The sequence below is a fragment of the Heterodontus francisci genome, chromosome 3 (assembly GCF_036365525.1).
Source record: "Heterodontus francisci isolate sHetFra1 chromosome 3, sHetFra1.hap1, whole genome shotgun sequence".
NCBI lineage: Eukaryota > Metazoa > Chordata > Chondrichthyes > Heterodontiformes > Heterodontidae > Heterodontus > Heterodontus francisci.
The window spans coordinates 124,824,874-124,896,962 of NC_090373.1; the positions used below are offsets into that span (position 1 = coordinate 124,824,874).

General features: G+C 43.9%; 1 protein-coding gene and 1 non-coding gene across 2 annotated transcripts; one reads left to right on the top strand and one right to left on the bottom strand.

The window, feature by feature from the left end:
• The first annotated feature begins 5,106 nt into the window (after window positions 1-5,106).
• Window positions 5,107-5,178, top strand: trnac-gca (transfer RNA cysteine (anticodon GCA)). The gene has a single exon. It is a non-coding gene; the product is annotated as a tRNA-Cys (tRNA).
• Window positions 5,179-25,198: 20,020 nt separating this feature from the next.
• gpr63 (G protein-coupled receptor 63) lies at window positions 25,199-49,493 on the bottom strand. The gene is made up of 2 exons (XM_068018671.1): window positions 49,416-49,493; window positions 25,199-27,043 (listed from the first exon to the last, which is right to left on the bottom strand). The coding sequence occupies exon 2, from the start codon at window positions 26,873-26,875 to the stop codon at window positions 25,628-25,630; it is 1,248 nt and encodes a 415-aa protein (XP_067874772.1). The 5' UTR covers window positions 26,876-27,043; window positions 49,416-49,493; the 3' UTR covers window positions 25,199-25,627.
• Between the last annotated feature and the right edge of the window lie 22,596 nt (window positions 49,494-72,089).

A 72,089-nucleotide genomic window follows, 5' to 3' on the forward strand; every position in this document is an offset into this window, starting at 1 on the left:
TAATAAACAGTATTTTGTTTTCAAATGGACTCGAGGATATGCCAAAGCTGCATTTTTTGGACATCTACATGTAAATTTCCATAAATATGTCGCACAATTCCATGATTTATGTATATGTAGGTAAAATTTGCCATTAGGTGTAATGATAAAATTAGCATTAGATCAGTACAGTGAATTACATATCTATATAACTAAGAAATATCCAACTACATTATGCAAATTATGGTCATTCGGAAATCATTTCCACGGCTACTTCACCAATGCCTCGGCGATTTCATATATTGTTTCAGCAAGTGGTTGAGAGAAAAAAAATGAGTTCAGGTTACAGCCGGCATTGATGCAATATTTCTCAACGAAGGCTTTTAAAAAATTATATGACCAATAGAAAACATGGGCTGAATTTCCCTGGCCTTGTGATGGCAGGCTTGGAGGCAAGGGGGGCCGGGAAAATAGGGGTGAGCTGTGTTGGGATGGCTGCCCGCACATTCCTGCCGGTGGGAATTTTCCCATGGGCATGCGGGAACCCGGATCAGCTTCATGCACCATGGAGACAGGCAACCAATTAAGCCGATTACAGATCCAATGAGGTTCAATTTTGCTGCTGGTGGACAGCCCCACCTCCAACCCCCCAAACTGCTTGTCGAGGCCTCCATCTCCATGGAGGCAGCCTCCCTGTGACAGGCTGTGGGGGCCATCAGAGCTGGAGGCTCCATGTCCCAAAGGGGGGGTTGCCGGCAGGAAAGGCTGCATTCCTGGCCCGAGCGATGCACCAGGACTGCTTTCCCCTCTGCTTCTTGGGCCTAACTACTTCACCCCTAATAATTTTAACTTTCAATATACACCTCCAAGGTACTGAGGCACCCTTGTGGTCCTTGACCTGCCTCAGCAGCTCCCACCTCTCTCGATGGGACTGCTGAGGCTCCAGAGTGCTGGCCCCTCTGATTGGGCCAGCAGCATTGGGAGCCTGCCCGCCATCCTTAATAGGACAGCAAATGAGGAGGCGGACAATTATGAGGCCTCCTCTGGGAATCTTGTGCTATTGGGTGCACTGCCTGCAAGTGTGGGCTCAGGAACCCCATTTACTTCTGACGTTGGGGTCCTGAAGCTCATGGGAAAATCCAGCTCTATGTCATTTGAAAGGTCATTTTGCAGAGTGGTATCCCTGTAAAGGCATTTCTATCTTCAGTATGATACAGACAGTATTTCCCTTGTCCTTCAGCACTCTGATATAAATATCACTGGCATGTCATGATACAAGCAAGCAGAGGCACAGAACCAGCTCCACATAAATGCAGGATCACGGTGCTGTAAAAAGCTGATTCTTCCATACTTGTCTACCCATATTAGCACCACTGAGAAGATTCTGCACCACTGGAATGTGTTGTCTTAGCAAGATTCTGACAAAACTACTACACACGCAGAGTCGGATAAAATGTAAATGATGTGAACAAGTCACGTGCCCATGATAAAAGACATGCTTCCATCATGAACAGCACCAGTTAAGGTAAAAAGGAATGTTCAGTGCATGGAAATTGCAGGTGCCTGTTTGAATTTCTCTCTTCCAGGATTCCAACTACTGTGTAAAAGTTCTCTAAAATAAGAAAGGACAGCGCAAGGTCAAACTACTAGGAGGCAGAGAAGATTTTGTGCTATAGATTATATTTAATTCTATGATCTTTCCAGACAAATAGACCAATTTGAATGGAATTGACAGCTTTTCAACCTGCCAGGTTCTGAGTCAGGTGAATGGGATTAACAAAGCTCAAAGCCCTCTGGTTCCGTGTACCTAGAGTTCCAAAAGGCATTTGACAAAGTTCAGCATAAAAAAAGTACTGGTTGAGCTCAAAATATGAGAGAATCAGAGTAAATCTTGAGAATAGTTAAGAAATTGGCTGCAGAACTATATCATAGTACTTAGTGGAGATCCCCAAGGAGCAATATTGGGAATCCTATTGTTTCTAATTTATATTGATGATTTGGATTCAGAAACTCAAAGCAAATTTGCAGATCATGCCAACCCCGGAAAGGCTATTGAATCTGGGGAAAAGGCTGCTTAGGAACTAAAAATAAGTTGGATAAAATATGCAAATAGGAAGAACAGTAGCAAATTAAATTTAATGTGGACATGTGCAAAATAGTGCACATAGGTATTAAAAAAATGGCAAATAGGAATACTGCTGAAATAACCAAGGATATAGTTGAAAGGCATGTAGGATCTCAGTAGACTTGGTGCTGAACATGTCCAACCACTGCAGAGCAGCAATCAAAGTAAAAATGCTTGAGCACAAGTCAGAGGAGTAATCCTCAAACTCCACAGTGTTCAAGTCAGCCCATACCTAGAGTACTCTGTCTAGTTCTCGTTATTGAACCACAAGGGAGATGTTGAAATCCAGGATTATTTCAGAAAAGAATCACAAATCCCATACCTAGCATCTGATGACTGAAGTATAAGGAAAATCTGGAGACATTTCAGCTTTTCATCCTTGAAAGGAGACAACTGGAAGGAATAAATAGTATGGAAAAGGTAGGTCCAAAAAATTATTTCAAATTAAACTGTGAAAGTAGTACAAGTAGACATGGGTTCAAGTGGTCCAAAGGAAAATGTAGGACTGATGTCAAGAAGTTCTTCACAGTGATCAACACGTGGAATGGGCTTTCTGGTGAGTAGTGGAGCCAAAAATGGGGAAATTGTAGTGTCTCTGTGGATGGCTAAGCTGAGGGAAGAACTAGCCTTCTCATCCATGTTCATTTTATGATCACGTAAACAGTAATTAAGAAATGCAAACAGAAAAATTTGCAGAATATCACATTTGTTTTATTGTAAGTTACAGAAACAAACAATTCATCAAAATGATGAGGATAACTCACATGCAGTCTGGTCACTTTTGTTCGTAACATCTGAATGAATTATTCAAGTAAACTACAAGATTCTAGCAGCACTGATACAATATATTTCAGTTCAAAGAGAAAAAGTACACCTACATTATTCAACACATTTACAATAAAAGCTGGGATTTCTCAGTAACTGAAGAGAACAAAAAAAACAGTTCTGAAGTTTGAAGCGATCAGCCTAAATACCAAATTTTTCAAAGTAGTTCTGCAATAAAAATGTATTTTTTGCACATTCAGCTGCTATTGAACGAATACAAAAAGCACCCTGGTAATTTTATGTGAATTGCATTCTGACCAGATTGTATTCATTCTTGGGCCTAAAACTAATCAAGAGAAAAAAAGCTGCAAATGATGCAGGTACAGAACATTTGAAAAATTTGTACCTTTCCCTCACACATTTGCACTTAAAACATAAAATAGATATATTTCCCAAGAACATTTTAAAGTGCATGCATAGTTGCCTCTGCATGTTAAATAACTTGGCTATTGTGGCCAACAGAATGCTACCATAATATTCCCTCTTCAGTACATCATTTGTTAAATATAGCCACAACTTATCACAAATAAAACAAATAAAAGCTCTTAAGTATTTGCTATATAACTGTATCAATATATACACTATGCGATGCTAGAGTGGCAAAAATAACTCATGAATTGGCCATCTTGTTTCCAGACGGCAAGCTACTTTAATGTGACAACTTAACCTCTCAGTACTGAAGCTTATACAATTATATTCTATAGTAAGGGTGCTATTCTTAGTTGAGTCAAGGCACATTGTTGGCGCAGTGCACAGGCAGATTCACTTCGCATGTGTTATGGCTAACCTAAGAACATGAGTGAGGCACATTAAATATTGTTGCATTGCCAGGTTATATGAGCTGAATAAAACCAGATGCAACAGTTTCCTGTTAAGGTCAGCATACTATTGTCAGTTATAACAAAAGTGAAGCATTTGTGTCCTTGATGATATATCTCATTAATTCTGACTTCCTGGTCACAGTACACACTGGGTTAAAATCAGGTTGAGAAATTGGTTAAGTCTTGCTAATAATACATTTAACACAAGGTAGAGCTATGAGGCCAGATTGTGCTGTCAAAATAACAGTGTGGTGCCCACTGTTACTTATCGGTAAATGGTACAGCAACTTCAGGCAAGAGCCAGATGCACAGTTAAATGTGTAAATCCGGAAATTGCTGTCTGAGTTGCACCACTCCACCTTTGCTTTATGAAAACAGCATTTGCTGATACCTCACCACTGACAATGCATTAAATGCACTGACAATGCACAACAGACTAGCTGAGTTTTGTGATTATACATGTTTTTAGCAGGTAATTCTTTTTAAGAGCCTACACCTAAAACATTCACCTGTATTTTCTCTTTAAAAGGTGTTGATGGTGTTTTCCAGCATTTTTTGTTCTTATTTAAGAATTCTAACTTGTCAGTTCTTCTTCCTTTTTAATAGGGCCCAATATACTTTGCTGATTTTGTTTTTTAGATGCAGCCAAGTTTCACAGATCATGCAAATATTTTGGGACAGATTAATCTGTGACACAGGAAGGGGGTCAAACCATTCAATTCGATAACAAACATGCTGTGGTATTTTTAAAGTATATATCTATTTTGCAACTCTCATGCAGTTTGAGAACACATTTTTTAATCTCCTTTGTTCCACTTTATCTCCTAGGGATTCTGAGTGATGGATCTGACATCTACCAAATCAAACAGTCATTCTGAACAAGAATGAGTAAGAGGTCAGGCCAAGTGCCCTGTAGCAGTGAACCACTACATAAAACTCATTTGGGACCATGTTTAAAGGTTGAATTTTGTGCTGTTAGTGTAGGAAAAGCACATTTGATGTTTTTAAATATTCCAAGGAAATAGTCTGTAATTACTGTAAATCTTTATTTAGAGATACAGCACTGAAACAGGCCCTTTGGCCCACCAAGTCTGTGCCGACCAACAGCCACCCATTTATACTAACCCTACTGTAATCCCATATTCCCTACCACCTACCTACACTAGGGGCAATTTACAATGGCCAATTTACCTATCACCTGCAAGTCTTTGGCTGTGGGAGGAAACCGGAGCACCCAGCGAAAACCCACATGGTCACAGGGAGAACTTGCAAACTCCGCACAGGCAGTACCCAGAATTGAACCTAGGTCCCTGGAGCTGTGAGGCTGCAGTGCTAACCACTGTGCCGCCCTTTGAAGGGGGTATAGCTCAGTGGCAGAGCATTTGACTGCAGATCAAGAGGTCCCCGGTTCAAATCTGGGTGCCCCCTAGCTAAGTAAATCTATTTATTCATTTAACACGATACATTTATCTGTAAATGCTCACATGCACACATCTCTGTCCTGGGATTGCTGCAGTGTTCCAGTGAACATCAACGCAAGCTCGAGGAACAGCATCTCATCTACCGATTAGGCACCCTACAGCCTGCCGGACTGAACATTGAGTTCAATAATTTCAGAGCATGACAGCCCCCCATTTTACTTTCATTTTTAGTTTTTTTTCTTTTTTCTTTTTTACAACCTTTTTTTGCATTTATTTCATTTCATCTTAGTTTGTTCAGTTTGCTTACCCACTGTTTTTTTCATGTTTGCACTTGCTGCTGTTCAATATTCAGTCTGTTATACCTTTTCTGTACTAATGCTTTGTCTTTCAACACACCATTAACACATTGTTTGCCTTTGCTCCATGACTTTTTGGTTAGCTATGTGGCCTTGTCCAATCTACACCTTCTCCTTTGTTATCTCTTGCCCCACCCCCACCTCACTTGCTTATAACCTGTGACATTTTTAATATTTGTCAGTTCCGAAGAAGGGTCACTGACCCGAAACGTTAACTCTGCTTCTCTTCCCACAGATGCTGCCAGACCTGCTGAGCGGTTCCAGCATTTCTTGTTTTATTTCAGATTTCCAGCATTCGCAGTATTTTGTTTTTACATTTATCTGTTTATTATTCAATAAAACTGACTAGCAGCTTATAGCTCAAGCTACAATCTGGTATAGTATTTATTCTTTATCTTCCTTAAGTCAAGGAAATCACTTTGGGGCATGTGGCTTATTCAGTCGGATGGAATATAGTAGCAAAACCTTGCTGTTTGACCCATTATATGTTCATTATATTTGTACAGATACTGAACATGTCACACTCCAGATAGTAGGAAGCAAGAATACACCCAGGAAAAATATCGAGTGTAAAAACTCAAATTTTAATAATGGGCACAGGTGCATACATATTATATCCTGCATATGCGGCACAGTGGCGCAGTGGTTAGCACCGCAGCCTCACAGCTCCAGGGACCCGGGTTCGATTCCGGGTACTGCCTGTGTGGAGTTTGCAAGTTCTCCCTGTGTCTGCGTGGGTTTTCTCCGGGTACTCCGGTTTCCTCCCACAAGCCAAAAGACTTGCAGGTTGATAGGTAAATTGGCCATTATAAATTGTCACTAGTGTAGGTAGGTGGTAGGGAAATATAGGGACAGGTGGGGATGTTTGGTAGGAATATGGGATTAGTGTAGGATTAGTATAAATGGGTGGTTGATGTTCGGCACAGACTCGGTGGGCCGAAGGGCCTGTTTCAGTGCTGTATCTCTAATCTAATCTAATGCTCATGTGGTATCCCAAATTTTGGAGGAAGGCAGATTTATCCAGTGGATGTGACCAGTATAACCTGGCTATACATTATTCTTTATTTACCACATTATGAAACTCACTCTAGCAATTAGATATAAATGGTGGCTCCTGTGTAGAATACAACACAGAGCCATAATGATATGGAATGGACTGATCAGTCGTCTCCAATTGTTGCACCAGCACCAACATAACACTACTACACTGCCAGGGTACTAGAGCATGTAGGCCTTCAAGTCAACACAGTCATGACAATTCTAGATTTGATAAACTTTGTGCTGAGTTTATGCTACTGTAAATAAAATTGCATATGTGGAACTCCTAGCATCAGAGCATTTGATACTGAAACTGGGTGAAAAAGTTGGAAATATGTTTTATGCCTCAATGTAGATCTGCAGATAAACAGCTCAAAAAGTATTAAGAAAAAGTTGTATGCATAACATTGCTGTTCATCACTTTTCTTTACATTGTACAGTTTAAAATACTTGCATTGAACAAAATTTTCGTATTGATGGTTAAAAAGTTGTGTTCCATCAGATGCTGAGAGCAACACCTCAGAAACAGACAGCATGTCGTTGGACAGTGGAATAAACTATACATTATAATCTTGATAACTCTATATTTATTCCAAATAAAAATGGATATAAAATTATAGAATGGAATCCTGTAACTAAAATTACATTTTTCACTGTAGGTGCTCTTGAAAATATGAGAATGTGTTGATGTCAGAGAATTATATTCTCATTGAATAAGTTATTCCCTTTTATCCAAAAGAACCCACTGTCAGATCTGTGTTGGGCAAAAATTGCAGCCCAGAATGCTGAAGTACCAACAAGCAGCATTACAGACCTAATTTACTCCTCACCCAAAATATATATATTTTTTAACAGAGACAAAATTAGGAAGTTGCCACAAGAACACTTTTGCATGTTTCCTAGCAACTAGCTCCAGATGACACTGGTAGACCCTTTGCATTAGGTCACCCATCTCCTCTAAGCTCCAGGAGGTATACAACACATGGACAAAAAATAGAGGTTGATGATCCCCAGTGATTATATGGAAAGGAATATTTATGGAGCACCTTAGCTCATCTCTCAAAAGTCTCAAAGCTCTTTACATTAATGAATTACATTTTGCAATTATTGTTACATGGGTAAGATGATAAACCATAAGCAATCACCTTTAAACAAAAAAAATATTGTAACTGTAAACTGAAGTACCATTTTAATTAAACTAAAATCGAATTCCAAGTTTTTTTTACCGTACTAATTTGTACTCTTTTCTAAAATCCTATTCTAGACCTCTTCCTGATACAGTAATATTTTTTGTGCTACAAATGATAAAAATATCTATAAGTGTTGTATGCTAGAAAAATAGATTTACAGCAAACATCATAATCATACTTTGTTTTTGTTTTAAAGAAGCACATCACTTCCCGTTAGCCTTGATTTAGTGGTAGAAGTCTCACCTCTGGGTCAGAAAGTTGTGACTTAAGCCCCACACTCCAGGCTTGAGTACATAATCTAGGCTGACACTTCAGTGCAGTACTAAGGAAGTCTGCCTCTCAGGTGGACATAAAAGAACCCACAGCATTCAAAGGACAGCAGCAGCATTTTCCCCAGTATCTTGCTCAATATTTGCTTCTTAACTATCACCTAAAGCAGATGATCTGATCATTTTTTTCATTGATGTTTGAGTAACCTTGTTGTGTGCAAATTGACTGCCACGTTTTCCACATTACAACAGTGACTACACTTCAAGAATACTTCAGAGTTCTGATGAAGGGGCACTGACCTGAAACGTTAACACTGTTTCTCTCTCCACAGATGCTGCCAGACTTGCTGAATATTTCCAGCATTTGTTCTTTTTATTTCAGATTTCCGGCATCTGCAGTATTTTGCTTTTATTAATTTCAAAAGTACTTCGTTGATTGTAAAGCACATCCTGTGGTCATGACAGGCACGATATAAATGCAGGTTCTTATTTCTTTATTTTTGGAAGATGGCATGAAGCTGCACTGAAAGCTTTTCAGCTAGAGTGAAAGCATCAAGAAAAGCCAGAGACGTCAAAGTTGAACTCTAACAAACTACACAAAGCAGAATGAATAAAAGTGCCCCTGTAAATTCTTACACATCCAGGATATTTTTTGTAAATTTATACAGCTGCTCATCACCAGCATTTGATAGTGACCTTAAAACAATCATCTACCATGACATTCTCTGATTAGATATTTTTCCCTCCAGGGCACTAAACCAAATCTGGAAATGAACTTGATGCAAATAGTTCCTTTAGAATGTATTTGTCTCAAAAAAGATTTTGATTTCTCAGCAGATCTACATTTTGTCAAAGGAATACTGGTATTGCCTCTTCAACTTTTCATAATTTTCTGGAGACAGAGAATTGTTCTTACAAATGTCCTACTGTGATACATCCTCAATGTAGCAAATAAATCAATTTGCCTTTATTAAAATATATCACTTATTTTGGACACTCACTGAGAGATTCTAACACCTGCCTTGAAGCTATTTGAATCCAATGTTGTCTAGTTTGTGAATTTTCAGGCCCTTATTCTTTTTCATGCCTTTCATGTCGCCAGGATTTCCAAAGTCACATCACAACCTATTAATCACTTCTGAAGTATAGTCACTGTTGTCTTGTAGGCAAAATGCAGCAGCATATTTGCACACAGAAAAGCCCCAAAAACAGGAATTAATCATTAGTTAGTCTGTTTACATAGAACATAGAACAGTACAGGCCCTTCGGCCCACGATGTTGTGCCGAACCTTTAACCTACTCTAAGATCAAACTACCTACATACCCTTCATACTACTATCATCCATGTACCTATCCAAGAGTCGCTTAAATGTCCCTAATGTATCTGCTTCTACTACCACCGCAGGCAGTGCATTCCATGCACCCACCACTCTCTGTGTAAAGAACCTACCTCTGACATCTCCCTGAAACTTTCCTCCAATCACCTTAAAATTATGCCCCCTGGTGATAGCCCTTTCCACCCTGGGAAAAAGTCTCTGGCTATCCACTCTATCTATGCCTCTCATCATCTTGTACCCACCCCTCCATCAAGTCACCTCTCATCCTTCTTCGTTCCAACGAGAAAAGCCCGAGCACCCTCAACCTTTCTTTGTAAGACATGCCCTCCAGTCCAGGAAGCATCCGAGTAAATCTCCTCTGCACCCTCTCTAAAGCTTCCACATCCTTCCTATAATGAGGCGACCAGAACTGAACACAATATTCCAAGTGTGGTCTAACCAGGGCTTTATAGAGCTGCAGCATAACCTCGCGGCTCTTAAACTCAATCCCCCTGTTAATGAAATCCAACACACCATACGCCTTCTTAACAACCCTATCAACTTGGGTGGCAACTTTGAGCGATCTATGGACATGGCCACACGACCAAGAATCCTGTCTTTAAGCCTGTATTCTGCATTCAAATTCGACCTTCCAAAATGAATCACTTCACACTTTTCCAGGTTGAACTCCATCTGCCACTTCTCAGCCCAGCTCTGCATCCTGTCAATGTCCCGTTGCAACCCTACAACAGCCTTCCACACTATCCACAACTCCAGCAACCTTCATGTCATCGGCAAACTTGCTAACCCAGCCTTCCACTTCCTCATCCAAGTCATTTATAAAAATCACAAAGAGCAGAGGTCCCAGAACAGATCCCTGCAGAACACCACTGGTCACCGAGCTCCAGGCTGAATACTTTCCATCTACTACCACCCTCTGTCTTCTATGGGCCAGCCAATTCTGTATCCAGACAGCCAACTTTCCCTGTATCCCATGCCTCCTTACTTTCTGAATGAGCCTGCCATGGGGAACCTTATCAAACGCCTTGCTAAAATCCATATACACCACATCCACTGCTCTTCCTTCATCAATGTGTTTTGTCACATCTTCAAAGAATTCAATAAGGCTTGTGAGGCATGACCTGCCCCTCACAAAGCCATGCTGACTGTCTCTAATCAAACTACGCTTTTCCAAATAATCATAAATCCTGTCTCTCAGAATCCTCTCCAATAATTTGCCCACTACCGATGTAAGACTGACTGGTCTATAATTCCCAGGGTTATCCCTATTCCCTTTCTTGAACAAGGGAACAACATTTGCCACCCTGCAGTCATCCGGTACTACTCCAGTGGACAGTGAAGACGCAAAGGTCATCGTCAAAGGCGCAGCAATCTCTTCCCTCGCTTCCCTTGATATCCTTGGGTATATCCCGTCTGAACCTGGGGATTTATCTGTCCTCATGTCTTTCAAAATTGCCAGCACATCCTCCCTCTTAACCTCAACCTGTTCGAGCATATCAGCCTGTTTCACGCTGTCCTCACAAACAACCAGGTCCCTCTCACTCGTGAATACTGAATCAAAGTATTCATTTAGGACCTCCCCTACCTCCTCTGACTCCAGGCACATCAGGGCCTATCCCTGATCGGCCCTACCCTCACTCTGGCCATCCTCTTGTTCCTCACATAAGTGTAGAACGCCTTGGGATTTTCCTTAATCCTACCCGCCAAGACTTTTTCATGTCCCCTTCTAGCTCTCCTAAGTCCATTCTTCAGTTCCTTCCTGGCTACCTTGTAACCCTCTAGAGCCCTGTCTGATCTTTGCTTCCTCAACCTGAAGTAAGCTTCCTTCTTCCTCTTGACTAGCTGTTCCACATCTCTTGTCATCCAAGGTTCCTTCACCCTACCATCCCTTCCTTGCCTCATCGGGACAAACCGATACAGCAGTCGCAGCAAGTGCTCCCTAAACAACCTCCACATTTCTGTCGTGCATTTCCCTGAGAACATCTGTTTCCAATTTATGCTCCCCAGTTCCTGCCTAATAGCATTGTAATTCCCCCTCCCCCAATTAAATATTTTCCCATCCCGTCTGCTCCTGTCTCTCTCCATGACTATAGTAAAGGTCAGGGAGTTGTGATCACTATCACCGAAATGCTCTCCCACCGAGAGATCTGCCACCTGGCCTGGTTTGTTGCCAAGCACCAAATCCAACATAGCCTCCCCTCTCGTCGGCCTACCTACATTTTGAGTCAGGAAACCTTCCTGGACACACCTGACAAAAACTGCTCCATCCAAACTATTTGCACTAAGGAGGTTCCAATCAATATTAGGGAAGTTGAAGTCACCCATGACAACTACCCTGTTACTTCTGCACCTTTCCAAAATCTGCCTCCCAATCTGTTCCTCCGTGTCTCTGTTGCTATTGGGGGGTCTATAGAAAACTCCCAATAAAGTGACTGCTCCTTTCCTGTTTCTGACTCAGTCGACAAACCCTCCTCGACGACCTCCCTTTTAGATTTAGATTTAGATATACAGCACTGAAACAGGCCCTTCGGCCCACCGAGTCTGTGCCGAGCATCAACCACCCATTTATACTAATCCTACACTAATTCCATATTCCTATCACATCCCCACCTGTCCCTATATTTCCCTACCACCTACCTATACTACGGGCAATTTATAATGGCCAATTTACCTATCAACCTGCAAGTCTTTGGTATGTGGGAGGAAACCGGAGCACCCGGAGAAAACCCACGCAGACACAGGGAGAACTTGCAAACTCCACACAGGCAGTACCCAGAATTGAACCTGGGTCGCTGGAGCTGTGAGGCTGCGGTGCTAACCACCGCGCCACTGTGCCGCCCTTATTCCTGACACTTCTTGCGTTAAAATAGACACACTTCAACCCATCATACTGGCTGCAACTTTGCCCTGTCAACTGTCTAACCTTCCTCACAGATTCTCTTTCTGCAGCTGTGATGATATCCCTGATTAGCAATGCCACTCCCCCACCTCTTTTACCTCCCTCCCTATTCCTTTTGAAACATCTAAACCCCGGAACATCCAACATCCATTCCTGCCCCTGTGATATCCAAGTCTCCGTAATGGCCACAACATCGTAGCTCCAAGTACTGATCCATGCTCTAAGTTCATCACCCTTATTCCTGACACTTCTTGCGTTAAAATAGACACACTTCAACCCATCATACTGGCTGCAACTTTGCCCTGTCAACTGTCTAACCTTCCTCACAGATTCTCTGCACTCTGTATCTGCCTGTTCAACAGCTACCCCATCCACTGTTCCGTAGCTCCGGTTCCCATCCCCCTGCCAAACTAGTTTAAACCCTCCCAAAGAGCTCTAGCAAACCTCCCGCCCAGGAGATTGGTGCCCCTCCAGTTCAGATGCAACCCGTCCTTCTTGTACAGGTCCCACCTTCCCCAGAAGGTATCCCAATGATCCACATAACTGAAGCCCTCCCTCCTACACCAACTCTGTAGCCACGTGCTCAGCTGCACTCACTCTCTGTTTCTAGCCTCACTAGCACGTGGCACCGGTATCAATCCTGAGATTACTACTCTGCTCGTCCTGCCTTTTAGCTTCCAACCTAACTCCCTATATTCACTTTTCAGGTCCTCATCCCTTTTCCTAGCTATGTCATTGGTACCAATGTGTATCACGATTTCTGGCTGCTCCCCCTCCCCCTTAAGAATCCTGTAGACCTGATCCGAGACATCCCTGAGCCTGGCACCCGGGAGGCAACATCCCATCCGGGAGTCTCATTCGCGACCACAGAATCTCCTGTCTGTTCCTCTAACCATTGAATCTCCTATCACTATCGCTCTCCTATTCTCCCCCCTTCCCTTCTGAGCCGCAGAGCCATGCTCAGTGCCAGAGACCTGGCCACTTTGGCTTTCCCCTGGTAGGTGCCCCCCCCTAACCGTATCCAAAACGGTATACTTATTATTGAGGGGAACGGCCACAGGGGATCCCTGCACTGTGCGCCTATTCCCTTTCCCTCCCCTGACCGTCACCCAGCTACCTTTATCCTGTGACTTAGGTGTCAGTACTTCCCTATAACTGCTCTCTATCACCCCCTCAGCCTCCCGCATGATCCGAAGTTCATCCAGCTCCAGTTTCCTAACGCGGTCTGTGAGAAGCTGGAGTTGGGTGCACTTCTCACAGGTGAAGTCAGCAGGGACACAAGTGGTGACCCTTACCTCCCACATCCTGCAAGAGGAGCATGCAACTGCCCTAGCTTCCATCCCCTCTGCTCTAAATTGATAACAGAAAATAAAAACAAATAAAGGAAAACCTGACCTTACCAAACCCTCCACACAATTTTTGGTTAGAGGAGGAGGATGGGTGGGAGACACTACTCGTGTAGTGTTTCGGGTTTAGGCACTGCCCGAATATATAAGTTCACTTACCCAGCAGTCCCCGTGTCCGCCGAATCACGAGGTAAGTACTTTATAGTGAAACTTATCTTCCCGGCTGCCCCATGGCTCGCATTAGCACTGCTACCGCTGATCAAAAGTGGCCAAAATGTTAGGAAGACACTGGGATAATTCTCCTGCTCTTCTAATAATGCCATAGGTCCTCAGAAGGCAGACAAGAGCTCATCGGAAAGACAGGATGTTGACAATGCAGTACTCCCTTAGTACTCCACATTACAACAGCCAAGAGCAGTGCTTGAAACCGTGAACTTTTAACTCAGGCGAGTTAGAAGTTCATGGTAACATTCCTTACTCCTTGCAGCACTTCCCTTGTAACCCACATCAGTCTTTTATTTCCTGACTGCATTTCTAACCAAGTCTGTACAGTTACCTTAAATTGACAAGAGTCAACAAAAGAACAAAACAATTTGCATTTATGACCTCGGGACACAGTGAAGCACTTTGTAGCCAATTTAGTACTTTTGAAGTGCAGTCACTGTTGTAATGTTGAAGGCTGATCCAGCCTATTGCCTCAGCTCACTCCTCATACCCGTAAAATCAGCTTTCTGAAAATTAATTTGTGAAGTAATCCTCGCCTTTAGAATAAGCCCGACACTAAATTCCACCATATTGTGATTACTATATTCAAAATGTGGTCTGCAACTTCTCCCGGTTAATACGCAGCAGGAAATCCAACACTGCTCCCTCCTTTTAGGTTCCTTAATCATTTGGGTCATGCAATAATTCACCATTATACCTGGAAACATATTTTGTCCTTATATCCCACAATGGCCATATCCTTATACTTGGGTGGCCAAGATGGGGTCTTTAGCTGAAACACGGGTGTAGCCTGCGTTTAGCGCAAGATGCCATCTTGGTAATGGATTTGAAGTGTGTGCTCGGAACAGCTGCCTGGAGGATAATTAAATTGCCTGTTAGCACTCATTAAAGACACTGTACACCATTTTGGTGGGTAACTACCCCTCATTCAACACCCTCTCCTAATCCTGTTTAGCTGATCGGTGTTAAGTAAGTCACTGCTGAAGATTGAATGCTATTTAAAGTCACGCTTGGCTTTCACTGTTCACTTGCTGATTGAGATTGATTGACAACGTTACATTTGAAGAGGATTTTTGAGACACATCGGGAGACTTTCTGGGACACTTTGTCAAGACTTTAAGGACTCTCTATCAACATTTTTCCCAAATATTCTCTCAGAACGTCACCTAAAAAGAGTAACTGCTGTGTTACTCTACCTTATGGGACACCTTATAGCTGTCACCAGAAGAAAAGGAATGCTGAGTCATGGGCATCTTGCCATGGTTCCCCCTTGCTCTGCATGAAGAATTGGAGAAGGATATGAGGGCAGGCAAAGCAGTACGCATCAGCTGCTGCAGGAGAGCAGGGAGAGGAAGGCAGAAAGAGCTCCCAGCAGGAGTCCCTATCTACCCAGGGTCTTCAGATACTCCTACATTCACATGACCCAAGACCAGTGCATGAGGAGGCTGTGCTTTACCAAGGTGGTCATTGCAGAGATCTGTGGACACATGGAACAAAGCCTCAGACATTGCAAAACAGCCAGGATTGCACTGTCTGTGGCAGTCAAGGGCACAGTAGCACTTAATTTTTATGCTACTGATATCTTACAGGCTGCCAAAGGTCACATATCGCAATCCTTTGTGCACTTCCGCATCAGGGAGGTTTCTGTGGCTCTACACGCTATAAAAAATGACCATACATCATTCCCTATTGCTGCTGAAGACCACAGGCAGAGCACTCTAGGATTCAACAGGATTCCCCATGGTCCAGGGAAGAATTTACTGTACAGATTTTGTCATGCAAGCTGCTCATTTAAACATGGAAGCTTTCAAAAGCAGGAAGGGATTCCATTCCCTCGAGGTTATTTACGGCCACCAGCAGCACATCATGCAACTGAATGCCTGCTATCCAGGAAGCTGCCATATTTATAATGAGACAGACATCAGCGGCAGAGGTAAGCAAGGTGGCTGCTAAGAATCTGAAGAGGACAGTTGCGATGTCCTCCTGGGATGCCTTGAAAGCTGTAGACCGTGAAACTCCCACCTCAGAGTACATCATCGCAGCATGGGCTTCAGTAGTCTGTTACCTGGCTGACAGGCATCTGCAATGGCAATGTGGAGTGGCAGGGGAGGGAGCATCAACGCTGGCATCTGGAGAGAAACCAGTGGATTCCTCCTTCACCAGGATCTCCAATGCCACATCGGAGAACCTGAGTGTCCTCTGTCCAGCGCCTTGAGACATCATTCCACTCGCAGAAAGCGCAGTCCACACCTTCAGTAGAAGTGGGTGAGTGCAATCTACAGATACAACACCAGGAAAATTGCGTCTAATCAGCACTTGAGTGCGAAACCTGCAGTTGACGGTTTTAGCGCCTGCAGACACATTCAAATTGTGATAATCAATTGGCCCAAAAATTGCTAAATCCTGGCTTTCAAAGAGGCATTTATTATTAGCAAAATGCCCATTTGGTGCCTGTTTTCACCCTTTGGCCCAAATAACCCCGAGAGTGTTCATACTGTTTAAAAAAAAAACTTTCTTCTTTTTCCTACATCATCACTGGCCAAGAGGCCAGGCATACTGGTGACCACATTATAATTAGCAGCTGCACAAGAGAGGACTCCAGTAGTCTCTCTGAGCATTCCAGTAGAAGATCTCCTGGCCTTGGCATGACACTTCTGCACAATGGCAGACTTGAGATCATCACTTCATTAGTTGAGAGGATTACAGACCCAACTAATCTTTGGCACAACACAAAGGGGTGCCAACAAACGATGTCTCCATAATTAAATTGCTGAGTGGTTTGCACACAGGCAGATTTTATTTGTATTAAATACAATCTTCATTGTATCTTCAAAGCAGAGCAACACCAACTGAAGGCTAATAACTCATGGCTAGGTAAGAGAACAAATCATATATCTCCAGGCTTCGTGCTACCATGTTCAGGACGCAATAAAGTATTAGTTACCGCTAAGCTCTGCACCTTCCATTAGTGGAACCACTAGTAAGGTATGGTGTATATAAATATTATTTTTAATTCATTCATGGGATGTGGGCATTACCAGTATTATTGCCCATTTCTGATTGCCCTTGAGAAGGTTGCGTAGAGCTGCCTTCTGGAATACTACTGAGTTGCTTGCTAGGCCATTTCAGAGGGCAGTTAAGAGACAACCATACTGCTATGGGTATGGAGTCACAGACACCAGACCAGATAAGGACAGATTTCCTTCCCCAAAGGACATTAGTGAACCCAATGGATTTTTACAACAGTCCAGTAGTTTCATGGTCACCATTACTGATACTAGCTTTCTATTCCTTTTTTTTAGTTAGTTAATTGAATTTAAATTCCCCAGTTGCAGTGGTGGGATGTGAACTCATGTCTCTGGATCATTAGCCCAGGCCTCAATCACTAGTCCAGTAAGATAACCACTATGCCAATGCACCCTCAAATACTGTCATGAGGACGGTGGCAGAGCAGTCACACATTTCACAATGAGCAGTACTGTTCATTATGCTGCTCAAGAGGAGTTGCTGCTATACACCTGCTATTCAGAGAGCTCAAGAAGGCATTGTTCAGTTGCCTGACTATTAGAGGGGTGGTGGGAGGGAAGCTAAGCAGAGGTCCTTGACTGATTGGCTTCAAATCAATCTTCTTTGAGAGACTTAATTCAATTCTTGAGTCAGACTGCCCTGCAGTACTCCAGGGTGCTGCTGATTATTAACCTGCCAGCCTGGATCACTTTCAAGACCTAAAGGCATAGACTTATTACTGAGGGTGGGTGGGGGTCCAGAATTCTTTCCAGTTGTCACCAAATAAACCTGAAAACATCCTATTGGTAAGGTGGTCCTAACTGGGCAAGCAGCAGGCCAGAAAAGGAGGAAACTCTACGGCCAATTTAGGGAAAATAGCAAACAAACTAGGATTTATTTCCACGCATTTAAAATTCAAAAGTAGTGAAGTTATGTTTAACTGGTATAGGACCCCAATCAGGCCATACTTAGTTCTGATCTCCATACTATAAAAAGGACAGAGAAGAACTAGAAAAAGATTTACAAGGATGGCACCAGAAATGAGTGATTACAGCTGTCAGGGAAGATTGAACAGGTTAGAAAAGAGAAGACTTAAAGGTGACCTGATAAAGATCTTTAAAATCACAAATAGGTTGGACAGGGTAGGTGTGTACAGAGTGTTTCCACTTGTAAGAGAATTCACAAGTAGAGGCATAAAAACAAGATAGTTACTAATAAATCCAATAGGGAAATCAGGAGAAATTTCTTTACTGAGTGTGATTAAAATGTGGAACTTGCTAACAGAGGATGTGGTTGAGATAAATGGCTTAGATGCTTTCAAAAGGAAACTAGACAAGTACACGAGAGAAAAGGGAATAGAAAGATATGTTGAAAGGCTGAGATCAAGCAGATCCAATGGAGGAGACTCAAGTGGAGTAATTACCAGCACAGACCGGTTGGGCCAAATGGCCCATTACTCTGCTGTATATTTTTTTTATTCATTCATGGTTAGGCCAGCATTTACTGCCCATCCCTAAGTGCCCTTGAGAAGGTGGTGGTGACCTGCCTTCTTGTACCGCTGCTGTCCTTGGGGTGTAGGTACGCCAACAGTCCTGTTAGAGTGTGAGTTTCAGGATTTTGACCCAGCGACAATGAAGGAACGGCAATATAGTTTCAAGTCAGGATGGTGGTGTTCCCTAGCATCTGCTGCCCTTGTCCTTCTAGGTGGTAGCGGTTGTGGGTTTGGAAGGTGCTGTTGAAGGACCCTTGGTGCATTGCTGCAGTTCATCTTGTAGATGGTACACACTGCTGCCATGTGCGTCGATAGTGAAGGGAGTGAATGTTGAAAGTGGTGGAGTAGTGCCAATCATGGGGGCTGCTTTGTCCTGGATGGTGTTGAGCTTCTCAAGTGTTGTTGGAGCTGCACCCATCCAGGCAAGTGGAGAGTATTCCATCACACTCCTGACGTGGGCCTTGTAGATGGCGGACAGGCGGTAATTTACTCTTCGCAGAATTCCTAACCTCTGACCTACTCTTGTAGCCACAGTGTTTATGCTGCTGGTCCAGTTCAGTTTCTGGTCAATGGTAACCCCCAGGATGTTGATAGTGGGGGATTCGCAATGGTAGTGCCATTGAACATCAAGGGGAGATGGTTAGATTCTCTCCTGTTTGAGATAGTCATTGCCTGGCACTTGTGTGACGCGAATGTTACATGCCACTTATCAGCCCAAGCCTGGATGTTGTCCAGTCTTGCTGCATGTGGACACAGACTGCTTCATTATCTGAGCAGCTGTGAATGGTATTGAACATATGTAATATCAGATCAAAATAAAGAGTCAGCTTTCACATGTATATTGAAGACATTCCATTCTGCCTCTGCCTTCTCCATCCTAACTTCCATAGCAGCCTTGCCTACACTTCCTCACATCCCACTTCCTGTAAGTACTCTATTCCATTCTCCTAGTTTCTCCATTTCCATTGCATCTGTTCAGATGATGCAACCTTCCATTACTAACTCTTCCGATATGCCTTTCTTTTTCCTCAAATGAGAATTCCCCCCCACCGTGGTTTACCAAGCCCTCAACTATGCCCATTCTATTTCACGCACTTCTGCTCTCACCCCTTCCCCTCCCTCCCAGAACCATGATAAGGTTCACCGTGTCCTCACCTTCCACCCACCAGCTTCCATATTAAATGGATCATCCTCCGTCATTTTCACCATCTCCAGCAAGATGCCACTACCAAACACATCTTCCCCTCCCCCTTTAGCATTCCGAAGCAACCGTTCCCTCTGTGATACCCTGGTCCACACCTCAGTTACCCCCAACACCCACTCCCTTTCTCAAGGCAACTTTCTATCCAAGCACAGGAGATGCAACAGCTGCCATTTTGACTCCTCCCTTTTCACCGTCCAAGGCCCCAAAAGTATAACAGCGATTCATTTGTACTTCTTTCAATTTAGTATACTGTATTCGCTGCTTACAATGTGGTCTCCTCTACATTGGGGAAACTAAACACAGACTGGGTAGTCGTTTTGCAGAACACCTCCATTTGGTCTGAAAGCGCAACCCCAAGCTTCCTGTCGCTTGTCATTTCAATTCTCTACCTTGCTCCCAGACTGACCTTTCTATCCTTGGCCTGCTACAGTGTTCCAATGAAGCTCAATGCAAGTTTGAGGAACATCACCTCATCTTTCGACTGGGCAGTTTACAGCCTTCTGGACTCAATAGCGAGTTCAACAATTTTAGATCACAATCTATGCCCCATTTCGTTTTGTGTTTCTTTGCTAGTTTGTTTTTTTCTCTCATTTCCCTCACTTTGCGTTCAGGTGACAGCTATTCAGGATCCTGCTTTTCAAACCTCCTGTAGACACATCTTTTGTCCCATTACAACACCCTTTGGCCTTGCACTATGAACCCTTTAACATTTAATCTCTCCTGCTCTCCACCCTTTCACAGACCTTCCCTTTTGTTCTTCTTCTCACCCTCCCCGCCTTTCACTTGCTCAAAGCCTAATACATTTCTAACATTTCTCAGTTCTGATGAAAGGTCACAGACCTGGAACATTAACTGTTTCTCTCACCACAGATGGGGCCAGACCTTCTGAGTAATTCCAGCATTTTCTGTTTTTATTTCAGATCCGCAATATTTTGCTTTTGTCTAAAGTCCTTGGACTTTGACCATACGGTTTCCCACTCCTTATCTCTCTTCTTTTTCTCCCTCCAGTAATTTGTTATAAAGTATTCCTCTATACACGGGCACTGTAGAAGTGGAAGTTGCTGTATTTGGACCAGAGTATCCAGAACATCATAGCATACTCCCAGCATAACTTTGGCAGAGGTACACAGAAATGGCTGGAAGCTAGACTATGAGCTGGTTATGACCTTAGAAATCCTGTAGTTGGTGGTGGGTGGGGGCGGCGGGGAGAGGGGGGGCCAGGTCAAGAACGGAGAGGCCCTATATCAGGAGCTTCTACACCTTGTTCCTTCAGGCGGATCTGATGTAGGGACACCTGGTCACTTCCTGGCCCACTGGAGCAGGTGCAACAACCTGGCAGGTCCAGGCTGTGACCCATGAGGGTAATAATTCTTTATAAAAATGATTTTGGGGCAGCTTTTTGTATGAAGGCATCAACAGTTTATTTCCAGGGAGGCTGGGTGGACCTGGCAACCCACTTGCCTGGGACTTTGCAGCCACACTTATAGGCTTCTTCGATAGGAGTGGGGAGGATACACGCCCAAGATGTTCCCCTAGCCTGCCAAAACCATTCAAATCACTGGGCATCCACTTCTCTAGGATAACCCTGGTAGTTTCAGCACGGCATCAGAAACCAAGGTTGAAGGTAGATATGTCACAACAAGTACACTGCAATATTCACGACCAATCATTTAAATTTTTGTTGTTGTCAGTCCCTCGAAACGAGGAAGACATCTGCCGGCTTCACGATTTGTGTATCCTCAAGAGACTGTGCAAGCCAATTCTGGAGCCACAGGTCTTTGGGCAGATAGGTGTTTTTTTTAATTCATTCATGGAATGTGGGCGTCACTGGCCAGGCCAGCATTTATTGCCCATCCCTAATTGCCCTTGAGAAGGTGGTGGTGAGCTGCCTTTTGAATCGCTCCAGTCCATGTGAGGTAGGTACACCCACAGTGCTGTTAGGAAGGGAGTTCCAGGATCTTGACCCAGCGACAGTGAAGGAACGGCGATATAGTTCCAAGTCAGGATGGTGTGTGCCTTGGAGGGGAACTTGCAGGTGATAGTGTTCCCATGCATTTGCTGCCCTTGTCCTTCTAGTTGGTAGAGGTCACGGGTTTGGAAGGTGCTGTCTAAAGAGCCTTGGTGCGTTGCTGCAGTGCATCTTGTAGATGGTACACACTGCTGCCACTGTGCATCAGTGGTTGAGGGGGTGAATGTTTGTAGATGGGGTGCCAATCAAGCGGGCTGCTTTGTCCTGGATGGTGTCGAGCTTCTTGAGTGTTGTTGGAGCTGCACCCATCCAGGCAAGTGGAGAGTATTCCATCACACTCCTGACTCTTGCCTTGTAGATGGTGGACAGGCTTTGGGGAGTCAGGAGGTGAGTTACTCGCCTCAGGATTCCTAGCCTCTGACCTGCTCTTGTAGCCCTGGTAATTATATGGCTACTCCAGTTCAGTTTCTGGTCAATGTTAGCCTCTAGGATGTTGATAGTGGGGGTTTCAGCGATGGTAATACCATTGAATGTCAAGGGGAGATGGTCTGATTCTCTCTTGTTGGAGATGGTCATTGCCTGGCACTTGTGTGGTGCGAATGTTACTTGCCACTTATCAGCCCAAGCCTGGCTTTTGTTCAGGTCTTGCTGCATTTCTACACGGACTGCTTCAGTATCTAAGGGTCGCGAATGGTGCTGAACATTGTGCAATCATCAGCGAACATCCTCACTTCTGACCTTATGATTGGAGGAAGGTCATTGATGAAGCAGCTGAAGATAGTTGGGCCTAGGACACAGCCCTGAGGAACTCCTGCAGTCATGTCCTGGAGCTCAGATGATTGACCTCCAACAACCACAACCATCTTCCTTTGCGTTAGGTATGACTCCAGCAGCGGAGAGTTTTCCCCCGATTCCCATTGCCTTCAGTTTTGCTAGGGCTCCTCGATGCCATACTCGGTCAAATGCTGCCTTGATGTCAAGGACAGTCACTCTCACCTCACCTTTTGAGTTCAGCTATTTTGTCCATGTTGGAATCACGGCTGTTATGCGGTCAGGAGCTGAGTGGCCCTGGCGGAACCCAAACTGAACATCACTGAGCAGGTTATTGCTAAGCAAATGCTGCTTGATGGCACTGTTAATGACCCCTTCCATAACTTTACTGATGATTGAGAGTAGACTGATGGGGCGGTAATTGGCCAGGTTGAACATGTCTTGCTTTTTGTGTACAGCAGTTGCCCTGAGGAAGAAAGGTTCTCCAGCCAGGGTTCTGCTTCTCTCCTTCCGCTTTCATCGTTTCTCTGCAGCAGAGTTTATGCAGTCAGTTTCCCACTGTGTTACAGCTTGTTGGATGAGGCACTGCCACATTGTATGGTTTGAGGCAAATCCCTCCCACACACTGATGTCAATTTATCCCCTTTTCAATGAAGCCTTCAAAGTGTCCTTAAAACATTTTCTCTGTCCTAATTGAGATCGGGTGCCATTCTTCAGTTGTGAAATGAAGATCTACTTTGGAAGCTGATTATTTGGCATGTGTATGCAGTGTCCAGACCAGTGGAGATAATTTCATGCAATCATGGTTGCGATGCTGGACGAATTGGCTTCAGTGAGGATGTTGGAGTTTGTTCACCTGTCTTCCCACTTGACTTTAAGCATCTTGCAGATACATCGCTGATGGAATTTCTCCAGCGCCTGGAAGTGCCTTTGGTAGGTGACCCAAGTTTCACTACCATGTAGAAGGGTGGTTACAACAACAGCATTGTAGACTAAAGCCTTTGTCCTCTTTTGGATATCTCTGCTGTCAAAGACCTGGTTGTGCAATGTTTGGAAGGCGGTGCTGGCACAGCTGATTCTGTGCTGGATCTCCACTTCGATGGTGACCTTTTAAGAAAGGCTGAGATATGAGAAGTGTTCAACGGCCTCTAAATTCTCCCAAAAATGTCAATAGCTGGAGGTGTAGATGCTTGTCCAGGGGAGGACTGGTGGAGAATTTTGATCTTGCTGATGTTGAGTGAGAAACCAACCATTTTGTATGCAAAGTTGAATAGGTTAAAGGTGGTCTGAATATTTCAATTTACATCTTCCATGGCATTGCTCATAAACAAATTATAACAAAATACTGAGAGGCGCCGATTGGTTTATCTCTTACGCTAGGCTTGCTCAGAAATTGAATACAAGGCGTGTCCAGGTGCCCAGGGCTTGGCCAGACTCAAACATCCAACTTAGTTAAAATTTCAAATAAGTTTACTGTTGCATCAATTTGTTTAAACATTCACTGACAATGTGTAAGTGGTTGGAGTTATTTCTATTTATGTGAGTTTCCATTTTGGTATAAGCGTCAACTATGGTTCAGTCTGAGTAATCACAACTCTGAGTCAGACTGTTCTGCATTCAAGTTTCACTCCACAGACAAGCACAAAATCTAAGCTGACACTCCGCCGCAGTATTGAGGGAGTGTTGTACTGTTGGAGATGTTGTCTTTTGGATGAGAAGTTAAACAAAACTCCTGTCTGTTGTCTTAGGTAGATGCGAAAGATCCCACAGCACTAGAGAAATGCAGGGGAGTTCTCCCCATTGTCCTGGCCAACCAACTTCACTAAAATAGATTATCTGGTCATTACCACATTGCTGTTGATGGAACATTGCTGTGCATAAGTCGAATGCCAAATTTCCCTATAACACAATACTCAATACACTGCAAAGTAATTCATTGGCTGCAGAGTGCTTTGGAACATTCTGAGGTCATGAAAGGTGCTATATAAACTTGAGTCTTTCTTTTTCTTTCTTTCCTTAATGACCGCTTTTGAGGGATATGGTATTTGGATCTGATTGATCCTTACTAAGCAAGGACCAAGTAGAAGTCAGTTTGGAATATTAAGTTTATATATACATTCAGATGAAAAACAATTTATATATATGTTCTGAAAAGTAACAAAGAAATAACTAGGACCTCACAGAATTACAATGAATACCAAAAATACATCAAAACGATTACATTCAGTACTTCAGATGTACACATACGATTACCAAAATTCTGCCTTCACTTTTAAGCAAAAGACAATCATTCCTTGTTGCATACAGTGATTTGTGCTTTTGAAACAAAGCAAAGACAGAGAAATAAATTAGCATCATTTAAAACAGTGGTGCTTTAAGCATAATCTGGGAAATCAAACATCTAAAAATTGAAAACCGTCCAGTACAATACTCTAATAACAATCTTCTTTGCTCTCCTTATCTAAATACAAAATACATTTTAAACTATAATTCTCTTTTGCAGCTTTCAAGAGACTATATTCATGAGAATCATCTTTAAATTCACTACTAGTATTTACACAAATGGACAGAGCCACAGAATATTTAAGCAAAGATAACCCACACCAGAATCAAGCACTGACATTCTTAGTAACAAATTCATTATTCCCTGAGTCTACATATATTTTGTATCCTGCATGGACCATCTCATTCAACTTGTCCTATGTAAGACTACCATTATAAACAAAAATTAAGTTATCTTTTATGAGTTAAAAATGGAAACAAGCAAAAAAATGTTTCATTAACTGTCACTTTTTTGTGAAACAGCAATTCCCAATTACACAGCAATGAACCAAATGAGCTTGCACATTAAAAAAAAAACTTCATCAGCTTGGTTCTTCTGGAAAAAACCCCACAAAAATAAAGCAATTAACATACGGCGCACACTTTCATCTGTAGATAGCCTGAGAGGACAATTGTGCTTAATTCATATTGTTAATAAAGGTCAGTTCCATTTAGTGGTCAGAACACAAAACACAGAATTGCACGTTCTCACTAAAGTTAGCAGCATCAAACCAATGGACAACAATTCACAAGCTTTGAAGCAGAGCCTGACTGATGTTTACAAAGTATCCAAAAAGTATACAAATTGCACAGGCAATATTTTCAAATTTACATTGTAAAAACATTCATTCACCATTTTAAACAACTGTTTGCAGCTACGGAGAATGTAGCTACATCTCTAATCAAAACGTATAATAGGCCTATTTAAGGAGAAGGAAACATTGGGAAAAAAATTCCACACAAAACAATTGGCAAGTCATGTGATGGCAGTGTCTAAAGAAGATATTTTTTAAAAATCCAGGGTTTTGTACCTTAAACAACAGATCGATGTTCCCCACAAACGTAAATGGCGCTTGGACGAATTCGCCTTCTGGTACGTCCAGGCAGCTGAGGCAAGAACTTAAAGGTTTTTGGCATCAGCTCTAAACAAGCATCCCGGAACTTCTTAATTCTCCAATAGTAAATTAATGGATTGAGTGCAGATTTGAGGTAGCTTAACCAAAGGAGCCATGTGCTTATCTCAAAGAAGTTAACTTTATGGTAAAAACTACTGTTGAAAGTAGAAACAAGGCTGTATGTGGTGAATGGCGCTGAGCAGAAGGTGAAGACAATGAACAGGATCAGGATGGTGGTGAAGGCACGCGTTTTGAAGCTCATGTCAATGCTTAGCTGGCAGGGTCTCTGCAGGCTCATGAGTCCAAGCTTACTTGCTTGGCCCAAACAAATGCTATCCGAGCTGCTATGGATCCGAATGGCATTGTGCCGGACTGTGTTGAGGATGCCCATAAAAGAGTATAGCATCAGCATGAACGGGATAAAGAAGAACACAATTATTATTAACAGAACATAAGCCCGATAGCCAGGGTCTGTTGAATATCCAAATACACACTGCGGAGCACGAGATGGCACCGACAGTTGTGGCCTACCAACTGCAAGGGGAAAGGCCATACAAAATGACATACCCCAAGAGATGGCAATAAGGAGCTTAGCACGGTAAGGGTTCAGTTTGTCTTGACGTTGAACTATAATGAGAAATCGATCAATGCTAATTATAAGCAAGATAACTACTCCTTCTATTACAAAAAGCCAGAAAAACATGGCAGAAACCCTGCAAAAGATATCGCCAAAGATCCAATGGGTGGTATTGACAGTGATTAGGGCAAAAGGCATATTCATTACTGCAAGCATCATGTCTGCAAAGGCTAAACTTGCCAGGAGGATGTTAATGGCTGACCGCATAGCTGCTTTCTGATAGACCATGAGACAGACAATAAAGTTTCCCAAAAAAGAAATTAAAGCTATTACCACCATAACTACAGAAAGGAGGACTTGCAGAGGAAGGCCTATCCCCCCATAGTCTGACTGAGAGGGAATTGCTGTGCTATTTTCCATGGAGTTCCCTTCTGTAGTTTTATAAGTAGCAGATCCTTGAGCAACAGATAGTTCCATCTCATTGCAAATTACAGGATGTGCTGTAGAGTTGAAATAGGCATGTTCGTAAGTGACAATTGTGCTATTTGAGGTCCCTGCATGTGCAGTCAGAAGTGGCGAATAAACCATGGTTATACTAGGACCACTGGCCAAAATGTAAAGGCATCATCCTGCATCAGCAAATAAAGTACAATTATTAGCAGTTACATATTGGCTGAAATAGCAGGTTCTTCCAGAAGCTGTGCAGTTACCATCTACTGCTGACTGGAGTATTATTGAATTCCATAGTTTCACAATCTGGAAAAAATGAGAAAAAAAAATCAAAGCATCGACTGTCTGGAAGGCATGTTCTTGTTTCATACTTTGTTATGCTACTCTTAGCAAACTCACATTTTCAAATAGGTTTAAATCCAAAGCATTTCTCAGCTCAAGATGTCATTATCGCCTATAACCTAACAAAATTCTGAAGCATTCGAACAATGTTGTCATTGAGAGCCTAGACAGGAAAGGTAACACTGCAGAAAGACTTATTCTTCCCCCTCCATGAATTGCGACAATGGTCAGAACTAATCATAGGCTAAAATCTGACCTGTGTTGATATATTTAACTAGTGCAGTCTGTTGTACTGGAAGTACTGATCACTGCCATTTAGAAAAAAAAATCATGCACACAACTGACAATGGGAATTGACATGTTACAAACATAATAGAAGCACTCTACATAATTAATATTCTTTTTTCCATTTTCTGGGAAACAGGAAGGTGGGGCAGAAAATCAGATCATATTCTAGGGAGAGTGTCTACTCCATAACAGACAAACAGAAATTCTGCTCATATGGATTCAAGTTTACTTTGGAGAGTCCATCATGATGATGGGTTTCAACACATATTCTTCAAAACCCAGCCAAAATTTTAAAAAGCTGGCAAGAGCCAGCAAGAGCAATAGCATAGAGATCTCCAAGTACATATGGAGCATTATTTTAATCTCTTATTGCAAGCCATGTCACCCCTGGGCCAAGACAACTTTAAAGAACCCCACTTATTTCCCTGCCAAGGAGGGCAGTCAATGGCTGGCCATTAAACAACAGAACAAGCACAGGTTTGGGCCCTCACTAGGCAAATATTAGGCATCACTGACCACAGCCTGAACACAGACTACACTACATCAAATGATCACTCCATCAGTTGGAGATGCAGAGCAACCAATTTAGCAAATTGTCTCTCTGCAACTGTAAATTTACTGCAAATTGTAAAATTGTCAAACATAAAAAGCAATATCAGTATTATAATGCACTACTCCGTATTAATTAAATAGCTTTATAAGTCAAGTTTAAGAAGCTCCACGCAGTTTTCAAATTTTCATTAATTGCTTATATACTGAGGTTTCAAAACTGGTGTTGTAATTGGCATCCCTGGGATATCTATTGATCCCTTAAAGAAGGTAAGGTAATAAAAGCCTACTATAAAAACTAAGCTCTTCACTGCACTGACTCATAAATTAAATAGTGTTTATAAAACATACCTTTGTTTTCATCATAAAAGCTGGCTATGTATATGAGAACTGTTAAAGTTAATCTCAAAGTTTAAACCATTATAACTTTCTAATCAGTGATTCAGTTAATGCTGAATTACAGTGATAAAATGCATAATCGAGATCGTCACGGTAAGTAACTTTGCCCATCAACCACTTGTTATTCAAAATGCCATGCAACGATATCTATAACAGTTTATAAGCTGTTGTCTACAGTCTATAAGCTGTTGTATGCTTCATGTTTAGTTTTAAGAATTGATAATTGTGGTTTGTAAATAGTTGTTACTGCATGTTTTATTTTCCAACTTCTTCCTAGATAGTTTGACAAGAAAGGTTAATAAATTCATTTCAGCAGCTAGAGGTTGGTATGGTGAATTCAGAACTGGTGATGCAAGACAGTTCAGCAAGCTGACTTGGGCATCACTCCCTCATAAACATCATCCTATTTAAAGCACCCCAGCACCTGCTTCCTGACAGCTGCCAAATAAATACTTAGCTCACTGTTGAAGAGTGGGGCTGCTGCCAATCTGGCAGCAAAGCAGAAAGTGCTGGAGAAATTCAGTAGGTCAGACAGCATCTGTGGAGAGAGAAGCAGAGTTAACTTTCAGGTCTGTGACCTCACTGCTTCTCTCTCTGCAGATGCTGCCAGACCTGCTGAATTTCTCGAACACTTTCTGCTTTGCTGCCACATACTTACTCTGCTTTATCTCAGTATCCTGTGTAGTTGAGATCCTCTTCTTTCACTTGCGTAACATTCCTTCTTGTAGGCTAGCTACACCTGGGTGAATAATCTTAATTTTGCACATACCAGAACGCGAGACTGATTTGTATCATAAAAGGCAAATAAACTATCAGAAATAAAAGCATAATTTTAGAATATCTACATACTATGGGCTTTTAATTACCTGAATGTGAAAAGCCGCAGACTAATATGCATTTGGAATCTGTATTCCTCTCGCTGTTAACTGTTATGTGAAAAGAAATGTAACTGGAATTAAAAGAACTTCTGAAAGAACCATGAAAATATGTTTATATTCTAGCTGCACTGCAAACCAGAAATATTACATCAATAATTTTGATCAAAAGCAAAGTGTACATGAACATGTGTCGATCTGTCGTAGATGAAAAACCGGGAGACAACAGCACAGACTTCCTCACTAGTCCTTCATTAGTGTTCAAACATGTGCAAAAAAAACCTTGCACCCAGAAGTTAGAGCAGTTACACTGTGGAATCACCTTTTCATTTAAAGGACCAGAGCAAAAACTGAAGATGGCAGAGGGGCTCTCTAGGGTGGCCCCACAGTTCAGCAATGCCTCCCTGCTCACTCTCCTCCAGGCTATGCGGGCAAGGCAGGAGATCCTTTTCCCCAGAGATGGTAAGAAGAAGCCCTCCTGCCTGACTATGGCAACCTGGTAGAGGTGGCAGAGGGTGTAAGTAGCCGTGGGACCATCCGGCATGAAAGAGTCCAAAGCCGGAAGAGGATGAATGATCTGCTTCGCACCACAGAAGTAAGTGGCACTTTGTATCATGGCCCCACTGAATCTCGGTGTTCCCACGCAGAGTGGCACATGTTGGGGAACACAGGGCTTAGTGAGAGACAGGAACTGAAAGAAATCAGTATTAGTAGAGAAATGGTGTTGAGGAAATTGATGGGATTGAAGGACGATAAATCCCCAGGGCCTGATGGCATGTATCCCAGAGTACTTAAGGAAGTGGCCCGAGAAATAGTGGATGCATTGGTGGTCATCTTCCAAGATTCTATAGTTCCTACAGATTGGGGGGTAGCTAATGTAACCCCACTATTTAAAAAGGGAGGTAGAGAGAAAGCAGGGAATTATAGACCAGTCAGCCTGACGTCGGTAGTGGGGAAAATTCTGGAGTCCATTATCAAAGATCTTATATTCGAGCACTTGGAGAACAGTGGTAGAATCGGACAGAGTCAGCATGGGTTTACGAAAGGGAAATCATGCTTGACAAATCTACTAAAATTCTTTGAGGATGTAACCAGTAGAATGGATGAGGGAGAGCGCGTGGATGTGGTTTATTTGGACTTTCAGAAGGCTTTCGACAAAGCTCCACATAAGAGATTAGCATGTAAAATTAAAACGCACGGGATTGGGGGAAGTGTATTGCGATGGATAGAAAATTGGTTGGCGGACAGGAAACAAAGAGTAGGGATAAATGGGTCTTTTTCTGAACGGCAGGCAGTGACTAGTGGGGTACCGCAGGGATCTGTGCGAGGACCCCAGCTATTCACAATTTACTAGAATGATTTAGATGAAGGAACTAAATGTAATATCTCCAAATTTGCAGATGACACAAAACTGGGTGGGAGGGTGAGTTGTGAGGAGGATGCAGAGAGGCTTCAGGGTGATTTGGACAAGTTGAATGAATGGACTAATGTATGGCAGATGCAATATAATGTGGATAAATGTGAGGTTAACCACTTTGGTAGCAAAACCAGGAAGGCAGATTATCATCTGAATGGCTACAAACAGAGAGGGGAATATGTAGCAAGACCTGGGTGTTTTCGTACAACCAGTCACTGAAAGTAAGCATGCAGGTGCAACAGGCGGTAAAAAAGGCAAATGGTATGTTGGCCTTCATAGCGAGAGGGATCGAGTACAGAAGCAGGGCCCCTCCCCCAACTCTTTTTCCGGTACATTGATGACTGTATCGGTGCCGTTTCCTGCTCCCGCCCCGAACTGGAAAACTTTATCAACTTTGCTTCTAATTTCCACCCTTCTCTCACCTTCAAATGGACCATCTCCGACACTTCCCCTCCTCGACTTCTCTATCTCCATCTCTGGGGATAAGCTGTCTACTAATATCCATTATAAGCCCACCGAATCCCACAGCTACCTCGACTACACTTCTTCACACCCTGTATCCTGTAAGGACTCCATTCCATTCTCCCAGTTTCTCTCTCTCCGACGCATCTGCTCTGATGATGCTACCTTCCACGACAGCGCTTCCAATATGTCTTCCTTGTTCCTCAACCGAGGATTCCCCCCCACTGTGGTCGACAGGGCCCTCGACCGTGTCCGGCCCATTTCCCGCACCTCTACCCTCGCCCCTTCCCCTCCCTCCCAGAACCGTGACAGGGTTCCCCTTGCCCTCACTTTCCACCCCATCACCCTCCATATCCAAAGGATCATCCTCTGCCATTTCCGCCACCTCCAGCGTGATGCGACTACCAAAAGCATCTTCCCCTCCTTTCCCCTGTCAGCATTCCGAAGGGATCATTCCCTCCATGACACCCTGGTCCACTCCTCCATTACCCCCACCACCTCGTCCCCTTCCCATGGCACCTTCCCCTGCAATCGCAGGAGGTGTAATACCTGCCCATTTACCTCCTCTCTCCTCACTAACCCAGGCCCCAAACACTCCTTTCAGGTGAAGCAGCAATTTACTTGTACTTCTTTCAATGTAGTATACTGTATTCACTGCTCACAATGTGGTCTCCTCTACATTGGGGAGACCAAACGCAGACTGGGTGACCACTTTGCGGAACACCTCCACTCAGTCCGCAAGCAGGACCCCGAGCTTCCAGTTGCTTGCCATTTCAACACTCCCCCCTGCTCTCATGCTCACATCTCTGTCCTGGGATTGCTGCAGTGTTCCAGTGAACATCAACACAAGCTCGAGGAACAGCATCTCATTTATCGATTAGGCACGCTACAGCCTGCTGGACTGAACATTGAGTTCAATAATTTCAGAGCATGACGGGCCCCCCATTTTACTTTTCTTTTTAGTTATTTTTACTTTTTTTTTGTATATATATTTTTTGTGTTTATTTGATTTTATTTCATCTTAGTTTGTGCAGTTTGCTTACCCACTTTTTTTGTCATGTTTGTACTTGCGGCTGTTCAATTTTCAGTCCGTTAACACCCTATCTGTACTAATGCTTTGTTTTTCAACACACTATTAACATATTGTTTGCCTTTGCTCCACGACCTTTTGGTCAGCTATTCTGTGACCTTGTCCTATCTACATCTTCTCCTTTGTTATCTCTTGCCCCACCCCTGCTTTACTTGCTTATAACCTTTTACATTTCCAATATTTGCCAGTTCTGAAGAAGGGTCATTGACCTGAAACATTAACTCTGCTTCTCTCTCCGCAGATGCTGCCAGACCTACTGAGTATTTCCAGCATTTCTTGTTTTTATTACAGGAGCAGGGATGTCTTGCTGCAATTATACAGGGCCTTGGTAAGGCCACACCTGGAATATGGTGTGCAGTTTTGGTCTCCTTATCTGAGGAAGGATGTTCTTGCTATAGAGGGAGTGCAGCGAAGGTTTACCAGACTGATTCCTGGGATGGCGGGACTGACGTATGAGGAAAGATTGAGTCGGTTAGGATTATATTCGCTGGAGTTCAGAAGAGGGGGAATCTCATAGAAACCTACAAAATTCTAACAGGACTTGACAGGGTTGATGCAGGAAGGATGTTCCCGATGGTGGGGGAGTCCAGAACCAGGAATCATGGTCTAAGGATACGGGGTAAACCTTTCAGGACTGAGATGAGGAGAAATTTCTTCACCCAGAGAGTCGTGAGCCTGTGGAATTCGCTACCACAGAAAACAGTTGAGGCCAAAACATTGAATGTTTTCAAAAAGGAGTTAGACATAGCTCTTTGGTCTAAAGAGGTCAAAGAGTATGGGGCGAAAGCCTGACCAGGCAACTGAGTTGGATGATCAGCCATGATCATAATGAATGGCGGAGCAGGCTCAAAGGGCCAAATGGCCTACTCCTGCTCCTATTTTCTATGTTTCTATGTGCCACTGCCATTGCTAAAGACAGGGAGGTTGGGCAGGGATGAATGACGTGACATGAATGGATGAAAGTATGACAGAACTCACCCTTGTCTGCAGCTCACAACATGGCACCTACGTGAGTGGCTCACTCAGTAGTGCACACAAGCCTTCCCCAGCTTTGGGCTCAGCACCCCTCTTGTTTCATCTTTTGGGTTGTTGCCTTGCCATCCTTAATCTCTGCCTCCTTGCTCCTCTGGGCAAAGAGAGCCCACAATGCTCATGAGGCGAATCAGACTGTTGGAGGAGTGCCAGATATGCGGACGATGACACAGGCTGAGAAGGAGGCCCTAGAACTGGCAGCGACAGACGTGGACCGTGCATTCGGTGCCATTGAGCTCAGGCTCCTGGGCGAGCATGAATCCCTTTGATATACACAATGATCAGTGTGACAATCGTTCTGTCTGACACAATGCTGTCACAAGCGTGACATGCTCACCATAAAGACTGACAGTGCACTCTTCTCATTGTATTTTGCAGGTCAACACTCTGAGTCAGCAATGGCAGCCCAAGACACCTCCTGCACCTCAGATAAAGAGACATGCCCCGAGGAAGCAGTGTCCCATGACACTCCCGCACCTTCCACCAGCGCAGATACAGTCACCTCGGTGGGAATCTGATCAGCGTTAGAATCTTGGTCACAAGCTGGTGAGAGCACGGCACACGCATCTGAGCAGCTGACTGAGGCTGAGACAGCCGAGGCCTCTGACAGTCAGAGGGCTGTGGGTGGCTAGGCCCATGCTGATCCCCCAGGCTGCTGATGACCCTCTGTTGTCGATAGCACAGGGCATGCTGGAGATGCAGCAGCAGTCGTGGCAACATCTGCTGGAGATGCCACATGCCATGCGCAGCCTTGAGAGGACGATGGGGGAGTCCATCCAGGCCATGAGAGCTGCAATGTCCCAGACATTTCATTATATGGCTTCTTACATGGAGACAGCGGTGGCCCTCCTAGTGAACCACATTCCATTAATACGCGCTAACCTGCAGTCCCTCGCTGAAGCCATCAGATCCATAAATCAGTAGCAAGGTGCGTAGGGTCCCAGGGCATGGAGACTGCCCTGCCCCTGGTTTTTCCTAGGAGAGCAGAGAGGTTCAAACAAGCTTTGAGCTGGAGGAGGCGAGCCTGCGCGCCATATCTGGGGTCCACCCTCAAGGTGCATCCATTGCGGCCACCGGCCCTTCTGCCTGTGAGTCACAAAGTCTGCGGAGAGTTGTGCGGTGACATAGGATTCCCCCAGCCAGCCAGGGCCCTCAAGGTCTCACATGCACAGACGACGACTGCCAAAGTCGTCCACAGCCAAAGGGCAATGTGATCAGCAGCCTTCCTCCAGTCAGGCTGCGAGCACAGAAGTGGCACCACAAAGGAGCATCCGCAAGCGTTTCCAAAAAACGTGACAGAAATGGGTCTGCAAGGGTGACATAACAATGTAGAAAGGCCGAATTTAAAATCTTCTTCACTGACGAGTGTTGCTTTTACTGTGTGAATGAAGTGTGCCAGCATGTACCGATTGTGTTTTCTCCCATTACATCATTGGTCTTTCAGAACTGCCAATGTATGGAATAACATCATTGCCATGCCAGTATCGCTCATGTGCATCTCCACAGATGCAGTAACATAGACAATGGCTAAGTCAGCTGCTGCCAGTAATGGTGGACGCAAAGATGTTGCACATGTGGACTGCTGCACAACAGGTGAACGAGGGTGCTGTGTGGCTTGCAGAGCCCACGGTGGTTCCTGTGGCGTGGAGAACCTTTGATTAATGAGGCGCTGCCATGCATCCCTAGCTCACTGCTCGCCCTGCATGTGGCGCCTTGATGCTCTTTGTCCTCCCAAGCACATTTCCTGCTCTAAGTCCTCATCATCCGAGGATGAATCCTGCTCACGTCTGTCCTCATCCTGCAACGCCTCCCCCCTATTCAGTGCGTAGTTGTGCAGAGCACAGCAGACAGCAATGATGCAAGCTATCCTTTCTGGCTCGTACTGCAGGGCACCACCCGATCTATCCAGGCAGCGGAAGTGCATTTTTAGCATGCCGATCGCCTACTCAATGGTGGCTCTTGTAGCTTTGTGGCTGGTGTTGCAACTCTCTTCTGCAGCAGTGGTGGGGTGTCTCACTGGTGTCAGCAGCCATATCTGCAAGGAGTAGCCCTTGTCCCCAAGAAGCCATCCCTCCATCTGAGCCATTTCAGTGAATAGCAATGGCAGCTGGAACTGGCGCAGGATGAAGGCGTCATGGCAGCTGCCTGGAAAGTGGGCATAGATTTGCATGAAGCGTTTCTGGTGATTACATATGAGCTGCACGTTGGTTCAGTGGAAGCCGTTACGGTTTACCGGCAAGAGCCTTGATGGCCACATGGGTGCAATCTATGACTCCTTGCACCCATGGGAATCCTGTGATGGAGCTGAAACCGAAGGCCTTCTGGGCCTGGCTTTCAGGGTCCATCGTGAAGTGATATAATCACTGGCCCTCGTGTAGAGGGCATTGGTGACCTCCTTGATGCAGCAATGCACTGTTGACTGTGTGATCCCACAAAGATCTCCAGTGGGCCTTGAAATGATGCAGAGGTATAAAAATTAAGAGCCGCTGTCACTTTGAGGGCCACAGGCATAGGACATCCCCCAAAACCCCTGGGCTGTAGGTCATCATTCAGCAGGGCACAAAGATGTGTCACTGCCTCTCTCAACGTCCACAGTCGCCTCTGACACTGGCGCTCTGACATCTGCAGGTATGTCATGCGGGCACTCTAGATGCACGGTGATCTGCAGTGGCGAACTCTCCTTGGGTGCTGCTGCTCACGACCTAGGGCCTCTACGTGGGCTGCACTTACCTGTTGGTTTTGCTTGTGGCGCATATGGATCCTCACGGGAAACGGGAAAGTGCACATCGGGTGAAACATCTCCATCACAAAGTTGCTATTAAACACTGTTCCTTCACTTCTTTGAAGGTACCTAACAGGGGAGAGATTGATGTTGAGTGGTACATCAGGTGCTTTCATGCATCAACTATATGGCATGGCCCATCTTAGCTCCCACTAAGAGTGGCACCGCATGACCCCAGAAAGATTGTACAAGCTGCATCGATTGGCCCACCAGACATATAAGCTTTACATGCCTACCGTCTCTGGCACTCTCCCCACATACAGGGTGACCAGAGTGCCTTTGCTCCTTCACTGACAGAGGCAATCAATGGCACAGAGCGCACAATCTTTACGGAGGGCGGGAATGCAGTGGCTCCCTACATGCCTGCAGACGTGGCTCCTGTAATACCATCCCCCCTCCCTTCCAGTATGCACTTGTGCCCGCTGTAATACTATCCCCCCTCCCTTCCAGTATGCAGAATTGAGACCCCGGTATGTCCAGACTTACCTGCACTGTGAGAGAGTACTTCTTTTTCAGATGTCCCTTCGGCTTTTCACATTTGTGAACGGGACGACACGTGACAGCCACAGTGTGGAGCGACAGGTCTCGGGATGCATAATCAGGAAAGGTAAGTAGCGCTTTACATATGGTAATTGGGGTGCTGCCGCCGAGTGGCAGGGCGGCCGCACCGAGGTCCCGCCACTGCTGGTAAAATGTGGCAGGGCCTTCTCGGTGTCGGGGGTGGGGTCAAGGCAGGCCTCTCCCAACAGAATTTTATAGGCCTCCCGCCACGACCCCTGATGTCAAAGGGTGGGTAAAATTCAGCCCTCAGTTTCTAAATATCCTGGACTTTAGCTATCCCTTTCCACCTCATTTCCTAGTATTCACCCAGCCAGCTAACACAGGGACCTCAACACAGCCTCATCCCTAACAAGACTACAATTCCCAGTAACTATTTTGCTGGGGTTGGGAGGTGGGGGCGGAGGGGGCACTGGAGTGCAATGCATGTCAAACCTACCATCTGAGTTTGTTTCCCTATTTAACTGCTTTTTGAATAATGTGGCTGTGAAAACCAAACTGAAACCTGAGTAGGAATGCTACGAGATTAAAAAATACTGTACAGCAAAATTAAGTCACAACTAGCTCTGAAAAGGAGGAATAACAACACCCCGGAGAGAAATGGGAAGGTAATGAGCTCAGAGGGAAAAGAAAGGTGTTAAGGAGTGCGAGTAAACGTGTAGAAAACAAGTACTCCACTTTCTGATTTTGGTGCATTGAGTGCTGCCCACCAGCTGCAGCACGGAAAGGTAGAGGTGCAGTCAATAACCAAGATCCACTAGTTATTTACAGCATTTATCCAATTCCCACTTAATTATTAATTGTACAATTCGAAACAAACCAAAAATGTACAAAAAAGTAATAATTCTCTTCGATAGGTAATTACAGTTATGTGAAATGAAAGGCGGCCTTGCAGAGGGATTTCCACTCCCCTGCTCACCTGGCTGCTGTATCTGTTTTTTAATTAAACTTTTGAAACAGTTGGTGAGAGGGCACCTCCATATTGAAACGTCCTCTCAGTTACTTAACAACCACTGTAAGCTGCTGCTCCTCTCAAGCTGGAAGGCCTGTCTCCATGCAAATTAAGGGGGCACCTTCGTGTACATCCCAGGCCAGTGACTGTATCTCCCCTGCAGGCAAGTTCAGGACTCAGAAACAGCTCCAACTTCTGTTTCCCACTCCTGATGCAAAAATCCAGCCCAGTGTATTCCCATACTTCCCTCAATTCAACAGAGGAAGATGAAAGAATGGAGGATCTACTAAGGCAAAGATATATATTTGCCCCTATAGTTATGGGAGGGTGCAAGGGAGGCCAAAAGCAGCTGAATAACCCAGAAAGATTGGAGCCACGGGAGTCCTATCAAACAATGGCAGGAATTCATTAGCATTTTTGATATGTTTGCACTGTGGAAGCTTGATATAAATATATTAATAAAGTATCTCGCCTCCCTACGGTGGGGAACTCAAATACGCTTCCTGTCTTTACTCACCCGCTGACCCCCTGTCGCCTGTGTTGGGGGGAGGGGCTTAAATATTGAGGCCTAAATATTGAGGCCATTGAACTAATAGCAAACAAAAAAATTAAAATGGTTCAGAATTTTAAAATTTTCTACTGTGGTCTTTAATTTTACTTCTGCCTTTTCTGTAGCACCTAGAATACTAAATGCCTGTTTTATACAGACATGAGTTACATCCAGCATTACTGAGGCAGGAAGGATGGACAATGAGAAAATGTATGATGCTACCATATAATGAATGCCTCATTTAAACAGGCCTGCCTCCATTTGAGTGGATGCTGTGAGACCATAGAAACATAGAAAATAGGAGCAGGAGTAGGCCATTCGGCCCTTCGAGCCTGCTCCGCCATTCATTATGATCATGGCTGATCATCCAATTCAGTATCCTGTTACCGCTTTCGCCCCATACCCTTAATCCCTTTAGACCCAAGAGCTATATCTAACTCCTTTGAAAACATGCAATGTTTTGGCCTCAACTGCTTTCTGTGGTAGCGAATTCCACAGGTTCACCACTCTCTGGGTGAAGAAATTTCTCCTCATCTCAGTCCTGAAAGGTTTACCCCTGGTTCTGGACTCACCCGCCATCAGGAACATCCTTCCTGCATCTATCCTGTGAAGTCCTGTTAAAATTTTATAGGTTTCTATGAGAACCCTCCTCACTCTTCTGAACTCCAGCGAATATAATCCTAACCGACTCAATCTCTCCTCATATGTCAGTCCTGCCATCCCAGGAATTAGTCTGGTAAACCTTGGCTGCACTCCCTCAATAGCAAGAGCATCCTTCTGCATCTGCCATGCATTAGCCCACTCACTCAACTTGTCCAAATCACCCTGAAGCCTCTCTGCATCCTCATCACAACTCACCCTCCCACCCAGCTTTGTGTCATCTGCAAATTTGGAGATATTACATTTAGTTCCCTCATCGAAATCATTAATATATATTGTGAATGGCAGGGGTCCTAGCACTGATCCCCACTAGTCACTGCCTGCCATTCAGAGAAAGATACATTTATCCCTACTCTTTGTTTCCTGTCTGTCAACCAATTTTCTATCCATCACAATACACTATGCCCAATCCCATGCGCTTTAATTTTACACGCTAATCTCTTATGTGGGACTTTGTCGAAAGCCTTCTGAAAGTCCAAATAAACCACATCCACTGGCTCCCCCTCATCAACTCTACTAGTTACATCCTCGAAGAATTCTAGTAGATTTGTCAAGCATGATTTCCCTTTCATAAATCCATGCTGACTCTGCCCGATTCTACCAATGTTCTCCAAGTGCTCGAATATAAGCTCTAGAATTTTCTCCCTACCGACGTCAGGCTGACTGGTCGAAAATTCCCTGCTTTCTCTCTACCTCCCTTTTTAAATAGTGGGGTTACATTAGCTACCCTCCAATCTGTAGGAACTGTGCCAGAGTCTATACAATCTTGGAAGATGACCACCAATGCATCCACTATTTCTAGGGCCACTTCCTTAAGTACTCTGGGATGCATACCATCAGGCCCTATGGATTTATCGGCCTTCAATCCCATCAATTTCCCCAACACCATTTCTCTACTAATACTGATTTCCTTCAGTTCCTCTCTCTCACTAAGCCCTGTGTTCCCCAACATTTCTGGTATGATATTTGTGTCCTCCTTTGTGAAGACAGAACCAAAGTATGCATTTAGTTGGTCAGCCATTTCTTTATTCCCCATAATAAATTCCCCTGTTTCTGACTGTAAGGGATCTACATTTGTCTTCACCAATCTTTTTCTCTTCACATACCTATAGAAACATTTACAGTCAGTTTTTATGTTCCCTGCAAGCTTGCTCTCGTACTCTATTTCCCCCTTTTTAATCAGTGCCTTGGTCCTCCTTTGCTGAATTCTAAACTGCTCCCAATCCTCAGGTCTGTTGTTTTTCCTGGCAAATTTATATGCCTCTTCCTTGGATCTAATGCTATCTCTAATTTCCCTTGTAAGCCATGGTTTGGCTACCTTTCCCGTTACCATAAAACATGACAATAATTTTTTACTGCTTTTTTTTGTTTGAAACTAGTTTGTGTGGACCATCCCTGCAGGAATTTTGATGGTGTATTCCAAAGTAGTTGTTTAATCTAGGTGATTTAATCAAAACTTCCACTGGTCCACTTAAAATCTGAACTTTAGCTATCTCTTCCTACATACATTATCCTACATTCATCCACACGAAAATCCATTGCCATATCTCAAACCATTTACATAATTATTCTGAATAAATCTGAAGATAATCTATCTCCTCTCTACTTGTTACTTGTCCCCAAAGGTTTGTTTTGCCATCATTAAGCTATTTCAAGTATATATTAGATGTATATCTAATGTATTAGATGTTAGGCCCAACAGTTGGGAATTGAAGAATATCATGCACCCAGCATCAGTCTCAAGAATTCCAAAGTCAGCCGAAGAATAATCTTCCCTCAACTCTGCTCAAAAATATGTTTTAAACTTTCAACTTAAGAATATCATCTAGGGCATCAGTCTGACGTTTCTATGTCCCATATCAATCCTCCTTGTAGCCTCCCTAAATTAAATGGTAATTGATTATAACTGCGCCAACAGGTGGCAATTTTGTTTCCCATTCACTTAATCTGTTAATATTTCTGTAATTTTAGGCTTCCAACTACACTCTTACAATGCCGTCTATCTTCAGGTCGTTGTCAAACTTGATATGTGGCTTTCTATCCCATCATTTAAGTTGTTAATAAATGCAGTGAATGGTTAAGTGAGTGGGCAAAGATCTGGCAAATAGAGTATAATGTGGGAAAATGTGAAATTGTCCATTTTGGCAGAAAGAATAAAAAAGCATATTATCTAAATGTTGGGAGATTGCAGAGCTCGGAGATGTAGAGGGATCTGGGTGTCCTAGTGCATGAATCACAAAAGCTTAGTATGCAGGTTCAGCAAGTAATTAGGAAAGCTGATGGAATGTTTTTATTTATTGCAAGGGGAAAAGTAGGGAGGTTATGTTTCAGCTATACAGGGTATTGGTGAGACCACATCTGGAGTACTGTATACAGTATTGGTCACCTTATTTAAGGAAGGATGTAAATGTATTCTGTTATGACCAGGTGAGAAAGGTATGCAGGGGTCTTTTACTGTCTTCACCTGGTCTTATTGTAACAGGGTTTAGTTTTAAACACACTGTGTTTTGAGCTCCCCCATGGTGAATCCTTGTTCATCGCTTTCCAATTGTAAGGCAAAGAAATGAGTGTAAAGAGGCCTTCTTAGGTTTAAAGAAAAAAAATGAAATTTATTAAACCTTAACCTTAAACTCTAATTTGGTTAATGCCTACAGATACACGCCGCGCCCCACGCTAGTATGCATACGCAATACGCACATGCAAATAGGGACAGAAAAGAGCAGAAGAAAAAAAAAAGAGAGGTTTGAGGCAATATCAGACGGGTTTCTTGTTTACTGTGCTTCGAGTTTACTGTAGTCCTTTTGTAAGTAGTCTTGTTTTTCTTTGGGGCCCAGTATTCTTCTTAAACCTTGTTCACTGCAGGAGACTTTTCTCTCTTGGGGTTCATGTGTCTTCAATGGGCCTTCAGTTCTGTGAGAAAGAGATGGGAGCAGACAGGAGAGAGGTCTTTTCAGTCCAGCAGTAAAGACCTTTTCTGAGTTTCAAGCACTCTGTGGCAAGTTCAAATTCAACAGCCAGTCAGTCATGTGACTAAGGTCTTCTGTGAATCGGAGAAGCAGGGACTGGTTCCTTTGTTCCAACACTGTCTGCTAGTATTCAAAAAAGATCTTTCCGGCGAGGGGCCTGGCAATTCCCTGTGATAGGCCCTCTTTTCTTCCCAGCAACATTTTTAAGTTTCTCATGTTCATGTGGCGAAATAATGTGTGCCTCATTCTTGGCAGGTGGGGCCCTGCATGACAATTGGAAGTTCAGAGAAGGTTTACTAGACTAATACCTGGAATGGGCGGGTTGTCTTACGAGGAAAGGTTGGACAGGCTAGGCTTGTATCCACTAGAGTTTAGAAGAGACTTGATTGAAACATACAAGATCCTGAGGGGTCTTGACACGGTGGATGTGGAAAGGATGTTTCCCCTTGTGGTTGAATCTAGAACTAGGGGTCACTATTCAAAAATAAGCGGTCACCCATTTAAGACAGATGAGGAGAATTTTTTTTCTCTCAGTGGATTGAGATTCTTTGGAACTCTCTTCCTCAAAAGGCAGTGGAAGCAGAGTCTTCAAATATTTTTAAGGCAGAGATAGATAGATTCTTGATAAACAAGGAGGTGAAAGGTTATCAGGGTAGGCGGGAATGTGGAGTCGAGGTTACAATCAGATCAGCCATGATCTTATTGAATGGTGAATGGCGGAGCAGGCTCGAGGGGCCGAGTGCCCTGCTCCTGCTCCTAATTCGTACGTTTGTATGTTGTTTTGTGGGCTCATGTCAGTAGGAACGGGACTGAGATTGTTTAATTCATTTTCTTAGAAGCACTGCATTCCTGGAATCCAGGTATCATTTTGGTAAATCTACACTGCACTCCCTCCAAGGCCAATATAGTCTTCCTAAGGTGTAGTGCCCAGAAATGCTCACAACATTCCAGGTGTGACCTAAACATGGCTTTGTATAACTGTTGGATAACTTATACACCCTTGTAGTCTAGTCCTCTAAATATAAAGGCCAGCATTCTATTAGTCTTTTGATTATTTTCTGGGACTGCCCACATTATAACGATCTATGTAGCTGGACACCCAAGTCTCATTGGACCTTCACTACATCTAACTTTTCACCAGTTTGTATCCTAAAGGTCCAAAGTGGATAACATTTACATTGTTAATAAATGCAGTGAATGGTTGAGGCCCCAACGCAGTTCCTTATGGGACACCACTAGTCACATGCTGCAATTAGAGTACCAGCCCGTTATCCCTACTCTGTCTCCTGCCATTCATCCAATTGCTTAACCAACTCAATATTTTTTTTTTGCCTTCAATTCCATAAGCTTCAAACTTTAGATAACAGTCTCTTATGAGGGACTTTATCAAATGCCTTCTGGAAGTCCATATAAATAACATCCATGGACAGTCCCTGTACATTACTTTAGTCACCTCTTCCTGAGAAATATTTAAGGTATACAGATCTCAAATTAAGGCAGTTTTATCTCCGGATCAACAAATGTCATTATCTAAATAGAATCCAATTTGTATTACACTAACCAGAGAATTTCATGACAGGTTTTTTAATTTTATGAACTTGTAATTACTTCCTAATCATTGATAATGGGATGCACAAGGAGTCTGTGTTTGCACTGACAGCGACAGCATGCACAGAAACAAACACAAAACTGAATAAAACTTTTCATTGAACTCAGCTGGAATACTGCATTGTAACTACTCGAGGATCAATTAATAATCTCCATACAAGTCAAGAACACATCCCAAAAATCTAAACCAGAAGAGTTTGGCTTTTGCCACAAATAATCACTGTGGTATCTGCAACACACCATGCAGTCCCTTCTGGTCTCTGCTGCAGACTTCAGCAGATCCCCTTCACCAAAAGGCTTCCCACCTTTTGTTAACAATCTCTCATCTATATTATACCAGTAAATCATGGTTTCATGGAATCATTTTTGTTTTTTTCCCCTTAAAGAGGGAAAAGAAGGCAGACAACACCTATGGAATTAACTTTCTTAGCTTATGGCACTGAAAGTCCTCTATTCAAACTGTAGGCTCTGAGACAGACAGAAAAATAAAGAGGAAAAAGGGGAACAGCAAAGTGGGCAAATGTCATCTTTGTACCAGACAGAGAAGAATGCAGCTTTGACTATTCACAGTGATACAAACAGAGTCTCACTTTCACTACCTGGTCATGACATTTTAAGGTTTAGGAAGCACTAAATAAAGTAAGTAACAACTACTGCTTATGCAGTGAATCAATACCAACATTGAGTCAAATAGCCTGTTTCTATCTTGTAATTTCTATGCAATATATATTTTTAGATAGATGGCTACATATATCCAGCTGATAAGTTTAGAAAATGCGCTAAGGCTGACACCACTCAAATTAAATTTTGTTCTGAAATCTAAATTTTCCGAGCCTGTGCATTCAGGTGGCACTGGATTGTTTGAGCTGTGCATTCCTGAGAATAGATTGACTTGTCTTGCATTCCAATTTTCTCTCCTCCTCTTTTGAAGTTACAACTTTTGCTGAGTACAGTTCAACATTTGCCAACAGTCCTCCAATACCTTGTTCTCAATTGCAGGTAGCATTATATTTGTTCTGATGAAGGGTCAGTGACAAAAAAACAAAGAACAGTACAGCACAGGAACAGGCCATTCGGCCCTCCAAGCCTGCGCCGATCTTGATGCCTGCCGAAACTAAAACCTTCTGCACTTCCGGGGACCGTATCCCTCGATTCCCATCCTATTCATGTATTTGTTAAGATGCCTCTTAAACGTCGCTATCGTACCTGCTTCCGCCATCTCCCCCGGCAGCAAGTTCCAGGCACTCACCACCCTCTGTGTAAAGAACTTGCCTCGCACATCCCCTCTAAACTTTGCCCCTCGCACCTTAAACCGATGTCCCCTAGTAACTGACTCTTCCACCCTAGGAAAAAGCTTCTGACTATCCACTCTGTCCATGCCGCTCATAACTTTGTAAACCTCTATCATGTCGCCCCTCCACCTCCGTCGTTCCAGTGAAAACAATCCGAGTTTATCCAACCTCTCCTCATAGCTAATGCCCTCCAGACCAGGCAACATCCTGGTAAACCTCTTCTGTACCCTCTCCAAAGCCGCCACGTCCTTCTGGTAGTGTGGCGACCAGAATTGCACGCAATATTCTAAGTGTGGCCTAACTAAGGTTCTGTACAGCTGCAACATGACTTGCCAATTTTTATACTCTATGCCCCGACCGATGAAGGCAAGCATGCCGTATGCCTTCTTGACTACCTTATCCACCTGCGTTGCCACTTTCAGTGACCTGTGGACCTGTACGCCCAGATCTCTCTGCCTGTCAATACTCCTAAGGGTTCTGCCATTTACTGTATACTTCCCACCTGCATTAGACCTTCCAAAATGCATTACCTCACATTTGTCCGGATTAAACTCCATCTGCCATTTCTCCACCCAAGTCTCCAACCGATCTATATCCTGCTGTATCCTCTGACAATCCTCATCACTATCCGCAACTCCATCAACCTTTGTGTCGTCTGCAAACTTACTAATCAGACCAGCTACATTTTCCTCCAAATCATTTATATATACTACAAACAGCAAAGGTCCCAGCACTGATCCCTGCGGAACACTACTAGTCATATCCCTCCATTCAGAAAAGCACCCTTCCACTGCTAACCTCTGTCTTCTATGACTGAGCCAGTTCTGTATCCATCTTGCCAGCTCACCTCTGATCCCTTTTGTACCAGTCTGCCATGAAGGACCTTGTCAAAGGCTTTACTGAAGTCCATATAGATAACATCCACTGCCCTTCCTTCATCAATCACCTTTGTCACTTCCTCAAAAAACTCAATCAAATTAGTGAGACACGACCTCCCCTTCACAAAACCATGCTGCCTCTCGCTAATAAGTTCATTTGTTTCCTAATGGGAGTAAATCCTGTCCCGAAGAATCCTCTCTCATAATTTCCCTACCACTGACGTAAGGCTCACCGGCCTATAATTTCCTGGATTATCCTTGCTACCCTTCTTAAACAAAGGAACAACATTGGCTATTCGCTAGTCCTCTGGGACCTCACCTGTAGCCAATGAGCATTTCTGTCAAGGCCTCAGCAATTTCTTCCCTTGCCTCCCTCAGTATTCTGGGGTAGATCCCATCAGGCCCTGGGGACTTATCTACTTTAATGCTTTGCAAGACACCCAACACCTCCTCCTTTTTGATAATGAGATGACTGAGACTATCTACACTCCCTTCCCTAGGCTCATCATCCACCAAGTCCTTCTCTTTGGTGAATACTGATGCAAAGTACTCATTTAGTACCTCGCCCATTTCCTCTGGCTCCACACATAGATCCCCTTCTCTGTCGTTGAGTGGGCCAACCCGTTCCCTAGTTACCCTCTTGCTCTTTATATACGTATAAAAAGCCTTGGGATTTTCCTTAATCCTGTTTGCCAATGACTTTTCATGACCCCTTTTAGCCCTCCTGACTCCTTGCTTAAGTTCCTTCCTACTGTCTCTATATTCCTCAAGGGATTCGTCTGTTCCTAGCCTTCCAGCCCTTATGAATGTTTCCTTTTTCTTTTTGACTAGGCTCACAATATCCCGCGTTATCCAAGCTTCCCGAAACTTGCCAAACTTATCCTTCTTCCTCACAGGAACATGCTGGTCCTGGATTCTAATCAACTGACGTTTGAAAGACTCCTACATGTCAGAAACAAAAACAAGAAATGCTGGAATCACTCAGCAGGTCCGGCAGCATCTGTGGAAAGAGAAGCAGAGTTAACGTTTCGGGTCAGTGACCCTTCTTCGGAACTGACAAATATTAGAAAAGTCACAGATTATAAGCAAGTGAGGTGGGGGTTGGGCAAGAGATAACAAAGGAGAAGGTGCAGATTGGACCAGGCCACATAGCTGACCAAAAGGTCACGGAGCAAAGGCAAACAATATGTTAATGGTGTGTTGAAAGACAAAGCATTAGTACAGATTAGGTGTAAATACACTGAATATTGAACAGCAGCAAGTGCAAACCTGAAAAAAAACCTGAAAAAAACAGTGGCTAAGCAAACTGAACAAACTAAGATGAAATGAAATAAATGCAAAAAAAGAATGTAAAAAAAAGGAAGAAAAAATAACTAAAAATGAAAGTAAAATGGGGGGCTGTCATGCTCTGAAATTATTGAACTCAATGTTCAGTCCGGCAGGCTGTAGTGTGCCTAATCGGTAGATGAGATGCTGTTCCTCGAGCTTGCGTTGATGTTCACTGGAACACTGCAGCAATCCCAGGACAGAGATGTGAGCATGAGAGCAGGGGGGAGTGTTGAAATGGCAAGCAACCGGAAGCTCAGGGTCCTGCTTGCGGACTGAGCGGAGATGTTCCGCAAAGCGGTCACCCAGTCTGCGCTTGGTATCCCCAATGTAGAGGAGACCACACTGTGAGCAGCGAATACAGTATACTACATTGAAAGAAGTACAAGTAAATCGCTGCTTCACCTGAAAGGAGTGTTTGGGGCCTGGGTTAGTGAGGAGAGAGGAGGTAAATGGGCAGGTATTACACCTCCTGCGATTGCAGAGGAAGGTGCCCTGGGACGTCCGCAAGCAGGACCCTGAGCTTCCGGTTGCTTGCCATTTCAACACTCCCCCCTGCTCTCATGCTCACATCTCTGTCCTGGGATTGCTGCAGTGTTCCAGTGAACATCAACGCAAGCTCGAGGAACAGCATCTCATCTACCGATTAGGCACACTACAGCCTGCCGGACTGAACATTGAGTTCAATAATTTCAGAGCATGACAGCCCCCCATTTTACTTTCATTTTTAGTTATTTTTTCTTCCTTTTTTTTACATTCTTTTTTTGCATTTATTTCATTTCATCTTAGTTTGTTCAGTTTGCTTAGCCACTGTTTTTTTCAGGTTTTTTTTCAGGTTTGCACTTGCTGCTGTTCAATATTCAGTGTATTTACACCTAATCTGTACTAATGCTTTGTCTTTCAACACACCATTAATATATTGTTTGCCTTTGCTCCGTGACCTTTTGGTCAGCTATGTGGCCTGGTCCAATCTGCACCTTCTCCTTTGTTATCTCTTGCCCCACCCCCACCTCACTTGCTTATAATCTGTGACTTTTCTAATATTTGTCAGTTCCAAAGAAGGGTCACTGACCCGAAACGTTAACTCTGCTTCTCTTTCCACAGATGCTGTCGGACCTGCTGAGTGATTCCAGCATTTCTTGTTTTTATTTCAGATTTCCAGCATCCGCAGTATTTTGCTTTTATCCTACATGTCAGATGTTGATTTACCCTCAAACAGCCGCCCCCAATCTAAATTCTTCAGTTCCTGCCTAATATTGTTATAATTAGCCTTCCCCCAATTTAGCACCTTCACCCGAGGACTACTCTTATCCTTATCCACAAGTACCTTAAAACTTATGGAATTATGGTCACTGCTCCCGAAATGCTCCCCCACTGAAACTTCAACCACCTGGCCGGGCTCATTCCCCAATACCAGGTCCAGTATGGCCCCATCCCTAGTTGGACTATCTACATATTGTTTCAAGAAGCCCTCCTGGATGCTCCTTACAAGTTCTGCCCCATCCAAGCCCCGAGCACTAAGTGAGTCCCAGTCAATATCGGGGAAGTTAAACATTAAACCTGAAACATTAACTCTGCTTCTCTCTCCACAGATGCTGCCAGACCTGCTTAGTATTTCCAGCATTACTTGTTTTTATTTCAGATTTCCAGCATCTGCAGTATTTTACTTTTATGTTAGCATTATATTTGAGCCTAGTCCTACCCTCACATGATGGGCACATGCTTTTCAGCAGGGGTCGCTGGATAGCAAAAGACGAGATGATTCCATACCACAGAAGCACTGAGGCCAACTGTATCGTCCTGGCTGACAAACTAGCAAAATAACGAATGAAGAACTAAACCTAGAATCTCTTACCTCAGCAGCTGAACAGCATGTGGCGGAGTAGCTTTTACACACTGAAATATTGAGGGAGCCATTAAGTATATATAATATATATCTATAGGTAAAGAGCCTTATTGAAGTGGTAATTTTTAATCACACCAACTGGATTTTGATAGTGTAACATAACATACTGCTTGAGGTCATTTAAGATAGAGAACTGCGGTATTTACATTTGAGTGGCAACTATAATTAGTTACTGCAATAACTACACCTAAAAGGCTTTTACACCTACAACTCAGATTATTGCTTCACAGCTATCAACGATGTTGTTCTTACTGCTAACTGTTAATTAGCAGGCATTTTAGCACCTATCTATATGGTGAGAAAACCATTAGCTTGTCACATCTATAGACATTGCAGGTTAAATTTGTGCTTTACATTTGTAAAATAGCTTAGCAAATGGAGATTGCACTTACAAAGAAAGGAATTGTGTGAATAATCAACTTAAACACTATATAGTTGGAGTTTGTTACAGTTGAATGTTTATTTTCCAACATTAGGCACTAATAGCACATTGGTCTTTATGCTAGTATTTAACAATTTATGTACTGTTGTATTAACATTAAATTAGTAAATGGAATCGACATTATAGCAACAAGTTTACTGATATGCAGTGTTCAGTATACTTATGCAATATTTTCATTGACCTGTGGCTTCAGAACACAGAATCTGAAACTTTAAAATACAGGTCTTTATTTCTGCTGATTATATTCTCTCAAGACCCCTTCACTTGACTGTCATTATTTGTTTCCTTCTAATTGTATGCTTACCCTCGTCCTCCATTTCTCAGGGATGCCTGCATCTCATTGGGCTGCAAGGTTTAATGGTGATGCAAGAACAATTGTGTCTGGAAAAAAAAGGACAAGTGCTAATCAAAAGTAAATTATGGAATGGGGATAGAAATAAAAGAATGAAGAATAAGGGAATAAGATGAGTATACCAAGGGAGAAATTCCAATAACGAGTGAAGTAATCAAAGACGCATGCAAACAATGTTATTCTGAATAATGCAGGAATCACAACACAGCCTTTCTTTTGAGGTATGTTCGAGCAATCAAAGATACTTTTGTAAAGTTGTATCATTGGGTGACAATCATTTTAGGCAACTATCATGAAAAAAGTTCTATACTTTAAACAGTATTAACATCATTATAACAGTGGCTACAATTCAAAAGTACTTCATTGGCTGTTGGGATGTTCTTAGTCATAAACACCCTGCAAATGCAATTTCATTCTCTCATGGGTTCATGTTAGTATGTTGATTCAACTATGGAACTTTGTTTGATATATAGCACAGGTTAGTGCCTAAGGCCATACTTATAACTATTTCCCAGCTGCATCAGACACTCTATGTTGAATGAGAAATTGCACCTTACCTCCTGTATGCTAATACTCTTGTATATGTCTATTTTATTTGCTGTCTAGAAAGCAAGTGATTCACTTGAATGATGACACTTGTGGCAACAGCACAAGTTTGCTTTCGTTTGCGCACTTGTCCTTGCTTTCTTGGGAAATCTGATGAAAACAGAGAACCTGGACAGGACAGGACAGGCGAGATTAAGGCCACAGTAATAACCGAGAGGTGAGGTGGATTGGGGGTTGGAATTCCAATCTTTTTTATTTTTGCTGGAGTGGAGTATCGCGCAGTGTGCCCTATTCTCCCGCTCACCCTTCAGCTCACAAAATTTTGCACTGTAAATTGCTGGCAATACAAACCAAGAGCTGGGAGCGGGGGTGGTAGGGGGTGCGAGGGGGGTGAGCTGGGAGCAGGGCAGGGGGGTGGTAGGGGGTGCGAGGGGGGTGAGCTGGGAGCAGGGCGGGGGGGTGGTGGTGGGTGCAGGCAATAAAACATTTCATCAGCTCCCACTATTGTCCCATTTACAATGATGTACTGCTGCTGGGATCGGGATCCGGGAGCCGAGCCGGAGTTGTGGGGAAAGTTTGTGTGGAAACAGCGCGGAGTCGCCAAGTGAGCGGGAGCTGCTGCTGGGACCATGTGGCCACTCTTACTCCTGATCGCCGCCGTGGACGGGCTCCCCGAATGCAGCCATGTGGCCTTCCTGTCCAGTTGGCCAAGCTTGGCAACCACTGGCAGGGTCTTCATCAGCATTCCTTTCCCGGATTGCCAGCCGTTCACGCTCTCTCTGCGGTGAATTTCTCTCCCAGCATTACGCATCCACCGTCCTGGACGCCGCCATCTCGACAACCTAAATCTAAATCAGGGGACACAATCACTGACCAACGCAAGCAAATGGACCGCTGGGTGGAACACTACCTAGAACTGTACTCCAGGGAAAATGTTGTCACTGAGACTGCCCTCAATGCAGCCCAGTCTCTGCCAGTCATAGATGAGCTGGACAAACAGCCAACAAAATCGGAACTCAGTGATGCCATTGATTCTCTAGCCAGCGGAAAAACCCCTGGGAAGGACGGCATTACCCCTGAAATCATCAAGAGGGCCAAGCCTGCTATACTTTCAGCACTGTACGAACTGCTTTGCCTGTGCTGGGACGAGGAAGCAGTACCACAGGACATGCGCATCGCCAATATCATCACCCTCTATAAGAACAAGGGTGACCGCGGTGACTGCAACAACTACCGTGGAATCTCCCTGCTCAGCATAGTGGGGAAAGTCTTCGCTCGAGTCGCTTTAAACAGGCTCCAGAAGCTGGCTGAGCGTGTCTACCCTGAGGCACAGTGTGACTTTTGAGCAGAGAGATCCACCATTGACAAGCTGTTCTCCCTTCACCAGCTACAGGAGAAATGCCGTGAACAACAGATGCCAGTCTATGTTGCTTTCATTGATCTCACCAAAGCCTTTGACCTCGTCAGCAGACGTGGTCTCTTCAGACTACTAGCAAAGATTGGATGCCCACCAAAGCTACTAAGTATCATCACCTCATTCCATGACAATATGAAAGGCACAATTCAGCATAGCGGCGCCTCATCAGACTCCTTTCCTCTCCTGAGTGGCATGAAACAGGGCTGTGTTCTCGCACCTACACTGTTTGGGATCTTCTTCTCCCTGCTGCTCTCACATGCGTTCAAGTCTTCAGAAGAAGGAATTTTCCTCCACACAAGATCAGGTGGCAGCTTGTTCAACCTTGCCCGTCTAAGAGCGAAGAACAAAGTACGGAAAGTCCTCATCAGGGAACTCCTCTTTGCTGACGATGCTGCATTAACACCTCACACTGAAGAGTGTCTGCAGAGACTCATCGACAGAATTGCGGCTGCCTGCAACGAATTTGGCCTAACCATCAGCCTCAAGAAAACGAACATCATGGGACAGGACGTCAGAAATGCCCCATCCATAAATATCGGCGACCACACTCTGGAAGTGGTTCAAGAGTTCACCTACCTAGGCTCAACTATCACCAGTAACCTGTCTCTCGATGCAGAAATCAACAAACGCATGGGAAAGGCGTCGTCTGTTATGTCCAAACTGGCCAAGAGAGTGTGGGAAAATGGCGCACTGACACAGAACACAAAAGTCCAAGTGTATCAAGCCTGTGTCCTCAGTACCTTGCTCTACGGCAGCGAGGCCTGGACAACATACGTCAGCCAAGAGCGACGTCTCAATTCATTCCATCTTCGCTGCTTCTGGAGAATCCTTGGCATCAGGTGGCAGGACCGTATCTCCAACACAGAAGTCCTCGAGGCGGCCAACATCCCCAGCATATACACCCTACTAAGCCAGCGGCGCCTGAGATGGCTTGGCCATGTGAGCCGCATGGAAGATGGCAGGATCCACAAGGACCCATTGTACAGCGAGCTCATCACTGGTATCAGACCCACCGGCCGTCCTTGTCTCCGCTTTAAAGACGTCTGCAAACGCGACATGAAGTCCTGTGACATTGATCACAAGTCGTGGGAGTCAGTTGCCAGCGATCGCCAGAGCTGGCGGGCAACCATAAAGGCGGGGCTAAAGCGTGGCGAGTCGAAGAGACTTAGCAGTTGGCAGGAAAAAAGATAGAAGCGCAAGGAGAGAGTCAACTGTGTAACAGCCCCGATAACCAATTTCATCTGCAGCACCTGTGGAAGAGTCTGTCACGCTAGAATTGGCCTTTATAGCCACTCCAAGCGCTGCTTCACAAACCACTGACCACTTCCAGGCGCTTACCCATTGCCTCTCGAGACAAGGAGGCCAAAGCAGAAGACAAACCAAGAAAAAGGAAAACGGTGCATTTGGTATGTTGATGAATGAAAGAACCAACAGGCTATCCCCAATGACATTTTAAAGTTGAGAAACAGACAGAGGAATGACAGAGAAGGAAATAAGGTGAATTGAAGTCAAATTGCGTGCAGAAAGAGAAATAAAGGGACACAAAGAAAGATTGGATTAAAGAGAGAGAGAAGTGAAAGAAAAAGTAATTTAAAAAAATTTACATTGAAAAACTCTTAACAATTTACCACCTGTAGAAATGAGATTCCACAGTTTAAATTTTCAGTTTCTGGGCCAGGAATGCTGAGCAACATTGAAGGAACACAAATTCCATTAAAAAGTGCATACGCTGTTAAGCAGCAGCCTTGCCTTTCTGCAGTGAGTTTAACTGGCAATTAATGGGAAAATGCAACAACTTCATGAAACTCACAGGGAGGTTGTTGAGGACAAGCTGTCATTTTTGCAAAACTAATGGCAAATGCCATTAAACTCGCTGCTATTTTGGCAGCAAAATCTTGACTGATATCACTGACGCATATCTACCAACACTATAAATCTTTGGCCTTCACGGTACAAGCTGTCTGTGTTAGTGTACTACATCTTGGAACAGTGGGATACAGGTTTTCACCTGTAATTTCCTACATTTCAGGGAAGCTGATTCAGGCAAGACTGAAGGGTGCCAAGGGTTTTCACCTGAAGAAGTGTACAAGAAACATTAGATGTTGTTTAGTCAATGGGCCATTGGTAGATGTCTGGACCTGACTATATAAACTTTCCTTTCACTGTATTTAAAAACTAAAATTAGGAAGTAGTTAAAAACAGCCCTGAATGCTACACATTGCAAACATTTTTGCTGACTTTTTAAGAAGCACCGTAGAGACATCTTAAATACTGGTGAGACTGCCAGCTGATTCATTCTGATAAAAATGCCACTCAAAACCCTTTAATGAGCAAGGAGAATAATTCACAACCACTTGTGCTGCTCACACATCATTAAAAATAAAAATAAACCAACTGTAAAATGTTTTTAAAAAATATATGCATGAATGGAATACGAGATTTTTTTTATTCCTAATGTTGCACACTTTTAATGAGAAAATCCCTCCTTCCCATAAAAGGGCTTTGCTACTGTTCAGCAAATCCCTTATTATGAGAGATTAAAAACATTTACTGGTCCAACTCTGGCAATTTGTGATACACAGCAGTGGGTAATAACTTGTTATTTATCATGTTATAGAGGTTAAATGATGTAATCAGCTCATTTATTTAACAAGATATTTTTGACTAATTAGTATTGTATAAACAACCTTTAAAACTGTCACCTGGGATTAAGAGCTGGTGAACAACCCAGCGCCTGTGATCTGATGGAAACATGAACGTACTGCTTCATGACATGATGCTTCTATAACAATTCTAATGACTGTGAATAACACATGCAATGAAAAGTAACACATTTTGAAAAATTACTTCACAAAAGTTATCAATAGAGAGGCTATGGGTTGTTGTTTTATGAGCAACACCTAAACTCTTTTTATTTGAATATGCATGTGACTGCTGTCCTACACTGTGATGAAATACACTAAAATATCTCAAAAGTAAAATTCCCAAAGCACCCTTTTAAGACAAGTCTGGATTCAGTCGCAGAGGAATTGTGTTTTACAATTTCCCAATGGTCCTTTTTAAACCACAAATGTCCAGTAAACAGGATTCTGTGATAACATCGACAACGTCATCATTCTAGTTAACTTTAATAAAAATTGCTTATAAAGTGAATAATTAAAAGTAACATGCCAAGATGTAGAGCAACATCGCAACATTTTACGTAGTTTCTTAGATAGTAACCTTGACAATGTGGGAGTTTTGGTGCACAGCTGGAGCATTCACAACAACTCAACCTTCAAAAAAATTGACACAGCTCCAAATGAGATGTCAGTTCACATGACAATGAAAACCTCAAAGCCAGCCCTGAATGTTAGCTGAAGACCGAAGTAGCGATTCCATTAAGTTACTTTGTTCCTTAAAGTGTATTCCAACAATTTCATCAGTGTTTCAGGATTACATTTCATAATGCGAACCTTTTGTGACAAACAAAACGTACATGCTTTGCACAAATTTATAAGAAATAGGAGCAGGAGTAGGTCAATTGGCCCCTCAAGCCTGCTCCGCCATTCAATAAGATCATGACTGATCTGATTGTGGCCTTAGCTCCTCTTTCCTGCCGACCCCCATAACCTTTGATGCCCTTGCGGATCAAAAATCTGTCGAACTCAGCCTTAAATATATTCAAGGACCCAGCCTCCATTTCTCTCTGCGGAAGAGAATTCCAAAGATTAATGACCCTCAGAGAAAAAAATTCTTCATCTCCGTCTTAAATGGGAGACACCTTACTTTGAAACTGTGCCCCCTAGTTCTAGATCCTCCCACGAGGGGAAACATCCTCTCAGCATCTACCCCGTCAAGCCCCCTCAGACCTTATATGTTTCAATAAGATCATCTCTCATTCTTCTAAACTCCAATGAGTAGGCCCAACCTTTCCTTATAAGGCAAGCCTTTCATCCCAGGAATCAGCCTGGTGCGCTTTCGCTGAATTGCCTCCAATGCAAGAATATCCCTCCTTAAGTAAGGAGACTAAAACTGTACGTGGTGTGATCTCATCAATGTCCTGTACAGCTGTAATAAAAGCAAAATACTACAGATGCTGGAAATCTGAAATAAAAAGAAGAAACGCTGGGAATACTCAGCAGGTCTGGCAGCATCTATGGAGAGAGAAGCCGAGTTAATGTTTCAGGTCAGTGACTTCTGAAGAAGGGTCACTGACCTGAAACGTTAACTCTGCTTCTCTCTCCACAGATGCTGCCAGACCTGCTGAGTATTTCCAGCGTTTCTTCTTTTTATTCCTTTACAGCTGGATCAGACTGCCCTACGTTTATACTCTATCCGCCTTGCAATAAATACCAACATTCCACTTCCCTTCCTAACTACTTGCTGTACCTGCATGTTAACTCTTTGTGATTCATGTACGAGGAAACCCAGATCCCTCTGTAATGCAGCGTTCTGCAGGCTCTCTCCATTTAAATAATATTCTGCCTTTATTTTCTTCCCACCTAAGTGGACAACCTCACATTTTCACACATTATACTCCATCTGCCAGATTTTTGCCCACTCATTTAACTTATCTATATTTCTTCACAGACAGTTTGTGTCCTCCTCACAGCTTGCTTTTCTGCCTATCTTTGTATTATCTGCAAATTTGGCTACATACACTCAGTCCCTTCATCCAAGTCATTAATGCAGATCGTAATTAGTTGAGGCCCCAGCACTGATCCCTATGGCACTCAATGAGTTACAGTTCGCCAACCTGAAAATGCACCATTTATCCGACTCTCTGAAGCAAAAACAAAATATGCTGGAAATACTCAGCAAGTCTGGCAGCATCTGTGGAGAGAGAAACAGAATTAGCATTTCAGGTCTGTGACCTTTCATCAGAACTGGCAAAGGTTAGAAATGTAATAGGCTTTCAGCAAGTGAAAGAGGGGAAGGGGGAAAGAAGGAAAGAAGAACAAAAGGGCAAGAGAGATTAAATGACATAGATGTCACAGAACAAAGGCAAAGGGAGTGCTAATAGTTGTGGTAAAAGACAAAGCATTAGTCCAGAGAGAGTGTTAATGGCAGAATAATGAACAGCTCTGTCCAAAAGCAAAAACATGAAAAGCAAGTTAAAGACATGCACATGATTAAAACATCAAAAAAGGTAGTTATGCTCTGAAATTGTTGAACTCAATGTTGAGTCCAGAAGACTGTAAAGTACCTAATTGGAAGATGAGATGCTGTTCCTCGAGCTTGCATTGAGGTTCACTGGAACACTGCATCAGGCCTAGGACAGAAATGTGGGCATGAGAGCAGGGTGGTGAATTAAAATGGCAAGCAACTGGAAGCTCCGGGTCACCCAATCTGAGTTTGCTCTCCCGAGCGTAGAGGTGACCACATTGTGAGGAGCCAATTTAGTATACTAAATTGAAAGAAGTACAAGTAAATCACTGCTTCACCTAGGAGTGTTTGGGGCCTTGGATGATGAGGAGAGAGGAGGTAAAAGGGCAGGTATTACACCTCCTGTGACTGCATGGGAAGGTGCTGTAGGAAAGGGATGAGGTGACGGGGTGATGGAGCAGTGGACCAGGGTGGCGTGGAGGGAACAATCCCTTCAGAATGCTGACAGGGGAGGGGAGGGGAAGATGTGCTTGGTGGTGGCATCATGTTGGAGGTGCCGGAGCATTGACAGGCAGAGAGATCTGGGCGTACAGGTCCACAGGTCACTGAAAGTGGCAACACAGGTGGATAAGGTAGTCAAGAAGGCATACGGCATGCTTGCCTTCATCGGTCGGGGCATAGAGTATAAAAATTGGCAAGTCATGTTGCAGCTGTACAGAACCTTAGTTAGGCCACACTTAGAATATTGCGTGCAATTCTGGTCGCCACACTACCAGAAGGACGTGGAGGCTTTGGAGAGGGTACAGAAGAGGTTTACCAGGATGTTGCCTGGTCTGGAGGGCAGTAGCCATGAGGAGAGGTTGGAAAAACTCGGATTGTTTTCACTGGAACGACGGAGGTGGAGGGGCGACATGATAGAGGTTTACAAAGTTATGAGCGGCATGGACAGAGTGGATAGTCAGAAGCTTTTTCCCAGGGTGGAAGAGTCAGTTACTAGGGGACATAGGTTTAAGGTGCGAGGGGCAAAGTTTAGAGAGGATGTGCGAGGCAAGTTTTTTTTTTATACAGAGGGTGGTTGAATGCCTGGAACTTGCTGCCAGGGGAGGTGGTGGAAGCAGATACGATAGCGACGTTTAAGAGACATCTTGACAAATATATGAATAGGAAGGGAATAGAGGGATATGGGCCCCGGAAGTGCAGAAGGTGTTAGTTTCGGCAGGCATCAAGATCGGCGCAGGCTTGGAGGGCCGAATGGCCTGTTCCTGTGCTGTACTGTTCTTTGTGACAGAAGGGTGGAAATTTAAAGCAATGTTCATGAAGTTTTCCTGTTCGTGGCGAGAGCAGGAAATGGCACCCACACAGTCATCAATGTACTGGAAAAGAGAGTTGGGGGAAGGGGCCCAAGTAGGACTAGAACAAGGAATGTTCGACATACACCATAAAAAGACAGGCACAACTTGGACCCATGTGGGTACCCATAACAACACCTTTTATTTGGAGGAAGTGGGTAGAGTTGAAGGAGAAGTTGTTCATAATGTGAGAACAAGTTCAGCCAGGTGGAGGAATATGGTGGTGGACGGGGACTGGTTGTGCCTCTGTTCAAGGAAGAAGCGGTGGGGGTGGGGTGGGGGGAATGAAGAGATAGAGAAATTGGACATTCATCATGAAAAGGAGGCAGTTAGGGTGAGGAAACTGGAAATTGTCAAAATGACGTAGGGCGTCAGAGGAGTCATGGATGTAGGTAAGAAGGACAAGGAGAGAAACAAAAGGGTCAAGATGGGAAGAAATAAGTTCAGTGGGGCAGGAACAGGCTGAAACAATGCATCTAGCAGGACAGTCCTGTCTGTGGATATTTGGAAGGAGGTGGAAGTGGGCTTGAGGTTGGAAGCTGGAGAAGGAAGATCTCCAGGGGAGATGAGGTCAGTCACAGTCCTGGGGACTTAATGCTTGGCGGTGGGGTCATGGTCTCCAGGGAGGTAGAAAGAAGTGTCTGAGAGTTGGCGCTCAGCCTCTGCAAGGTAGAGGTCGGTATGCACCAGCATCACAACGGCACCACTCTTGTCAGCAGGTTTGATGATTATGCCTGGGTCAGACCTGACAGAAGAGTGCAGCAAGTTCAGAGGGAGACAGGTTAGAGTGAGTGACAGGAGCGGAGAAATTAAGATGGCCGTTGTCATGCCAACAGTTCTCAATGAAATGTTCAAGAGCAGCTAACAGGCCAGAGGTAGGGGCCCAGGTGGAAGGAGAATACTGGAGGCGGATGAATTGTCCACTGGTCGTAGGGAGGACTCCTGGTCAAGGAAGTGAGCCTGGAGGCTAAGGCGACAGAAGAAGAGCTCAACGCCATGCCAAGTGCGAAATTCAATGAGGTGGAGGGCGTAAGGGGATAAGACTGAGTCCTTTGCTAAGTGCAGATCTTTCAGTGTCAGAGATGGGAGGATCAGAGGGTATTGTGAATACATGGCAAGGGCTGAGATTAGGAGAAGGGATGGGGTCAGAGGGAACTGAAGGGGATTAAAGACCTGGAGGGGCGTTGGTTTCCATGGGCTGTTGGAGCTTGCGTTCCTGAACATCTGGAAGGAAGAGAAAAAGCTTTTTGTTAACACATCGGATAAGATGAAGAATGAAATGAAACTGTGGAGCTGGACAGCTTTGAGATAGAGTGAGTCGATGCGTCTGGAGAGAGAGGTCAAGTGTGTACATGTGGTGGTGCATGGCACTGAATGTGCCCCTCAAATCCCCTCTCAACCTTTTACCTCTGACCCTAAATCTATACCCTCCATGGGCCTGTGTAAGACAGTAATGGCTTTCGTAAAATTTAACTCCATGTTGATTCAGCATCATGCCCTGCAAAGAATCGAAAACTGTGCTAACAGAATAGGTGAAGCAGTGATTTTTTTGTACTTCTTTCAATTTAGTATACTGTATTCGCTGCTCACTATGCGGTCTCCTCTACATTGGGGAGACCAAACACAGATTGGGGTAACCGCTTTGCAGAACACCTCCACTCAGTCCAAAAGCATGACCCTGAGCTTCCGGTTGTTCGCCATTTCAACACTCCCCCCTGCTATCATGCCAACATTTCTGTCCTTGGCCTGCTCGAGTGTTATAGAGTCATAGAATTGTACAGCATAGAAACAGGCCCATGCCGACCATAATGCCTATCTATACTAATCCCACCTGCCTGCATTAATTCCATATCCCTCTATGCCTTGCTCATTCAAGTACCTGTCCAGATGCCTCTTAAATGTCGCTACTGTTCCTGCCTCCACCACCTCCTCAGGCAGCTCATTCCAGATACCCACTATTCTTTGTGTGAAAAATTTACCCCTTTGATCCCCTTTAACCCTCCTCCCTCTCACCTTAAATCTATGCCCTCTAGTTTTAGTTACCCCTATCATGGGAAACAGTCTCTGGCTATCTACCCTATTTATGCCTCTCATAATTTTATATACCTCTATCATGTCCCCTCTCAGCCTCCTTCACTCCAGGGAAAACAGACCCAGCCTATCCAATCTCTCTTTATAACTCAAGCCCTCCAAACCAGGCAACATCTTTGTGAATCTTTTCTGCACCCTCTCTAGCTTAATCACATCTTTCCTGTAGTGCGGCGACCAGAACTGCACACAGTACTCCAAATGAGGCCTAACCAACGTTATGTACAACTGGAACATGACGTTCCAACTCTTGTACTCAATGCCTCCGCCGATGAAGGCAAGCATGCCATATGCCTTCTTCACCACCCTGTCTACCTGTGTTGGCACTTTCAGGGAACTATGTACTTGCACCCCAAGGTCTCTCTGCTCAACAACACTCCCCAGGGCCCTGCCATTCACTGTATATGTCCTGCCCTGGTTTAACTTCCCAAAATGCATCACTTCACACTTGTCTGTGTTAAATTCCATTAGCCACTCCCTTGCCCACTTTCCCAGTTGATCTATATCCTGTTGTAACCTTAGACAACCTTCTTCACTGTCCACTATACCACCAATTTTGATGTCATCTGCAAACTTACTAATCATGCCCCCTACATTCACATCCAAGTCATTAATATATATGACAAACAAAAGAGGGCCCAGCACCGATCCTTGCGGCACACTACTGGTCACCAGCCTCCAATCTGAAAAACAACCCTCCGCTACCACCCTCTGCCTCCTATCACCAAGCCAATTTTGTATCTAATTTGCTAGCTCACACTGGATCCCATGTATTCGAACCTTCTGGACCAGCCTACCATGCGGGACCTTGTCAAAGGCTTTGCTAAAGTCCATGTAGACAACGTCCATCGCCCTGTTCCAGTGAACATCAACACAAGCTCGAGGAGCAGCACCTGATCATTCGATTAGGCACTCTACAGCCTTGCAGACTGAACATTGAGTTCAATAACTTCAGAGCATGACTGGCCTTTTTTTTAATATTTTATTTTTTAGCCATGTGCCTGCTTTTCATGTAGTTAGAGATGCTCATTATTCTGCTATTAACATTTTCTCTGGACCAATGCTTTGTCTTTCACCACAAGCATCAACTCACTCTTTACCTTTGTCCCAGGACAGCTTTGTTATTTAATCTCTCCTACTCTATCAAACACCTTCCCCTTTGTTCTCTCCGCCACACCCCTCCCCTTCATTTGCTTAAAAACTAATTATTTTCTAACCTTTGCCAGTTCTGATGAAAGGTCACAGATCTAAAACATTAACTTTGTTTCTCTCTCCACAGATGCTGCCAGACCTGCTGAGTATTTCCAGCACTTTTCGTTTTTATTTCAGATTTCCAGCATCTGCAGTATTTTGTTGTATTATCTAACAGAATATTCTCTTGTTTTAAATTAAATTTATTGAACTGAGACAAAACAGCAAGAAACCAGACAGCATTGTCAATGAAGAAACGAAGGGCTTACAGTTAAGGAAGGTATCCATCTAAAGTAAGCAAGACCTTGGAGAAGTGTGATAACACCAAACTTAATGGCCTATGAGCCTTCTATGTAAGCATCTTTATTTGGAAGTTGGCCAGCTTAATGGATGAGCCCTGCAATCGATCAATGACTCCCAAAAGTAGCAGCCATTCTTCACAAGATGAAAAATTACCATAGGAGGCCCAATTAAAACAGATGGCACCGGGGCTGACTTTCTCAAGCAACGAGGTCTGGGTGTGGTTGGATATTTTAGCCCAAGACAAATATCAATTGGACAATAAGCCACTGTCAGTATGATGTCCCTGTCCCTCTTTAAAATTAAGAGATAAAAGAATCTATTGGAGAAACTTCGGTGTTGCAACCGGAAGGGAACAGTGGCCTAGTCAGTCACTGGGAAACTACCATCAATGTGAAGTGACCGCTTTCAGGTGATTGTATGTATTTCGCTTGCTTCATATTATGGGAATAAATAATTCTAAGTGTTAAGTAGTTGATAGTAGGGTCGAGCATTGTATTGCATGATTTTTGGATGTCTGGAGTAACTCAATAAAGTTTGATATCTGACTTGGTGGTTCATGCATATTCCATTATTACTGTAATTGTTGTGAAGCAGAATAAGTAGACTACAAAAGTTTGACAATCTGCTCCTCCTAGTGGTCACCATTGACCATTATTTAATTGTTTGTTTAAACAATATTTCTAGATTAGAAAGGAGGGTACAGTAGGGCATTGGTTACATTACTGGAATAGTAATCCAGAGTGCAGGATAATAATCCACAGAATGAGTGTACAAATCTCACTATGGTAGTTTGAGAATTTGACTTCAGTTTAAAACAACTAAATAAAAAGCTGGTATTGATAAGAGTGACTTTGGAGCAGTTAGTTTGTCATTCAAAAAAAAATCACTAGATTAGGGAAGGAAACCTGCTGTCCTTACCCTGTCTGGCCTATACATTCCAAAACAAGCCGCTCGGTATCAAACCCAGAAGACAACTCACCATTATCTTCTCAGAATAACTACGGATGGGAAAAAATGGGCAAACTGGTCCATGATCCGAGAATGATTTTTTTTTAACGAAAAGTTCTAGAAACTGAAAAACACAGTCTGACCTATTCCACCCAATCAGATTGCACTTGTCTTCTGGCAAACAGTAGGACTGTTATATTTGAGAAATTCATAGTTCGGGAAAATAACATGGAGGGAAGACAGCAGAGATATGGGTTTAAAAACTGCAGTACATCTCTGGACGGGGTAAGTAAAATTACAAGAATGATGTTTTTCCTTTTGACTTATTTGTAGAAGCTTTTACTGTCAGAATTTACATTTCTGGCCAGTTTACTCTCATACTCTATTTTCTCCATTATTTTCTTAGCCATCCTTTGCTGGTTTCTAAAGTTTTTCCAACCTTCCGGCCTACCACTAATCTTTGCAGCATTGTATGCCTTTTCTTTCAATATGATACCACCTTTAACTTCCTTAGTTAGCCATGAATGGTGCATCCTTCTCGAGTCTTTCTTTCTCAATGGAATATATCTTTGTTAAGAGTTATGAAATATCTCCATAACTGCCTGCCACTGCTTCTCTACTAGTCTTATTTTAACATATTTTCCCAGTCCACTTTAGCAACTCTGGCTTCATACCCTTATAATTGCCTTTATTTAAGTTTAATACACTAGCGTCAGACACAAATTTTTCACTCTCAAACTGAATGTGAAGTTCCATCATGTTCTGATCACTGTTGCCGACAGGATCTGTTACATATCTCAATACATATTATCAGGTCGAAAATAACTTACTCCCTCATTGGTTCCAGAATGTGTTGTTCTAAGAAACATCCCAAATACACTATGTAAACTCATCCTCCAGGCTACCTTTGCCAATTAGATTCGTCCAATCTATATGAAGATTAAAATTGCTCATGATTATTGCAGTACCTTTCCTACAAGCCCCTATTATTTTTTGATCTATACTCTGTCTTACAGTGTAGCTACTGTTGGGGACCTATGATGTCAATTAATTACGCTGACAATAGAGCAAAATGTGAGCTAGGTAATGGGTAAAGTACACCTCTTCAAAATATTGCTGCACAGACTTGTACATCCACCTGAAAGGGCAGGCGGGCCTTCAGCTTAACATTTCATCTGAAAGATGGCACCACCAACCATGCAGTACCCCCTCAGTATTCCACTGTGTCAGCCTAGATTTTGTGCTCAAGTCTCTGGAATGGGACTTGTACCCACAACCTTCTGACTCAGGGAAAGTGCACTACCAAGTGAGCCATGGCTAACATCAGCGTAAATTAACGATGGAGAATGTGAATAACGAAAACCTCAAAATTAATGAACGCAATCCTCTTGTGGAGGCAGAGGGTATGACTGAGATATTGAATGAGTATTCTATCGTCACAAAACAGGATGATAATGTTGCAGTAAAAGAGGGGGAAGTACAGATATTGGGTAACATAAAAAATAGATAGAAAGAAGGTACTAAAATAGGTTGGTATCACGCGAAGTTAACGAGTCACCCGATGCAGATGTGATGCAGCCTAGATTGCTGAGGGAAGCTATGGTGATCCCTGGGTCAGAATATCATTTATCTAGATGTTGGACCGAAAAAGAGGCACATCAGTTAATAAAAGATATGATGCTTTCTTAGAAGACTGAGCAGTGACGCTGAACATGGGAAAATATCGAGCACTGAACACCCAAAAACCACAACTTGCATGTGAGGTCTTGTCTACCCACCAAGAAATCACGATGCACCACCTTCACACTGTTCTGTGCTGGCACGCTGAATGAGTTGGCCCCAGATATACCTTTGTCTACATTTTAAGAGACATCTACCCACTGCAATTTGACTTTAAAATGTTCATCTTTTTTTTTACTCGTTCATGGATTGTGGGCATCACCGGCTAGGCCAGCATTTGTTGTCCATCCCTAATTGCCCTTGAACTGAGTGGCTTGCTGGACCATTTCAGAGGGCATTTAAGAGTCAACCACATTGCTGTGAGTCTGGAGTCACATGTAGGCCACACCAGGTAAGGAAGGCAGATTTCCTTCCCTAAAGGACATTAATGAACCAGATGGGTTTTTACAACAAGCGACAATGGTTTCATGGTCAGCATTAGACCAACTTTTTTTTAAATTCCAGATTTTTTATTAATTGAATTCAAATTTCACCATCTGCTGTGGTGGGATTCGAACTCATGTCCCCAGAGCATTGGCCTGGGCCTCTGGATTACTTGTCCAGTGACATTACAACTACGCCACCGCCTCCCCAAGATATTCATCTATTCCCAAGATAAAGTGAATCAAAACATAAACAAATATAGCTGTCATTCATGGCTTTGTTCAAAGGCATTAATACTTGTGTACCAACTGGTCTGTCTCCAGGCAACCAAGGTGACAATTGGCCAGAATGACCAGAACAATACCTATATAAATAGGCACGAATGGCACAACAGATTAAACGCGTTTATTTTATTTAGAGATACAGCACTGAAACAGGCCCTTCAGCCCAAGTCTGTGCCGACCAACAACCACCCATTTATACTAACCCTACAGCAATCCCTTATTCCCTACCACCTACCTACACTAGGGGCAATTTACAATGGCCAATTTACCTATCAACCTGCAAGTCTTTGGCTGTGGGAAGGACTTGCGTTTTTGAACATTTTCCTATTTTAAAGACGGTATATAAATACAAGTCGCCATCGTATTAATATATCAAAGCTAACTAGCATCATTGTAGCCATACGTTGTTGCACCATGTGTGGACCTGAATTTCCTCACAATTCCATTTCTAGCCACTCCTATATCATACGATTTCAAGTTTAATCCAGAGACTTTAAAGCTGGCAGTAATACAAATTTAAAGTGACCAGCTACATCTTAGAATCATAGAATGATTACAGAAAAGGCAGCCCATCGTGTCCGTGGCAGCTCTCTGCAAGAGCAACGTACCTAGCTCCATGTGTTAAGTAATGATATAATTGAACCTCGTCAAAGTAGTTGGAGTTCTCCTGTTGTTTCTCATCCATGTGGGGAGGTTGCCTTATAACACGAGCTGCACTCCCTGCAGGCTTGGGGGGATGGCCCTCCTCCATGGGCAATCTCCGGCACACGGAGGATCCCCGCCGGGAACCTGTTCACTCCCCAGGATCCTCCTCCCCCCGGACTGCACGACCACCCCCTCGCAGGGGCCTTCCAGACTGGTCCCGGTGACCGCATCACACCCACCTCTGGGCTGGGGTACCAGCGCTGGGCCTGGGTCCAAGGCCTCTGCAGTACTGGCAGTAGCCACCCCTCCTGATGGCGCTGCCGATACTGCTGAGCTGTTGGCTATTTGATTGGCTGGCAACTTTTGGAGGCAGGATCCCTGTCTTTAAAGGGACAAGGATCCCGGCTCATGAAACTTTGATTGAAAAAGACTAGAGGATCGCTCGGGGGGGGGGGGGAGACAGGAAAAGGCAGAGGTGGGGTTCTCCCCACCTTTACAGCCCGGCACTAGAAGCCCTGCCTCCTACACAAAATCCTGCCCACTGTGTGTCCTTTCCTCCACTCTACATTGGTATGGGAACTTTGCCACCATGCCTACTTTGGAAATCTCTCCTTAAATCATTTCATTTGTTACTGCTGTCCTGTCCTTTTAAAAAAAAAACCTCAGTATATACCTTTATAAAGATGCTTTTGATCACTTCCTCCTTGTAGTCCACTACTTCTTTTGTAAAATACCTTGGCATGTTCTGTTCATGTGAAAGGTAGTTATGATGAATAGGAGTTCTATCATCATTGAAATCATAAAGTCCATGTATTTTTATTATTCATGTATATAGTCTTAGCTATTTATTGAAGATCGTTCATTGCCAGATTTATGACGTTAGTTTTGGCCAGCCTGCCAAATAGAGCTCTTAAATGTTGGAAATGATAACTCCAAGTGTCGCTGTACTCCAAAAGGTCATCAATGTACACAATACAATTACTCAAATCGGCAATTACCTGATTGGCCGGTGCATTTTACATACCAAATGGCACGACTTTACACTGGAACAGACCAGCTGGCGTCACAAAAGCAGATATTTCTTCGGCTTGGTCAGATAAGGGGAACTGCCAATATCCTTTAAGTAAATCAATCTTACTAACAAAGGCCGCGTTCCCCACCCTATCAATACAATACTCAAGGCTTGGGATCGGAAAGGTGTCCCTCTCAGTTGCAGTATTAACCTTTCAGTAATCTATGCAGAACCTTTGAGAACCGCTTATAAGATCCCAGCAGCGGTGGGAAAAGGCCCTTAATAGGCCACTTACGGGCCTCAATTGGCCTTTGGGTGGGAAGGCCGTCGTCAGCCTAGCCCGCCCCCAGTAAGATCGCATGGCAATGCGCCCTCTGTCCCTGCTGCGATTCTCCGTGCCCCACCCTGCCTCCATCCCTGACTCAGGGGGACCCATAAAATCCAGCCCAATTTTGGAACATTGGAAAATATTTTGGAAGTAGGATGTAGCAAGCAATAGATGGTTTTGAACAACAGAATTTAGAAATGTTGGCACTGGCGGGGAGGGGCGTTGGGAGAAGGAATCAGCTACAGTTCCCATTACTATTTGCTATTCAGTGCCTTTCGCTGGAAATGTTTGACCATGAAGGCAGGAACCAGATTGTCTGTGATACCTCATACAGTTGAATAGTCTGTTGACATTGAAATCGCATTAACACACACATGAAGAACGGCCTTTGAGAGAGGCACCAGAAGGTGCCTGGTACTGATAGAATGACACCTTATTCAGCAGGAGTGAGGGGAGAGAAAGGAAAACATGAAAAAAAACTAGATATCTGACTTGTAATGAATACTAAGAAAATACTGTGTGATACCGTTAAATGTCTTCAAATAGGAGAAACCTTTTACTTCAGTTTGAAACGTTTATAAAGTCAACAGAGAAATGCTAGGTAAGAGCAGCCATTATTTATTATTCAGAATGTCATAGGATGGCTGAAAATCAAACAGAACGTACACAGCAGGAGGGCAGAAAGAAGCTTTACAAAGGAACTGTGTCCTCATTTATATTATTTAACTATAATTTGTAACAGGAAACAGATGCCATCCTTATACCATGTGGGTTACTCTAAATCAGTTCAGATGGTGCAGAGTAGAAGAATAACAATTTTCAGAGTAACTACAATGGAGCTGAAGTGGGTAATGTAATTTAAAAACAAAATGATTTCATTACACGGAGTTATAAAGCAGAAGCTATATTCACTCTGTTCCTTTGAGATTCATCATTAACAAAAACATTACATCTCTTTCAGGTTGACTGCCTGCTCCAATTATTTCATACACTTGCTCATAAAATATTGGCCGCAAAATTCGGTTGTGTCGTTCCTGTATTTTCCATGGATGAGCTAGACGAACATGCAACAAAATCGGAACTCAGTGATGCCATTGATTCTCTAGCCAGTGGAAAAGCCGCTGGAAAGGACGGCATTACCCCTGAAATAATCAAGAATGCCAAGCCTGCTATACTCTCAGCACTCCATGAGATGCTTTGCCTGTGCTGGGATGAGGGAGCAGTACCACAGGACATGCGCGATGCGAATATCATCAACCTCTATCAGAACAAGGGTGACTGTGGTGACTGCAACAACTACCGCGGAATCTCACAGCTCAGCATAGTGGGGAAAGTCGCTCGAGTCATTTTGAACAGACTCCAGAAGCTAGCTGAGCGTGTCTACCCTGAGGCACAGTGCGGCTTTCGAACAGAGAGATCCACCATTGACATGCTGTTCTCCCTTCGCCAGCTACAGGAGAAATGCCGCGAACAACAGATACCCCTCAATGTTGCTTTCATAGATCTCACCAAAGCCTCTGACCTCATCAGCAGATGTGGTCTCTTCAGACTACTAGCAAAGATCGGATGTCCACCAAAGCTACTAAGTATCATCACCTCATTCCATGATGATATGAAAGGCACAATTCAGCATAGTGGTGCCTCATCGGACCCCTTTCCTATCCTGAGTGGCGTGAAACAGGGCTGTGCTCTCGCACCCACACTGTTTGGGATCTTCTTCTCACTGCTGCTCTCACATGCCTTCAAGTCTTCAGAAGAAGGAATTTTCCTCTACACAAGATCAGATGGCAGGTTGTTCAACCTTGCCCGTCTAAGAGCGAAGACCAAAGTACGGAAAGTCCTCATCAGGGAACTTCTCTTTGCTGACGATGCTGCATTAACATCCCACACGGAAGAGTGTCTGCAGAGACTCATCGACAGGATTGCAGCTGCCTGCAACAAATTAGGCCCAACCATCAGCCTCAAGAAAACGAACATCATGGGACAGGACGTCAGAAATGCTCCATCCATCAATATCGGCGACCACTCTCTGGAAGTGGTTCAAGAGTTCACCTACCTGGGCTCAAATATCACCAGTAACCTGTCTCTCGATGCAGAAATCAACAAGCGCAGGGGACAGGCGTCCACTGCTATGTCCAGACTGGCCAAGAGAGTGTGGGAAAATGGCGCACTGACACAGAACTCAAAGGTCCGAGTGTTTCAAGCCTGTGTCCTCAGTACCTTGCTCTAGGGCAACAAGGCCTGGTCAACGTATGTCAGCCTCCGGAGAATCCTTGGCATCAGGTGGCAGGACCGTATCTCCAACACAGAAGTCCTCGAGGTAGCCAACATCCTACTGAGCCAGCGGCGCTTGAGATGGTTTGGCCATGTGAGCCGCATGGAAGATGGCAGGATCCCCAAAGACACATTGTACAGCGAGCTTGTCACTGGTAACAGACCCACTGGCCGTCCATGTCCCACTTTAAAGACGTCTGCAAACGCGACATGAAGTCCTGTGACATTGATCACAAGTCGTGGCAGTCAGTTGCCAGTGATCGCCAGAGCTGGCAGACAGCCATAAAGGCGGGGCTAAAGAGAGGCAAGTTGAAGAGACTTAGCAGTTGGCAGGAAAAAAGACAGACGTGCAAGGAGAGCGCCAACTGTGTAACAGCCCCAACAACCAATTTTATCTGCAGTACCTGTGGAAGAGTCTGTCACTCTAGAATTGGCCTTTATAGCCACTCCAGGCGCTGCTCCACAAACCACTGACCATCTCTAGGCACTTACCCATTGTCTCTTGAGACAAGGAGGCCAAAGAAGAAGGGCACCATGTTGGTTCCAAAAAAGGCATCCCCAACACGAGCACACACATCTGGTCCAGGCTGCATCGGAAGTCATCTTGACTAGGGCGTCAGCACAGAGGCAGGGAGCATGCACCAGAAGTATGTAGAGTAGACTGATTGTGACATTAATTAGCATATAATGCTGATTTGATGCCTGCGCTACTATTTTGGAGTTCAATGTTCCAGCTAACGCCGTCCCTTAAACACACACAACTAAATACACATCCAGTAGCAGGAAGGACCACCCACCAACACTATTTCAGGAATTAGCAACTATTTTCAGTTAAGTTGCTGATTGATTTTTACTGGCTGTCGCTGAGTTTGTAGAACTGCTTGGTGGTTTGTACTGTTACTTAAAATTGCTGAAGTCTACAGGGAGTGGTGAGGCAGGTGCTAAAGTTATTGAAATCAAGGATTCTGCACAGACTACTTGTTGTAAGACACGGGTGCAGTAGTTTGCATTCCCCTTGTCTAGCATGACAGGAAAAATTAGCAGAGGTTACACAGAGGAGGACAAGTTGCTGGAAGAGTAGGAGGAGGAGGGATGATGGGAATGTTCTCAGCTGGAGGCTAGCCTCTTCAGGAAGCAATTCTCCTACCTGAAACTCAATGAGGAACAGTGCGCCAGACATCCCTCCTTCACTAAGGAGGTGCTCACTGAAAGCCGCCACCTGCTGCAGCCACAATTGCAGGCTCAGAGCACGGAGAGGATGGCATTGCCAGCGGCTGTGAAGATGACCGTGGTGTTATGACCAGATGAGAAATGTGTCTAGGGGTCTTTTGCTGTCTTTACCTGGTCTTATTGTAACAGGGTTTAATTTTAAACACACTGTGTTTTGAGCTCCCCCTTTGTGAATTCTTGCTCACAGCTTTCCAATTATAAGGCAAAGAAATGAGCACAAACAGGCTTTCTTTGGTTTAAAGAAGAAAAGTGAAATTTGTTAAACTTACTTAAACTCTAATACGGTTCACACCTACGGATATACGATGCGCCCACACTAGCACGCACACGCGATATTCACATGCAGATAGAGACCGAAAAGAGAAGAGAAGTTAAAGTGGAACAGTTTGAGGCAATATCTTGTTTCTGTGCTTCGAGCTTGCTGAAGTCATTGATTGAAGATATGGTCTTGCGTTTCGTTGGGGCCCAGTATTCTTTTTAAACCTTGTTTGTGTAGGAGACTTTTCTCTCTTTGAGTTTACGTGTCTTCAATGGTTTCCAGAGCTGGTGACAGCGAGATGAGGGCAGACAGGAGAGGAGTCAACTCTTGCTTCAGTTCCAGGAGCACACGGCGTTCAGAGTTCAATTCTGTTTTCCCAATTTAAAACTCCCCTAGTTGGCCAGCAGGTGGTCACGTGACCAACTGGTTTGACCAGGTCTCTTCTGTGTATTGGGGCGGGGACTGGTTCCTTTGTTTCAACACTATGCAAATGTCCTTCCAGCCAAGGGCTTGCAATTTTAAGTTTTAATGTTCACGTGGTGAAACCATGTGTGCCTCAGTCTTGACAGTTAGGGGGTTTGCCCGACAGTGGCAATGAACTTTTATACGTATGGCTGCTTCCAGGCTGCAGCAGACAATATCTGCAACATCACTCAGTTCACCATATACTGTTGCATAAGGTAGGTCACTCAGGTTCTACAAAGAGTGCTCAATACATTTCATTCTCTCTTGCTAGAGAACAGCAGGCAGAGCGGGTATGTGACTGCGCCAGGATTGGAGGCTGCTCGATGATGCGGGTGCCACTGACTGCACTCAGTGGGAGCTGCATAAAAATTCCGAGAAGGAATTCCACTCCCCCAACATCCAGCTGCTGTGTGACCATAATCAGCATATCATGCAGGTCAATGCCCATTATCCTGGCAGCTGTAATAATAACTTAATTCTGCGGCAGTCCACTGCACCATCAGCATTTGAGCCATCAGGACAAAACAGAGGGTGGCTATCAGGCAACAAGTATCGTCCACATGGCTCATGACTCCAGCGCACAGCCTATGCACACATGGGCAGAATGTATATAACGAAAGCCATGGGTCAACACAAAATGTCATTTAGCAGTCCATCCGGGTGCTTAAGCAATGCTTCTGTTGCTTGGACCATTCTGGGGGAATGCATGTCCAGGCTTGTAATGGTATGCTGCATGCTACACAACTTCACCATCATGACGGCACAGCCTCCTTCCACAAGTCTGCAATGAACAACTGAGGAGGAGGAGGAAGAGAAACAGAAGGCAACCAACATATCCCCTCTCTGGACGATCTGTCTGTGATCAACTTATCCGACTGTGGTAGCAGTGATGCAACCCCAATTCCCCATTCTCCAACAGTCCCACACCATACCTTCCTCTATGTTACTGATGATCATAGCATCCTTTTGGCCACAATGCTAATAATAAAAGCCACTGCAAAACAAACATTAGAAACTAAACTTATGAATGAAATCATGCCATAGTATGTACAAAAATCAACTAATCATCCTTATGCATTCAGTTAGTATCTACCTC

Coding starts and splice junctions, on each gene's coding strand:
- gpr63 (XM_068018671.1), bottom strand. CDS start 26,875: ATGGTTTATTCGCCACTTCTGACTGCACATGCAGGGACCTCAAATAGC.